We start from the raw sequence: 72089 nt of genomic DNA on the forward strand, positions 1-72089 counted from the left end.
CTATATATTAGACGAAGATTTCAAATTATTGACAATGGCCAGTTTTGATTTATCTAACAGCAGACATATGTTTTTTTAAATCAAAGACATGACAAAGGTATGGATTTCCATCAGAATTCATTACACTAACAATCAATATCATAACAATTACACACAGAACATACTAGCTGTCTAAGATATCTTGGGGAACACCATGTACCCATAACCCTTTAAAAAACGGTTTCACGTGTATATGTTATAAACTTCGCAATTGTTTTTAAGATAAATAACACACGATTCATACGACTAAATTTAATTATATCACAAGCTTAAGCTTCGTAATTAATTCTGTCACAACTAAAAATATTAAATGATGACTTACATTGAAACTAATGTATAGACGCATACAATCATAAATTTTTACAAACGTGTGCTGATTTTAAAATACCACCACCGTGTCATCACTCTGATGACGAGATAGTTTTTATCTACACGTGGGTTGCAGAGGAAATGAAAAAACGCAGTCGAGTGTAACTATAACATAATACAGATACACAAAATTTACCATTTCCCTGAAAGATTCACAAAACTGTTTAAAAATTATATGAACACATTTCTAAAAATAAGAAAAGAAAGTTCAGGCCTGGCCTCTCACTGTGTTACATCAGAGGCGAATCTTGAATATATTGAACAGTATGCTGACAAGGAAGTGCAACTGTCCTCTGAAAGCACTGAATTTAGTCCAGACAAACAGTGAGTTGCAAAACTTTGTCGTAACTCTTTCTGTGGTATGTCTGAGGACAAATTATAACTGATCGACGTAACTTCTGTTATATTATATCATTCGTCAATAAAAGATAACAGCAAAAATAATAATAAATGTTACTTGAATTAATGAAGAAGTTATAGCTTTTCATCGGAAGCATAAACATGAAAATCTGCTCCACAAAGATAAAACCAACATCTTTTTGGCATAATTCACAACAGAACACGCTCGTTTGAAATTATATGATACATTAGAGTTGTTAGGTTCGTCTGTTTTGTGTTATAATGCAGACAGTATTATCTACATTTTAGACAGATCTAAAGATCTACCTCTAGGAGATTGTCTTGAAGAGTTTACAAACAAGATGGACGTGCATTATACAACTTCGTGGTGGTCCAAAAAACAACGGTTACTTACATAATGATAAATGAAAGTCATGGTGTAAGATCAGAGGGTTTACCTTTAATTTTATTAACAGAGAAAAATTAAACTTTTCTTTCATGAAATGTAAAATAATTGATATATTCAGTCCTTTTCAGCCTCCTATAATGGTGAGAAGATCTGTAGAAGTTTAAAGACAAATCATTTACAACAAAAAAGAAAAGAATAATCGTCCAGTTTGCACCAAACAACGTATTCTTCCAGACTTTAATATTTTCCGTGTGGCTACCGATTTGTTTGTATCACTTGGAACCAGCTCTTCACCGCACCATGGTCTATGAACTGGAAAGAGGGCACGGGTGGTTTCCAATTGCACTCAAACATGACCTATATTAGGCGAGAGTCACATTTACAATACTTTATTATCAGAGTTTGAGATAGATAACTATCTACTACACCCTTTTACATGTTTAGTGTAAGGGATGGATAATCGTCTACTACACTCTTTTACATGTTTAGTGTTAGGGATGGATAACTGTCTACTACACATGTTTAGTGTTAGGGATGGATAACCGTCTACTATACATGTTTAGTGTTGGGGATGGATAACCGTCTACTACACATGTTTAGTATCAGGTCCGACAGGAAGTGGTAAATCAGATTTTTTAACTTATAATCGTGAAGTAAGCTATACTATTCCTTAAAACATTGTATGGTTTCTATGGCGAATTTCAACCTTTGTACATAAAAATAACGCATTTCCAATATTAATTTTCTCTCATGCTTACCTAAAAACGTTCATGATTATTTAGTCTGATACACCTAATATCTTTATCATTGACGATGATATGGGTGAAAGTAGAGACAATAAATGAGTGCCTCAACTTTCTACACGTGGAAGGCGCTATTTGAATTTGTCAGTATTTTATGTTATACAAAATATATTTCATCAGGGTAAAGAAATGCGTAATATTGGTTAATTTCTCACTATATTATTTTGTTTAAAATACCAGGAAACAATCCCAAATGAATGTTTCAGCAATATAAATGTCTCAATCACACATGAAATATCTTGAAGAAATTTATCAAAATGCAATGAAACAACCATATGGTTACTTATTCATTGATTTGAAATCTCAAACACCTGAACAGATCGGTCTGAGAAGTGGACTTTTTCCTGAAGATAAAGTTATAATGCACGTACCAAAGCAAGTTAAAATATTTTTAGCTGAATATACGGTTATTTATTAACATGAAAGCAACTGTATTAGAAATAGAAGACTTTCATCTAGAGAATAAACCATATGTAATTAAAGAACTTACATTCAAATGTTGAATCACTGAATATATAAACGTGTTTTTATTGAAACAACCGTTTTCACGTAAACATCTTTTCAAGTAAAAATCGTTGTCAGTGTAATTGGGCACATTCATAACATTCTACGGAACTATTGTAATATTGACTATTCCTATATCTGAAGTGTAGCTAAATTGTTAACAGAGAACTTTACAATCGTTTATACAAAGGGGAGACAGAAAGCTGAAATATTAACAAGTCTGCTGAAAATTCATTGTTATCATCCGGAATTATTTGTATGCCCTAAAGTTGATGAATTTCCAAATCTATTCTGTGATGTCCATTTCATATTAAAAATTATTATCACTATAGTGTGAAGAGAGTTGATGTTATATCTAAATGTATATATCAACAAACAGTTTTTCTATGTTATACTCACAGTGTATTTTTATTTATTTATCATGGCACTTGAAATTAAGCAACATCAAGAGTTGCTTCGTGCATTACCTAAAGCTACAAATAAACAGGCAACAAGAAATAATTGCCGGAGCTATAAACGACTTTACCTTAAGCACTTGTAACTGTGCAAAAACAGAAGCTTAGATGATGTAGAAAGTTCAGGGTTGCTCGTAGCACCAATACTTTTATTATATGGTGGTTTGGGAGGACAGGCTATCAGTAAAACAGCTTACATCGAAAAATATGGCAAAACAAATGATTTTCATTCCTGAAGAATTGGTACATTATCTTTATAATACCCAAGGTTTACGAAAGGCCTGGACATACAATATTAAACTATATTGATAACGATATGGTTTGGTTTGTTTTGAATTTCAAGCAAAGCTACTCGAGAGCTATCTGCACTAGCCGTCTCTAATTTAGCAATGTGAGACTAGAGGGAAGGCAGCTAGTCATCACCACCCACCGCCAACTCTTGGGCTAATCTTTTACCAACGAATAGTGGGCTTGGCCGTCTCATTATAACTCCTCTACGGCTGAAAGGGCAAGTATGTTTGGTGTGACGGAGATACGAACCCATGACCCTCGGATTACGAGTCGAGTGCCATGTCGGGCCAATTATAATGGAATCGCCGACTCCTGAGAGCTCAGAGGTCGTCGACAGCGTTTCTCAGAAATATAAAAAGAAAGATGAAATTTTACTAAACTGGATATATTCCAACGCGGATCTAATATGTAATGATCTTGATGAATTAGCGATTAGTAGATGATCCGTCCTAAACATTAACTTAATTGACCTAGTAAACAACGTGCTATGAAAAGAAAAGAATTTTAACCCTACAGGCTAGAAATAATTTGTGAAATGGTTATCAAACGTGAATTGTCCCCAAGAAGTTGGAAATGTAGAGAGATGGAAGTATGTGAAACATGATATACATGCTGGAAGATCCAAACGTACTGTATCTAAATGGGACCATTTTCACTAAAGTAGTATTGTATTAGTTCATTTGTGTCTTGACTGTCATTACGGACTGTTGTCAGCCTTTTAAGTTTAGTAATATATTGAGTCGTCTGAGAATTAACAATGTCTGTTGTAAAGGTCAAATTATTACTACTGTTAGAGACAAATTTCATGGTAAAAAAATTAAAGTGCATAGGATACAAAAGAAGGACTAATAAAAACTATACAATCTATCTATTATAACCCTGCATATCCTGCTAGTTTTGGTGCAGTACAGCCTTTATTTAGATCAGTAAAAGTGCTAGTTAAGCCCGTTAGTTTAAATCAGATTAAATACTGGTCAAGTCAACATGATATATACACTTTACACAAACCAGTAAAATATAAATTTTCGAGAAATCGAGTTATCGCTTCAATGATCGATTAATAATGGCAGGCTGATTTAATGGATCTCTAGCTTAAGTCAATACAGTAAGCAGTTTAATTATTTACTCACGTGTATCGACGTGTTTTCTAAATTTGCATGGGTTGTTTCACTCAAGGATAAAATCTTTCAAATAAATTTTTAAAACAGGGTTGAATACCTTGTAAACTTCAAACTGATTCAGGAGCAGGGTTTTGTAATCGTCTCTTTTAACTTTATCTCTGGTAAGAAGACAGTCGTTTCTTTACTACACATAACGAAACAAGAATATTTATAATAGAAAGATTTTATTGTACTCTTAAAACCACGATGTATTGCTACTTCACTCGTCATGGAACTTACAAATAGCAATGAAACATTTGGTCAGTGCTTATAATCAATCGTGCCATCGTAGTATTAAAATGAGATCAATAGATGTTAATCACTCTAACCAGTCTGTAGTGAGGAAAACACTTTACAAATCACTTCCTGAAGTAAAAATTCATTTCAAAGTATGGGATAAAGAAGGTATTAGTAAAGTGAAGCATCAATTTAAGGAAGGTTATAAGCTTGGATAGGCATATGAAATATCTAGGATTTACCAGATAATAGAGAGAAATCCACCAGTTTATAAACTGCAAAACAGTCTAGAAGAAAAATTAAATGGAACATTTTATGTATCTGATCTACAAAGAATTAGCCTCCCAGTGATATCCGTGCTGTTGAATAAATATTACGTAAACGCGAAAAGAGAAAGAAACAACAAGGTTTTGCAAGATGGAAAGGATATTCTGTTAAATTTAATAGCTGAATACCGCAAACAAATATGGACCATCTGCCTTCATCAAATGTCATGTATAACTCTATTTGTTTGTTTGTTTTGAAATTTCGCACAAAGCTACATGAGGGCTATCTGTGCTAGCTGTCCCTAATTTAGCAGTATGAGACTAGAGGGAAGGCAACTAGTCATCACCACCCATTACCAACTCTTAGGCTACTCTTTTACCAACGAATAGTAGGATTGACCGTTACATTATAACGCCCCCACGACTGAAAAGGGAGCATGTTTGGTGCGACCGGGATTCGAACCCGCAACCCTCGGATTATGGGTCGAACGCCTTAACCCACCTGGCCATGCCAGGCACAACTCTATTTGTAGTTATTTAGAATGGATCAATTGTATGTGTCGCTACCTAGTAACAGTTCTATGAATTATTTTACTAATAATACTCTTGCATAACTCATCTTCCGAGATCTATTAACCTTGAAAGTTCATGGGTAGTAACTTTAGTCGAATTACAGTAACCACATAGTTGACATAATATGCTTGGTGGTACAGGATGAATATCATACTTTGCAGGCTCTCACTTTGCTACCATAATAAATTACATTACACCAGGTTATTTAAAAAAAAAAAACAGAAGTTTTAATTAGAATCTTAAACCAAGTAGAAAATGCAGTTCTTAAACACAACATTTAATGTATATTTTCTTACAATGCATTCACTCGAAAATTAAGCATGAACACAAGTGATGGAGCCTCTATAACACATGGATTCAATAATAATCACACATTAACGGAGCCCACTATAACACCATATACTGTTAATATGCATAGTGGATTTTGTTAATTTTATGTTTACTGAGGTATGAACTGGTACGAACTGTTCAAGTTAAAGGCCAGAATGGTGACATGATCACTGAAACATTTACAATTCCTCAATACAGACCCATGCTTAAATTACATTTCCAGACTATAAGTTCGATATAGAGGACGACAACGGACGAACAAGGAAGACTGATTGTGTCACTACCTTCACGGTTTCTTACAATCAAGAACCAGACATCTATTACGCATATAACGATTATCAAATGAAGAACGATTTATATTATACTGTTAGTCAATGGCAATGGGTAGACTAATTGGAAGATGTTTTAAGCAACCTATTCCGCTTTGATACAATTTTTCAGTAAAATGTAGCTTCAGCCAGAAAAAAAACAACAGGCAATTAAATCAGGTACTTTCTCTCCCTCCCGCACAGTGATTAATCAAGGTCAATGAAGATCTGTAGAATTTCCTATACCAGGAATAAATGAGCATTTAATTTAAATCCAGCACAATTGTATATTCATGTAAAATATATATGTAAAAACGGCTGGTTTGGGTTGAGAAAATTTTTATACAGAGGAGCGAACAACGTTTCGATCTTCCTCAGTCATCGTCAGGTTTGTGTTTTTTTTTGTGTGTGTGAACCTGACGATGACCGAAGAAGATCGAAACGTTATTCGCTCTTCTACATAAAATTTTTTTCAACCCAAACCAGCCGTCTTTACATATATATTTTTCTCTACAAGTAGGTGTTCTCGTCATCACTGATTATGTATCTTTATGTAAAGATAAATATTGTGAAACCTCATAGTACTCAGACAAAAAATAAAGATCCCTCTGCAGTTGTAAAGTTTATTACTTAATTCTGTTTCTCAAGTAGATGTATGACTTAATGATAAATTAATTTCTTCATCTCACAACCTTTACACATATAAGGTCTGCATATAGAAACGTTGCTAAGATATAAAGGTGAAGCTAAGAGGAAACATTTGGCATCATCTGCGCGGATAACAGACACAGCAAACAAATTTGATGACCTCTATTTTAATGATATCGAGAACGACTAAATCAAATATTGGTACATAGACGGACGTGGTAGCCAAAACATAGACATGATCAACTATTTACATTCAGATATACTTTTTTCAGAAAAAGTTCTTGCCTAATGAAGTTTAAAACTCCACCTCATACTAATATATGTTTCTACCTATGGTGGAATAGTCAAGATCAGCACTTCAGTCATTCTGTCATATACGAAAGCATTCCAGAAGGGAAAAGTGCGAAGCATCCTATTGATATTTATCTTTTTAAGTTTCCAAGGGAAACTTACAATAATTTATTGATACTGATATTTAAGTCAAATATTTAAACCTCTTGTTATAGGATATGTTGATAACAATGCATTTAATGTATCTTTGAAGAAAAATCCATAAAACTTCAAATATTGCAATAACAGTTGCAGGCAGTCAACGTGAATCGAAAATATATTCCCATTCGACCTTTACGACCAGATTTTGAAGCTACGTTTTATGCACGAAGCTATGAGACATTACAAACTGAAAAACAGTTTCAAGATCAAGGAAACAATACAGGATATGATGAATACACAAGAGGATATACATCCTGTGCCTTTGGTCTTAAACAGGAAAATTAAGGAATTGAAATATGTTTAAGTAATGCTTTACCTAACACCATAGGTACTAACATATACAGAATTTCAGTCAGTTCTACAAATATCATTATAGACATTTAAAAGGATACAAGTTTAGTAGAAATTTATTCAATACTCTCGTAGGATTTGTGTACAAGAAGAAAGTTTGGAGGTGTGTTTGCCAATGATCAACTACCTGACCATGCAGAAAATGTCGTACATTATCAACATGGATCCTGGTCATAAACCTGGTAGCCAATGGATCTGTATTTATTTTGCTCGAAATAAAAAAATAAAATATTTTGATTCATTAGAAACACCTCCCTATGATCCCATTATAAGAAAAATCATCAAGAAAAATCGCTGAACGTGAGCTTACAACCAAAATGTACTGCAAGGACCATATTCATCTGTGTGTAGACAATATTGTATGTATTATGCTTGTTATCGCTGTTAAAATGAAAACTCATTTATATTTGGATCTTATAAAATATAATATGTTTTCATGATTTTGTTATAAAACATTTTCATGTAAATGCATTCTTAATAGATGTGCCATTTCATTTAGATTAGATTGCAAGATCTTTATTGTAAGAAAATAAAGTATTAAAATGTACTGTGTCCAGATTTTTATTACAATAATATTACTGAATTAATAAATTTTTGTTGAGACGTGTTGAATTCTACATCGTTCGTAGTCATTTAATATGGCGGTAGCAATATGTTTGTGGTGACAACTTGTGGAACTATGATATAATGTTCTCTACTTTGTGATGTAATCATCCCTAATGTCCACTTGTCATGGCGACCAAACAACACGTTCTTTGGTAGCAGCACCCCGTCCTTAAGGCAGCCAATCAGCGTGAAGCAATGTCCTACGGCCACGATAGTGCTGGACCTACAACTTACTTTGGGAAAGGAGTGTGTGCTCGAAGAAGGGACCTGTGAACAAAATATTAAAAAAATGTGGACAACTGAATAAAAAACCTGCATATGAAAGAAAACTGCTCCACCTTTTGTTTGTACACAACAAGATTTTATTTTAAGATCAGTCACAATATTTTGTCTAAAAACGTGTATTGGTGATGAAGCTTACCTTGAATATTAAATAACATAAACACCTTATTAAGGACCCTTCTTCCTATTTTTTTTTTTCCAAAAATATAATCAATGCAAGTTCTAAAACTATTGAAGAGGTTTTGGACAAATACTATAAAGGGGTAAAATGTGCAATGTAACTTAGTAAAACTTAAAATTTTAAGTTTGTTTGTTTGTTTGTTTTGAATTTCGCGCAAAGCTACACGAGGGCTATCTGCACTAGCCGTCCCTAATTTAGCAGTGTAAGACTAGAGGGAAGGCAGCTAGTCATCACCACCCACCGCCAACTCTTGGGCTACTCTTTTACCAACGAATAGTGGGATTGACCGTCACATTATACACCCCCACGGCTGGGAGGGCGAGCATGTTTAGCGCGACGCGGGCGCGAACCCGCGACCCTCGGATTACGAGTCGCACGCCTTACGCGCTTGGCAAAATTTTAAGAAACCCAACTCATTATAATCTTTTACTACTACTTTGGTCAGTCTAATCCATAACAAAACAAAAATACTGTTTGGTTTATTCGATAAAAAATTTGAACCAATAACAAGATTTCAGAAAACAATTCTCAACAACTGGTACTTGATTAACAATATATAGCAAACTGTTCAATACCGATAATTCATAAATCTCTCTAAATAACTTTTAGATAACATTTTGTATGTTTTTATATTAAAAAAATATATACATAAATATTGTAATAACCTATATACTTACAATGTATTTTGTTTAATTTAAATGTTAACATGTTTCAATATTCCAACGTTATTATAAATACGATACAGTTGTAAAGTGCATAACGATTTTAAACGGAGAATGGAACCAGTCACTGTGTAATATATCGTGGTTATTTTGTACAGGTAAGTTTATTTACATTAGTTTTAGATTAGTAACGCGAGGCCTCCAGTCACTCATACAAATTTACAAGTTTGCTTGAAGTTATGCCCAAAGCTATACAATACACTATGAGTTATGTACAACTGTTCAAGTTCGTAGAAACAAAGAGGGAAATAAAATAATTTGTTATCGTTACATAGACTTAACGTGAAAGTATTTCACCATACAATTCAATACTACTTACTAACGAAATATCAAAGTTCTAATAATATAAAAACAAATTGATGGTACAAAAAGTCGAATTAATGAAATTGCAGTTTTTGTATTATTAAAATGAGCTATAAAAATCTCGAAATATTTACTGCATGGATTACTAGTTATTGCGCTAAGCAACAGATTGAAAGGTTACACCTTCTCCGAGTATCTTTAAGCAGACCGTTTGACCAATGCGATGAGCATTAGGTAGAAAATTCGGATCTCATACCTTACCAGATATTTGTATAAATATTTAAAAACGAAAATATGGGTGTACTGAACACGCAAGAAAAAGAATGAGAGAGAGAAAAGTATATTCAAGCAGTATGTCTTTCAAAATATAAAAACTTTTGTTTTTCCGTATCACGGATAACAACTCACTCAGTTTCTGAACATCGGCCATAAATAAAATAAACACGTGGACACTGAACTAGTCAAATAAGTAACTTTTATCTACACGTATCTTTCAGCTTTATATAGTAGTTGTTTTTTTAAGATAAATTCATTGTTTCTGCTATCAAGCACCTATTTTTTTTTTGTTAGAATATAAAAACTGCATATTAATAGAAAATTAAAAAGTAAATATAAGGAAACATGGGGAGTTCACGTACAAAAATCAGAAAGGTTCCTGCACTGAGGGATAAGGAACCTTAAATTTCGATGTTATACGTCTGCAAACGTGCTACAAACCTACCAGGAAAAGTACATTTCTTTTTTATCACTGCATTCAACAAAAACTATTATTACCAAATTACATCTTGTATCTCTAAATGAAAAGGCCCGGCATGGCCAAGCGCGTAAGGCGTGCGACTCGTAATCCGAGGGTCGCGGGTTCGCGCCTGCGTCGCGCTAAACATGCTCGCCCTCCCAGCCGTGGGGGCGTATAATGTGACGGTCAATCCCACTATTCGTTGGTAAAAGAGTAGCCCAAGAGTTGGCGGTGGGTGGTGATGACTAGCTGCCTTCCCTCTAGTCTTACACTGCTAAATTAGTGACGGCTAGCACAGATAGCCCTCGAGTAGCTTTGTGCGAAATTCCAAAACAAACAAACAAACTAAATGAAAATATTTTGACATGTATTACGTTAACATGTAAATACTGTTGTTATTCCGCTTGTTTTAAAACACAAGACATAAAACTTCCAATAAATAACCAACTTTCAGCTTTAATTTCCACTTACATATTGGAGAAAATAAGGTTTGTTTCTTTTGAATTTCGCGCAAAGCTACACGAGGGCTATCTGCGCTAACCGTCCCTAATTTAGCAGTGTAAGACTAGAAGAAAGGCAGCTTGTCATCACCACCCACTGTCAACTCTTGGACTACTCTTTCACCAACGAATAGTGAGATTGACCGTAACATTATAATTCCCGCACCGCTGAAAGGGCGAGTATGTTTGGTGTGACGGGGATTCGAACCCACGACCCTCAGTTTATGTGTCGAGTGCTTAAACCACCTGGCAATGCTGGGCCATAAAAATAAGAAAGCATTAAAATAGGAAATGACAAGGCACTTGGCAATCCGCGTTTTCTCAAAATGTCTAATAAGTACAGATAATCTAAAATTTATAAGTTTTGAATGAGATGAAGAACACTTCACAAAGGAGTTTAGAACTGAAATGTGGGCTGACAACCAAATCAGTCCCTTAGGATTCTGATAGTACCTATTCAAAACTATTGAAAAAAAAAAAAGGTAGACAGATAGCAGAACCAGCCACTCCATGAGCTTTATTCATCTATTTTAAAGCCAAAATACAGGGTGTTCGGAAAGTCATTGTGCACTGATATATTTATTAACAGACATGTTTCAATATAGAATACAGGAGGTAAATATGAGTGACAATTATAAACAATGTTGAAAGTGACCCCCGTTGGCATCAATACAGGCTTGAATCCTTCTTATTTTGTATCTAAACACCGCTATCAATTACTGGCTTGAAATAGACAATGAATACTGTCATCGCTGCTTTCAAAACTGCACAGTGACTTTCCGAACACCCTGTACAAGGCTGACTCTTATTTTTATAACGCACACTGTTGAAACTTCGTAGTAACAGGCTACATCACTTGTTACTCATTACAGCCTCCAATCTGCAGTCCAGCACACTCACCACGAAATTTGTATATTCGTTGGTTGGTTGGCTTGGCGTTTTATGGCGCAAAGCAACTAGGCCATCTGCGCCTTGTATATTCGTATTTGACAGCTTGCAACTAAATGTTATGTTGTAAAGGTAATACGGAAAATACAGGTAGAAAAACCATACAATCTACAGCCTTGCCAGCTGATATAGGTATATAAAAATACACGCAAAATCTGTTTATGAAAGAATAAATTATTACAGATGAAGCTGTAAAATAAATGTTAGATCACTAAATTCGTACGATAGAAATACAAAGTTATTTAAAAAGAACCATATTTTTGCCATTTAAGCAAAAAAAAAAAAATGTTTATAACACATTCCTTCCTTTAAAAGTCGATAGCAAATCTTATATAATTGCATCAAAAATTTGTTCTTCATTCTGTCCGCCAGAATGAAGAACCCATATAATGGGTTGGATAATATAGCAGTCAGTAATAATGAAAATCAATACTCTTTCCGTGTAAGACTAATTCAGTCCTCGAATACAGCAATTACATGTTCTTTATATGACTAAATTATATCAACACTTTTATAACAAAACTTGTTTCAAACCGAATCAAAAATTATTATAATAGAAACTAATTTATGTAAGCAGTCATGGGTTAGAATTCTACCTGATTTTAGTTTCAACTTTAGGAAGATTTGTAACTTCAATAAAAATTACATCATCCTTAACAGTGCAAGATCCATAAGAAATTGTACCATTTCGTTGTGGTAAAAAAGTAAGCATCTAACATGGTAATTGGTTTAACTGTAATAGGAAGAGCAAAAAATATATTTGCAGAAATGAACTTATTTATGGTCACATCCTTATTTGTTAACTCCCCTTCCAGATGATAGTGAAGCTGACTTGTACTCCACACCATGCTTGGTAATCCTTGAGCCAAACAGATCAGACAAGCTCAAAAGTTTAAGATACTATGTTAACTATTTTGATATTTTCAAGTAAAAACCCAAGTAAATTTTAAACAAAATATTTCATCTCTGCTGGAACTTAATGCTGCAAATCACTTGGTCAGAAAGTTGTTTGGACCAAACTTGTGTTAGATAAAAGATGAATGTATTAACTATAACAGAACGGATTTTTTTTTTTTTACAACATGCACCCAGCAGTAAAGAGCAAGTTAAAGAAACTTCAATAGTTTCAACCTTTCACTCTCAGAAGCTAGACGATTATAAATACTTTAAACTAGACTAAGCCTAAAATTGATAATTGTTTTCTAGTACTTCATATTTGGGGATACGTAAAACTTTTGCAAACCTATTTGGGGACTTTGTTAAACTCTGTAGTTGATATTCTAATAGATTTCTCTGTAAAATACTGGATTTAAAAAATACCTTTATTAGAGAAAGAACAATAACCTCAACTCATACTCTATCTTACAGTTAGAAAATTATGATCTGATATCTAATCATGTCCATCTTCTTGAACAGAACCTTTTGGCAGAAGGGAATAGTAAGGTTCCCATTCTAATTTTAGATGGCATGTGTACGTGTTCATAAAAAAATGTCACATATGCATTCTAGATGTAATATTACAGAATGCTCAAGCAAAGTCTACTTGCTGAATTGCATCTACAAGTGAGTACATTGTGTTGGACCTTGATCACTATTTTGCTGGAGTAAAAGAATGAGACAACAATTATTAATCACATATTCCAAAATAAAGTTGAAAATATTCACACCTGAAAACAACCACATGAAATGACTTTTGTACATAAGAGATTTAAAGACTTATGGGATCTTCTTCAAAGACTAGGTGAAGTACCAGATATCTTTCTGCAAAATGAATAGAAATAGCATCTCTCAAATGAATTTAAACTTTCAAGATTTGTCAAAAAGTATGTTATATCAAAGAAGCAATAAATGGTAACATAAAACTATGTGGACATGATATTTACCAACTAGTAGATTTTGTTTGTAAGAAATTACATGAGAGTTGTTGGTGCAACAACTATCAGACTTCTCTCATGAAAACACAACTTAATTCTCATATTGCACAGTGAATGTTTAAACACATGAAGCAGAAAAATAATGAAACAATCATGTTCCTTTGGTGAACATTCTGCTCTATTTGCAAAAAGTGACACTGTGTACATACCAGATGAAGCATATGGTATTATGCATACAAGAACATCTATCTGGATATGGATCATAAGACTTGGTCATATCATGCTTCAAATTATATTTCATCTCTTTGGGTTCAGCATGACTATCCAAATAATTCATCTATACTTGTCTAGTATTGGTTGTTTCACACATGTATAAGAGTAGTGGTGTGCAGCAAACACAGTCAAATGTGGTTCTTGGGTCACAAATGGCAAAAGGAACAAACTTGTAAAATCAGCTTCTATACTTGATAATGTTCAAGATGTTGCAACAATCACGAATGACATTTCTGATAAATCAAAGTGACTGAAGGTGAAATGATAAAACTTAATGTAGATGGTGATATAAGATGTATTTTTATCTTTATGGGCAGGATTAAAAGCAATTTCCTGGTAATTTTAAGTTTTTCATCATTTGTGGGATAAAGTGTAAATAAAGAAATTAGAAAAGAAATAAAACATCTTATGGACCACCTTGTCCTTTATAAATTAAAATCCTCAAAATTGGTGCTTCCAGAAATATGAAAAAAAAAGGTTATGAGCTTTAAAACCTGAATGACAATAGGTAAGAGTCCTGGCATACTTAATTATTAATTACCAATTAATAGAAAACAGATTCAAAGCAGTAAGATATGATAATGTAATCAACTTGACATGTGTCCAAAATAGGGTCATGTATTTGAATTTTACTTCATCTCAGTTTACATATTTTTGAAAAAATGTCTAAAGCACACATTGAAAAATGTAATTATTTCTTATTTTCTTCTTCCCTTAATTACTATAATCAAAAGTTTGTAATTTTCATTGATAATAAAAACTCAATATTGTATGGAAGTTTTCAGAATTTTTATATTTGATTCAAATATACATACAATTTTGACAATAAACAACTAATACACTTTTTAAAATATCAGTAATCAGTATCGAAATTAGCACAAAATATTTAATGATATGAAAGTTATTTCAACAATCACTAAATTTATAACTGGGCAACATGTTCTGAAACATTAAAATTTTTACAATCACATTTAAATATTTTGCAAATGTTCATGTATGAATTACACTAAGCATTCTCTATGGTAAGCATAAAATTGTCATATCTTAAGAAAATAATACAAATTTCTGGAGTATTTTGAAAGAAAAAAAAGATTGCAATGGCACATTAACTACATTTATAAAATACAAATTACCTTTAATCTGGAACAGAACAAAATCTAATTCACAGTATTATCTTTTAGTCTGGATAAAATGTCAATATTTATAACAATAAAGTACTTGATAATTAAAACAGCAAAACTGTAAAGTTATAGGAACATTCTAAATAAAGAAGGCAATGTTAAGAAGCTTCACACAATACACCCAAGTCAAGATGATGGACATAATAAAGGTAGGATGAAACGGCATGATGTATCTTCACAAACAAAACTCTCATAGACCAATCTTAATCTACTGTTCATCCACATAATAGATGGCAGCTATTAGCATATCCAGTCTCAGAAACAATTTGCTTTATTAAAAAGAAGTCCACCTGTAAACTTTACATCTGCCCCATCCACCCTGTGAATTTGTCCATTTCAGAAATGATATAGGCCTAAACTTCACAATCTATGAGATACAAATAGTCCATTTCATGAAAAAATGATAAAAATATTTTTGCTTGAATGTTAGTGTATAAGCATGAAGCTACACAATGAGATACTTACACTATGCTCCATGAAAGTATTGAACCCCAAATTTTAAAGTTGCATATCCTTAAGTTTATAGCTGAGGTACCAGAGTGGAAGGACAATTGTAATGGCCAATTTGTAAGAAAGGACACATGCCTCATATAAATTTAGTAAAATATCAAGTAATTCTAGCCTGAGATACCATATATCACCACCAAAACAGTAAGACCACAACTGTAAAACTAAACCAGGGAAGAAACCCTACAACAATAATCAATGTGAGCAGATAATGATAGAGATGCAAGAAGGTGCAACTAAACAATAAGAGGCTTAACTGACTGGAGAAAGAACAAACAACCAACTTTGAGCAAATGGGCCACACAAAACATAATGTAATAAATTACTGATCTTAAAATTTAACTTTTTTACTATATCTGTTAATTGTGTCTTCAATCTATTTTTGTCAAGCAATACTTTTTATTGCAAAAACTTTTGTTCAGTCAGAATAAGTTTCTTTACTACCATTTTATTTTCATCTTATTTTGTCCAATCTGTACAAACTTGAATTAATGTAGATAATTACATTTTCATTAACCATCAGACAGAAAATATAAATCTTAAATTATCAGAGATTTTTGCACTACTAAATGTATCATAATTAAAGGGTAGAATTTGTCTTTTAACTTATAATGAACTGTTTAACAGAAGATGAGGTATATGAAGTAATTAGATAATGATGAAGACACACAGTTATAAAAAAATGTACAATTGAGAAATAAAATAATGTTATTTTTCCTTTCTTTCTTTATGGTTTGCAGAGAAGGACTGATCATACCATATTAACATGCTATGAAAGAACAAAAACTGATTGTGGCAACCTATTTCAAAAGTTTTGGAACTGATCAACACAACATAAACTTGACTGAGATTAAAAAAAAAAAAAAAGTTAATAAACATGTCAGATGATCCACCAATAAAACATATACTGACTCATCAAGGAATTTCTCACAAGTTTGATGTTTGGTAAGAATCCTGAAAATTATGATAGACAAGTGCTGTTCAAATCATGGAAAACATAGGAAATGTGATGGGAAAGATGTTTATTTCACATTGTAAAAGCAAGCATCATGTTTTGAAAGAGCTGAGCATTTCCTAAGATAATGTAATCTACATTTTTGTAAGAACTTGTATATATAAGTGCAGGCCAACAAAACAGTATTCAAAGCAGTGAAAAAGAAACATGTAACTATTTTCTGTGAATTCAAATGTTTTAAAAACAGAGTTTAAAATTATACTAGTAGATACTTAAGAATTCTAAGAATACATGTAAAAGACTCATTTAAATACTAGAACTATTATCTTTGGTATAAAAATATTACTTAAGGATCCAGTACAAGTCCTCTCATGAAGTTTGTATTTTCTTGAACATCCAAATAATTCAGAATCCCAAAAATTCTAAGGCAAAAATATCACCATTTCTTAAACTAGTTTTATCACCTATGAAACATTATTGCTATAAAAACTAGATAAAGATAACACTCTAAACCTTTATACAGATCACTTTACACACATCTGCCACAAGGATGTTAACTGAATTTTTGTTTTATATGTTTATGTGCAAAATAACACAAAGAGCAATCTGTGTTAGCCATCTCTGATGAACTGGAGGAAATGAAGGCAGGTAGTCAACAGCATTCATCACCAGTTCTTGAGCTATTCTACTTTAATAAATGGATTTAATCATCACTACTAAAACACACCCATAAGTCCAAGTACAATGTTGCATATTGTTTTAGATTTGCAGTACCAAAACACAAAACTATGAGTCCATCAATCATCACCACTATGGTACACTGTTAGTTAACACATTCAGTTAAAAATAATGAAACACTTTATGAGAACACTAATATCAATACCAATCATGAAATATAAAAGTATAAACAACTGCCAGACTTACTAAATCCATTCTGCAACCTAATCCAGCTTTGGTAAATACATGGCAGAAACCATTTCAAACAACTTATCTTGACTAGTTATTCCTCTAGACTAGTGGTTCCCAAATGGTGTGGTGTGAGAGAATGGCAGGAGTAGCAGGAGGTTTCACAGACAAAGATTTAGACACATTTTCAAAACATTCATGTGCCACAAATGAATATGAAATATTTATTTGCAGATTATGGATAGATATTTTCACAAAGTGAGAGCAAGAGCATTAAGTGAGGATGAGCTGAATCCACGTTGTGATCCAGAATCGTCATCTTCGAAACTGTGCTAGCAGGTTGAACAGTGCTGAAGAAAGCTTATTGAATTTGACACCAGTAGCAAGCCCAAGCAAATATCCAAAAAAGAAAGTTTGTTGACAACATATGGATAGCTATCCGATTCTCAGTTTCACATGGACTGGAGATAAAAATGCTCCTCAGCCTCTGTATCTGAACTGTGGTCAGAAGCTTTTCAATGCCAATATGGTCCTAAGCAAGATGAAAAAAACATCTGTTGTCAAAACATGGAAATCTGGCAAACAAGAATGTTTAATATTTTGAAAGACCTTTGGAACAGCAGAAATTCCAACAATCATATTTTGAAAAATGAATGTCACTCTCCAATAAGATGTAGATTGTATCTTACCAAGTGGCTGAATTGATTACTCAACAGATGAAACCACATACAACAGCTGAAAAATTGATTCTGCCTGCCAGCCGCTTGATTGTGAAAACTTTGTTTGGTGATGAATCTGAGTGAGAAGTTATGAATATTCCTTTGTCTGATAATTCAATTCACAGAATAATAGTTGATATGTCAGTTAATATTGAGAAGTGTGTGTACAAAAGTATGAAGAATTCTAAATTTGCTATTCATGTTGATGAATCGAGTGTCATTAGTGGAAAAGAACAGTTGCTTGCTTTTGTCAGATTCATTTCCATTGACAAAATAATCACAGTTTTTATGTTGCAAGGAACTTGAAAACATTCTAGAAGACAAGATATTTTCCAAACCTTGTCTGAGTATTTGGAAAAATTTAAGATTTCATGGGAATCTTGCACTGGAATTTGTACAGATGGAACCCCATCTATAATATGGAATATAAGGCTTTGTGTCATTTATCAAACAGAAAAATCCAGATGTAATTTTTTTTTTTTTTTTTACTTTACACAGAGAGGAAGTAGTCAACAAGACCTTTGTAGCTGATTTGAAGTTGGTTCCAGATCAGGCTGTGCACATTGTGAACTTCAAAGAAAAACCACTAAAGGTGCAGTTATTTGATCAACTCTGCACACCAAAGTTTGATGAATGTCTCATGGAAAAAGTGTTAAATCAGGTGTTGGAACTGAAGAACTAGTTAAGAGCATTTTCAGAACAACAAGAGAACCCATTGTACCACCACCTGGATGAAAATAATTGGTGTGCAAAGCTGGCATATATGTCCGATATCTTTTCCAGGTTGAACGTGCTCAACGTCAGCATGCAATGCTGCGATGACAATATTTTCACGACTAGAGACAAACTAACTGCACTCAAAGAAAAGCTTCAGCTCTAGCTTGGAAAAGCAATACAACATAACCTCAAAATGTTCCCACTAGTAAAAAGTTTTAAAATGAGCAATGACTTGTACAGCCTCATACAGGAACAGCTTGCAATACTGGTAGAAAAGAGTATCAGTACTTCCCATTGTTGTCCACAGAAAAATTCAACTAGGTTAGAGATCCCTTTGCCAAATTCCAACTGTTCAAATCTGACATTAGATGAAGAGGAGGAAATGGAATGCATTTCGAGTGATTGTACTTTGAAAATAAGACACTGGACTATGTCACTGGACTCTTTTTGGGTATTCAACCAGAAACAGTATCTATGCATCTCTTCAACAGCATTATCATTCTTCTACAGTTCTCTACAACATACTGTTGTGAACAGGAGTTTTCACCTGTGACAAATATCAAAGTCCAGAAAAGAGAAAGGCTTATTTGTGATGAGGAGATGAGTTTTTCTCAAATTAAACCTAATATAAATGAGATTACCAAAAAAACCAAACTCACACTTCTCATTGAATTTGTATATTTTGTGAATGAACCATGTTTTCATGTAGTTGCATTGTTTTATACTTTCTGGATGTCTTATGGCCATATTATGATGTAGTTGTGTTCTATGTTATGAATAAAACACTGCTAGGAGTTAAGTTTTCGTTTTTGAAGGTTTTTTTTTTTTATCAGTAAAAAATCTGGTGTGGAGTGAGCAAGTTTGAAAGTGCAGCTTGGAGAAAAAAGTTTAGGAACCACTTTTCTAGACCATAAACACTTTGTACATTCATGAATAAAATATCACATTTACATTCATTTTCCATATGTACAAGACAATTCATGATCTATTTAACAGTTTGCAGACTTGACTATATTACTCCTAGTTATTCCCATGGCCTGTAACAATGATTTGCAAGTATATATGGCACCTAAAATTTACCTATTTTGGGAAGGTTACAACACTGGCCTTTTGACAAAATATTTCTGATTCATATTTATAAATGCACAAAAGCTTAAAAACTTTAACAATTTGAAGAAAGAGATCTGAGCTGTTAATCTGAATCAATAATGGAAGGAAACGTGTGACCCAGCAGGAAAAAAAAAAAAAAAGATACCAGTTGCACATTGAAGGTAGTCAAGAATGTTAGAAGTTTGTCCCTAGAAATAGCCTAAGAATACAATGGGTCTGTAAATCAACAGTTCTCCTGATATACTAATTACAGTAAGGTTGTGACAACCAGATATCGATTATTATGATGTTTACAGACTAAGTCTAATAATCAATAAATAATTTTTCCCACATTTATATGCTAATTAGCAACTTCTGTATAAATGCCATAAACAAAGTTATTAATTAACAATTATAGAAGTGATCAAACAAGCAACTAACCACAAAAAGAATTTTTTCTGATATAATGTCACAATAAAAGTGACAATAATTCTATCATATTTCTTTCTTTATGGCCCAATATGTATTCCCAGTAAGGAGAATATAAAAATTACCAGTTTTATTGTGAGGTATTATTAAGAAAACAAAAATCATTAATCTCTTACATGAATGATAAAAGTAGCATTTCAAACAAGGCTGTGCGTGTATAATAGACTTAACCAAAATTATGCACTCTGATGCTGAGTGAAAAGCCACCTCAAAAGCAGCAGGCATCAAACAAAGTGTGTAGTTGAGAAGCTATTGTATTCTTCTTCTCACACAGGAGGATAAAGTGAGATTTTTCACATAATATCATAAAACCTAATTACTTACTCATCATGTTTCACCAGCATATATATTATCTACTATAAAAATACAACAGTTCATTGCAGCTAAAGTAGGATGCTCCCTTGAAATTGTAAACAAGATAATTGATATGGATTTAGGTTTACAAAATAGATACAGTAACTTTTACATGCTTTTCCTCAAACCACACAACCAAATCTGGAAGACTGTACTGACATACATTAGCATGTGAACAATGAAAACATGTCATTACATTAGATAAAATAAGTGTCTTTCTAAGCATTTGAAAATCTGTAGACAACTTAATGTTCTATGTGATGCAATATTTTAATGACAGTTTGAGACATATTTTAAGCAAGAGTTGCCCTTAAGAAATTATGCTCCTCACAGGTCCGAACTATACCATCAACTTAAGCGTCTTAAGAATTAAGATGATGTCCAGGTGAACTCTGAAGTGACACAACTATACAGCAAGGTAATATTAACCTTCTACCAGGTGCTCCATCAAGGCAAGGAAAAGAAAAGCATCCAGTTACACGTACAAATCAACATGGTACTTCAATAAATATTTAGAATACACCTCATACTTTTAGCAGGTTTACCAGTTAAATGACCATAAACTACTGTGGCTTTAAGTTGCTCAAACAAGTCCTTGAAAGTTGTCACTGTATCATGCAGAACACCAACAGTAACAGAATTAATGGTTGTAAGGCTTAGCTATTTAACCTCGTGTTGTGAGCACTAACTATGCACAGATACATGACCCAATCACATGACCCAATGAACATAATTTCGTAATTCTAGGCTACACATACTTTCAAAACATGAAAAGGAGATAACAAACAACTTCAATATTTGGAAGTCGCCTTGATGCAAATGCATATTTCCCAATGAGCACGTTTTCTTATAGTAAAGAAAACTGTTCCACAGGGAAGAGGACATTTCCCAAGGAAACAAAGTATCAAGAAGTTCTTAAACAAAGACATAACACACCATTAACAGACTATAACAACTAATAACTTGCAACCTTCATAAAGGAAGAAAAAATTAAAAAAACAATATCATTCCACAGTCCCATTATTATAACGAGCTACTTTTCTTGCACTTTAAGTCAATATTTCTCAAAGATTGAAAGAATGTTCAAGAAAATAACTTTTAAACTTTTTTGCCAATAGAGCTTCATAAATTGAACTTTGTATAATATTAAAAGAAAAACTGAAAGTACACAATAATGCTAGCTATATTAATAATTCTATCTTGTCAGTACATTCTAGAGTTACATAATCAAATAATGGAAATTAAAAATTACCAGATTGAATATAATGAAAGAATGAACATATCTGTTTACATATATAAACCAAAAATAGGAGCCAACAACTTACAAAACAGCATAAAATAATCTAATCTAGCAACTTATAGGTGCTGCGAAATACAGTCGTAATGGAGCTTCTTCAAAAGAAGGCAAATTAAACATCATAAAACACATCAAAATAGCCAGCTTAATATCAACAACCTCTTCAATAAAATTTTTCTCTCACTCCCCTGCTACTTACCTGTAAGACAGCTAAACAAAGGTATCACTTACTTCAAACTTGAAGCACTTTGGACAATCCACAAAAACAGTAATACAATTTCAGAGTTCATGTCTTTCTTTCAAAACAAAAAAATAACACAAAATTAAAAGCAGGGGTTTTAAAACATCCACCTTAAATTTAATTTTTTTTTCCTTTTTTACATACTGTAAAGGAACACAGTCTCAGACTGCAAAGGTCACGTGGTAATCTTTGGAGAAATAAGTAAAAATCTCTTCTTTTTTGCTTAATCATATAATTCAAATAACCACTCATTGAGCAGATATGATTATTGCAGCAATACTGATTAAGATCTTGGCCCAATAACAAGAGCAGAAACAGCAAATGCCAGGAAAACACACCCTCCAATTAAGGTCACTGAAATAAAAAAATAAAAATAAAATTACTGCATATTTAGGTTAAAAATACTTATATACATCTGTATATATATAGTTATTTGAAAAATGACTCATATTTAAACATAATACATAGAAAACAATTAGCAAATTCATAAATTAAGAGAAATTTTCTGTTATAAAAACTTGTCATGAACCTTCTGACATAAACACTTATCTCTGTCTTAAGAACAGAAACTGAATTTTTTTTTCTTAAATCAACCTCGATCACGCTGTTTACATTATAACATTCAATATCATAATCCTTCGTTACTATGCAGCTTGTGGTCAAATATGACAAATTCAGCCAATCAACAGACATTAAAATCATGGGATAAACTGAATTCAAATGAAACTTTTAAAAATAAATCTTAAAAGATAATCTTAAGACAATTATTTTTTATATTTGAAATAATTCACAGGGCCAGTAAAATGGTTCTGTAGCTAAATGTATGTGCTCAAAATACAGCCATTATTTTCCTATCCTTGATGTAACTAGTTGCTCCACCCCTGAAGTTTTAATATTGTGAGAGGGAAGTAAAAACTGATTCTTGTTGTTGATTTTAAATATACATTACTTTCTGTAGAATGTGATTATTTTGTGATGCAACTACTAGATTTTAGCCAGAGAATGAGAGAATTTCTGGCATTATTCCCTGATAACTTTAATATAAATAATAATAATAAAAAAAAATAGTTATTGAATGTTATATTAATAGTTTCCAAGACTTAGTGTTTTCATACTTTGATTAAATGTAATTTACCTTTTGGTTAAAAAACATGACCTTCTGCAAACTATAAACTAGCACTGTACTGTTTTAATACAAAACACTATGATTAAACACCAGTATAATACATAAGTTTATATTCTTTACTGTATATTCATCTTTACACTATGATTAAACACCAGTATAATATAGAGGTTTATATTCTTTACTGTAAGTTCATCTTGACACTGTGGTTAAACACCAGTATAATACACAAGTTTATATTCTTTACTGCAAGTTCATCTTGACACTGTGGTTAAACACCAGTATAATACACAAGTTTATATTCTTTACTGTAAGTTCATCTTGACACTGTGGTTAAACACCAGTATAATACACAAGTTTATATTCTTTACTGTAAGTTCATCTTGACACTGTGGTTAAACACCAGTATAATACACAAGTTTATATTCTTTACTGTAAGTTCATCTTGACACTGTGGTTAAACACCAGTATAATACACAAGTTTATATTCATTACTGTAAGTTCATCTTGACACTATGGTTAAACACCAGTATAATACACAAGTTTATATTCTTTACTGTAGGTTCATCTTGACACTGTGGTTAAACACCAGTATAATACACAAGTTTATATTCTTTACTGTAAGTTCATCTTGACACTGTGGTTAAACACCAGTATAATACACAAGTTTATATTCTTTACTGTAGGTCACTTGAAGGTCCTAGAACAGTTTATTTTAAAACTACTCTTAGCTCTCCCTACAACAGTATATAAATCTGTTCATGTCTTTGGTAAAGATTATTAATACAAACCAGATAAGTGACACAATATTGATATCTACGAGTATAAAATGTAAAAATAGAGATGCATATAAGATCTGCTCTGTATTTTCTTTAATAAACCCAAGCAATATTCTGAGAACTGAATTTATGTTCAGCATATTTTTTTTGAATAATAGAACTGAAAATTTCTTTAACATTATTTAAAATACATAGTTACATATATATATTTATATATATAAATTTTCATTTCATCAGTATAGCAAAATTATGCACCAAAGTTAAAGTTAACTGCTACTAACAACATAGAAGTATTTGCAAGACAGTTGATTGACTGCTTTATTCACAGTACAATAAAAACAGTAAAAAAAAAGAAAGAAGCTAAAATCCTTCCTTCAGTGATCTGTTTTAGCAACCTACTGGTTTCTCTTTTGTACATTTTTACTTTCTTCCAGAGAAATTATTACTCTAAAACTAGATGTATAGTACGAAAAAAAGCACACATCTGGTTTTGAGTACTCAACACCTACTTTGTCATTTTATTCTATGTAATTATAGTTGTAACAGATGAGGTATGAAAACTGATGTTAATTATTTCACTGAACTCAGCATATACTCTCTTCCCTCTAATGTGCTTATATATGAATTTTGTATTATCCTGAAAGAAACATGTTCCCTTTTAAACATCCTAATGGCTAATATTTTCAAATTTAAAATAAATACTGAAATATTAGAACTTTCTTTTTGTTGTTGTTGGGTATCCAACAATAAACCTAAACACTGAGTTTGATGTGTTTTGAATTTTGCTCAAAGCTACTGAAGGGATATCTGCACTAGCTGTCCCTAATTTAGCAGTGTAAGACTAGAGAGAAGGCAACTAGTCAGCACCATCATCAGCCAACTCTTGGGCTACTCTTTTACCAATGAATAGTGGGATTAGCCATCACATTATAATTGCCCCACAGCTGAAAGAGCAAGCATGTTTGGTGTGATGGGGAATCGAATCCATGACTCTCATATTATGAGTCGAGTGCCTTAACCACCTGGGCATGCCAGGCCTCTGATACTGGGAGTTATCTGTAACTGTAGCAATGAAAGAGTTAAATCTTCTAGATAGCACATCCCTACTATTTTGTGGGTCCTTTTTCCACATATAACTCAAAAACTTATTTATATCTTATATATATATATATCTTAGGATTATTATTGTTGAGGCTGTCCTTGTTGCTAAATTTCTTTTGGTCCAATTTGTTAGTAATAAAACATACAGGTTATAAAATAAATTAAAAATTAGAATAAAAAATGTACATTGAAAAAATTAAAATTGTACATCTTACATTTATCTAGATTTATACCATGCATTTAAATCTACGTTATATTATTTTTCAAGAACATGTCTAGCTGATTTCTAGTTTTTATACTTGTGGTCTTAAAAATTGGTAAAATAAAGAATAGTTTAGTAGTAAAAAAATATTCATGTTTTGCATTAGGTTATATATGGTTACCATTAGTACTTGTTTATAGTAGGGATCACACAGAAATTTGCTCGAAACTCTAACAGAACATTCAAGCAAAAACCATTTCAAGCAGATTTAGTTTTAAAACAACTCTCAAAACCTCCCTAGCCATGATCACCTAAACAATGCTAAGCAAAATAAGTAACTTCACAATTATTAATAAAATCAGAATTTACCCATTCTCTATATTATTAATTGTTTCCCAAGCATACAAGAACATTAACTGGGTATTTTACACCAAAATGTAGACAAATATACTATATAAAATGCTACAAATGTCCATAACCTATTTAAAAGTTATTTTTTGTTTAAAGTTGATTTATGTGTTACAAATACATAAGAGATGTGACATTGATCTGAGCAGCTGTTTTTATACTCAACATGTGTTAAAATGCATACTTATATGAAACTTCAAGTACAAAAATACCTGGCTGAGTAAATAATTTCTTTAAAAAAAGACAGCTTTATTTAAACTTATTGCTGTACATCGAAAAAGTCAACATAAACAATAATTTAAAATTGAGGATTTAAACCACAAAAAAATGATGTATATTACTTGGAAACTACAACTTGTGTAATATTTCTAGTGTATTAATTGGAAACTGCCATGTTAAAGGTTCACAATTTTACTGTTGCGTATCGTTACTTGAACTGCTATTGTCCATTATTCTAGTTTGCTGTCTCAATATGGATTTCCTCTACTATATTTCAGTAAGTTTTAACACTAGACAATGCCAGAGTAGAAGTTCCTTCACAGATAACAGTGGTGATTCTTTCTACTGTTTCTTACACTTAGCTGAAATAATTTATCACTGAATATAGAACTATTTCATAGAGTTATTGCTATTTTTAAACAGTTGGTATTAAAATAGTGGTTGTAAATGTTACTCATAACTGGTTACTTATGCTAAGTTTGTTGGTATTGTTTACTGTGTACGAGTTATTTGTGTCACCTTGTTTTACCAAACACTTGTGCACAGCAGGCTGTTAAAGAACATGCACGACGTAATAAGAAAAGCATATTAGTGAGTCTGTTTATATTGCATTAACCCTTTTATGATCAGCTCAGTATAATATACACAAGTTGGTATACACATTTGTACACATTAAGTATCTGCACTATAACTTTTGATACAGCAAAATCAGATTTTTAATGAAATATTTTTACTAAAGATCTGTTTGTGAAAATATTGAGTCTGATTTTAGTCTGAGTGCAAAGTGATTTCATGATAAGATTAAACAAAATTATTATTCATCCCAAACAACTCATTATTTGTGTAATCTCAAGAACCTACTAAATACATGTTAAATATTTGTTTTCAGTAAAAATTTGTTATTTTCTATACCTTAACTATGTGGAATCTGTCAAATGACCAACCTCATAATCATCATAAATACATTAGAATATAAATTGCCTTTTTCATGCTGGAATGACTACATATTATAACACAAAAATACAAATGCTTAGTCTAAGTAGCTTAAGTCTCATAATGCTATAAATATATACTTATTTCTTATTTTATATCAACTTTCCAGTTATGCCTAACTACCATTACATAAATATTGACAGTGCACGTGCACTCATGTTAAGTATCCAATAATATAAAACTGACCTTTAGTCTTCCCTGTCTTGGTTGTGTTTTAGTGGACTAGTATTTTGTAATATAAACTCACATTTCAATTATTATATATTACTTTTATATATACAGGTTATTACTATTTAGAAATAAATTATTAACCTTATTTTATTAGAATACAGAACAATAAATCTAGATCTCTTCTTGCATTAACTCTTAATGTTGCTGCTGGACATAGGTTGTAAGCCTTTTAAAATATTGCACATGAAGGATATCGACCATTTTTTTAGCTTTTATAAATACAGTGGAATAACCAAAAAATCATTAATAATTATACTTATACCACAGAATTACACTAGAATTTACTGAGCTTAGTAACTAGGATGCTAGTATGTTTAAAAAAACTATGAAACTTCAAGTAGATTAAAAACACTTTACCTTCTTGAAATCTTGGTTCAAAAGAACATGGTAGCTTTTCACAGATTAAAATGGCTGAGAAAACTGCCAGAAGGACATTCTAAGCTGTCGATTGGTTATTCACATTATATATAAAGGTATACATAAGGGACCACTTAAAAAATTAGAAAGAGGTGAGTTGGGGCTACTGTGTTTGATTTAGTACATAAGCCATATCTTGGCAAAGCAAAAAGATACAAGGTTCTTACTTTATACTCTACCTTGTTAAAATTAGTTAGAGTTCCTAATTTATACGAAACTATAGACTTGGTATTTTGACATCTGAAACACCTAATCATCAACAGTGCTGCATTCAACATACCACATGACTCACTAAAATCTGTATTTAGGTGTGTTTTTTAATAATTACTTTTAAACTAAGAAATTTACACAGAATATTAAAGTTTGAATCATTACCTACAATTTGATTCCAAAGTTAAGTTTGACATAAATTCATAAAATAGTAGTTCAATAAAATTTTGAATGCAAGCCAACAAATACAATGACATGGCTTCTGACCCATTATAAAAGGGTTAATTAGTATTGTATGATTTAAGAAAAAACATTATTCCACTCTGATGAAATTGCCATTTGCTTGTCTTTTGTAACATTAACTGTAACAATGTTGGTTATTAAGTCTTATGATACAATCCTTACCTTCAAGATGATCTTTTGAGAACAACTTTACATTTTGTTTATTGTATCTGTAAACTAGTAGATGTGTTTATATTCTTTGTTGTTCATTTGTTATTCAGTTGAATACGTTCAGTGAGGTAAGCATGTGCAAAAAACACAATGCAACTGTTCAAAACAAGATTCAACTGAACACTTATGTACCTTTAAATTTATTCTCCGTAAGTGGACATAAAAACTAAGAAACAAGATTGGTAAAAAATGTTAATTTTAAAAAATGAGACTAGGTACCATCAAATGTACAGAAATTAGTTGAATTAAAATGCAAAGATGTTTTTAAGCCCACAGCTATGGAATCTAAAAATGTAAACAAACTAGGCTGAAAGGAGCACATACATTATTTTCTCAAGCTACAAATCTCTGTTTTAGCTCCATGCCAACAGCACTTGTTAATTTTAGTGGAGTCAACATAAATGTGTGTGCAAAACTTAAATGTCATCAAAGCTGTTTGTATTAGTAATAGTATTTTATTGATCTGTGGTTTTTCAGCACCAGGTTGTTTAAATTACCTTAATAACTAAAAACACTTATGAGAAAATAAACTTGGCACTACTTTTATACAGATGAACACTTCATTGCATATGAAAGCTTGCTCAGTGTCTAAAAATTGGTAGTTACAGTGGACTTGATGGCTGGTGATAAGGAGTTATACTAGTTAGTTTAAATTTTGGTTTTGGATTCTCTCTTTTAGTACAATTTGTCTGCTGTGCTACTAATTAGTGCTTTACAACTATAATGGGGGCTGGAATGCCAACTTCAAGAGATGAGTCTATCTTACTTATTCCCAAGTGGTAGTACCTTATTTTATTTTTTTCTTCTTATTTTATTTATTTTCTTTTTCGCTCTGGAGAGCAGCCACTTTCCCAACTGTTTGCAGATAGTGAAGGGTGGTACATATGTGGGACCTCACTCTCATAACTTCTGTTTCTTCTTATTGTTATTTATGTTTATGAATTTCTTCATGTGATGCTGGCAAGTGGAGGTCAAGACTGACAGATAGTGTATCCCTATTGCAATGTGGGTCCTACTTCTACAGCACCTCCAAAACCTGAGGTACATTTTATATTCCACATTAAAGCCTGTACCCTGGGGATCCTTTTAATATGTGCAATGTTTTTGATTTTTGTTTGGGCTTGTTTTTGTCTATTAAAATACACATATATAAAATTGGCTTTAAAAAATTAACTGAGGTATGAAAGTAACAGAAATGTAAACAGGCATAAAACTAAAGATTGAATTCTTCTTTTAACATGTTTGCTTATTTTGTTTATGAAAATTAGAGAGAAGGAAGACAGCCAGCTGCACCACTACCAACCATTTGATTAATATATTTTACCAATAATTATGAAATTGAGTGTTACATAATAATATCCCCACAAATGAAAGTGCAAATATTTTCATATTCAGGTTTTAAGTCCATGATCTGCATATTTTGAGTCAAGTGCCCTAAGCAACAGACCAAGCCAGGCCATTTGAATGAGTAAAGTAGTGCTTTTTGTTACATTAATGTTGTTCTTTGGCCCACAACAATCTAGTTTTTAATTCTTATATGAGAAATTTATTTCTATCAAAGTTCTCATTTATTAAAAAGATTATATAGTAGCTTTTCTTTAATGAGGAATAGTATTTGGAATGTAGTAACTACAAAATAAAACTAGTGACCTAGTTCAACAATTGTTTTTGATTAAAATAAATCAAACAGTAATTGCAATTTCAAAATAGTAACATAGTTTAATTACAAACAGTAATTTATGTCACCAATGGATTTATTACTTTATTAATATCTGACACAACATTCAGTAAATGAAATAAATAATGCACCAAATATTAATGTTGATCATAGTACTGTTTGATTTCCTTTTTTCCATAAAAAGTTTTTAAACTACTACTATTTTGTGTTCTTAGAGTTAACTGATTTCCAATTATAATTCTCCATTAAAGAATCAGCTGTTGCTGACTCTTATCTTATATATTTGTGCATGCTTTTTAAAAGCTAAATTATTTCAACCAATGGTTACATATAATTTGTACAACATATATTGTTTTACTTCTAAATACATTTCTAACTTTATATTCAGTACTATATCCTCAAAGTCTGAAGTAATAGATGGTGAAAAATAATAACAACAACCACATCTCATGACATTGCAGTTTTTAGTTCATCATGCAAAGTTTTAGCTTGAACTCATTGTGAATAACATTGAAAAACTTAACTCGTAATGATACTTTACAGTTATTACATTATTTCCATTGATTTATTCACCTGTTCTAACAGATATTTTTTGGGCAATAATCCTCCCACCTAGAACAGCTAATAATGTACATATAGCATGTCCAACAGTAGCCCCAAGGGTGACACCAACAGCATCCTAAAAATATAACGTTTCAGTGTTAAAACAAACTTAACATCAAAGTAGTCAAGATATGGCATTTTCTTCAATAACAACAAGAGGTAATGAATGTACATACATTATATACATATAAGACAAAAGTTACAGCATTTACAGCTACCTGCCCAATTTGCTATTGTTTTAACCTAGAATTCTTAAGCTTTATTCTCCTTTGCAAGAACATTTGAGAATGCAACTACAAAAGTAATATTAATAACAAAGATGTCTTGTCTCTGCAAGTTTCTCCATCCAGAGTCAGTCTTCCTTGCAAATAGAGAAAAGAAAACTAAGGAAGAGAAATGTACATCTTTAAGAATTTCAAGAATTGAAATCTATCAAATTTTTTTGTTCACACAATTTTATCTAAGTTTCCCAGCTACTGATTAATCAAAAACTTATCATTAGAATCAATACAAACCAGAAACATATACTAATAAGCATTATCAACTGAAACTAATCCTTTAGCAACCAATATGAGGTCATTCAAACAGTACATCCTCTACAAAATCACTTTAAAGAAAGCATTAATAGCATGATCAGATACACTAACATATATGATAACTGTAAAATGATGCTGGTCTGCATTTACAACATTTATCTTTGCATAATAATACTTTAAACAATAACTTAGCACTCTGAATAAAAACTTCGTGAAATAAAGTAACAATTATTAATGTTTGATCAATAATACAAAACTTCTGCTTATAGTTTTAATGCTATCTGGTGTAACACAGATCAATTTTTTTTTTTTTATTAATATTGTAAGAAACAGCAATAAAGAATTTCTTTGATTACTCGTATTATCTATTCTAACACAGAAAAATTATTTTTAATATTGTGGAAAATAATGATACAAAAATATCACAGATAGTATTTTTATAATATAATTTAACAGAAGAATTAACTCAATGTCTTGAAAGGTAATGACTTAATCTCAATCTTAGTCTGTATGAACAAGATATCCAGAAAAGAATCAGAATTTTGTGTGTGAAAGTTACATCTGATAACAATCAGTAACTAAACTCTGTACACCAATGAAGAGGACAACCAGATATTGTTTCTCAATGCAGATAACTTCTAAGTGTAATACATTTGTTCCATCATTCCATGAGCTTGTTCATACCCACTGAGCAAAATCCAGATGCAAGTTGTTTGTAAAACTTAAATATTGCCAATAAAACTTTGTATTAGTAGTATAGTATATTATTAGTAGATGCTTTTACAGTACATGAATTCAGTGATGTCAAGAAAACCCACTTGTAGAGAAATATATATGCAAAAACGGCTCGTTTAGGTTGAGAAAATATTTTATGTAGAGGAGCAAACAACGTTTCGACCTTCTTCGGTCATCATCAGGTTCACAAAGAAAAATGAATTATTTGGGATCCTTGTCAATCCCTACTATTAGGTATTGCCATACTTAAAATAACTGCATTTTATTAAGCCTACAACTAAATTAAATTTAGATATTACTGCTCATAACAATATTCACGTTCTTAATTTACTCAGTTGTAAAAGAAAGTTGATTAGGCATAAAAATAAATCCTAACCATAAACAAAAAACCAGAAACTATTCTCTAAAAAATTAGACAATTAAAAGGCAAAAAACGTTTCACAAAGGTATGAATCAGAATGACTAATTGGTTTGTATACTATATCAAGGGATTTTGGTACTGATCAATTTGTAACTAAAAAAGTAAAAGCACGTCATAAGCAGGTGGGTATGAAAATCCTGCTAAAACTACAAAATATTCACTTGCATTTCAAATGTAAATTAAAAAAATAGAATATATAAAAATGCAGTGAATTTAAAAAATGGTGTTATTTTGAATGGGGAGACATTTTATTATTTCAAAAATATTAAAAAAAAATGTTTTAGTTTCTAAGTGTTTAGGTTAAAAAAGACAATTATCAATACTTAATCCTTCAAATTCCATGCATGTGTTGGTGTGTGCATGCACACACACACACACACATATACACACAAATGTAGTGTTATATAATTATCAACCTCTAAATATTTCCTTTATTAGATTTTTTCAAGTTATGAATGTATTTGATACAGAAATGACAGAAGTGTTAAGTCCTCCTATCCTCAACAAATTTTCACTGTTGGTACACAATTTAATTTTATACACACAAATTACACACTAGCATTTATTTAACAGAGAATAAGTTGCACATACTTATGGTTGTTACTATCAAGTAATATGCACATATAAAACTTGTGTTCAAATGCCCATCCCAGCATCATAAATTCACACCACAACCATATCAGAAAAGTGTTATTTCACCGAGAATTCATTTATTGGTTATTTCTAATGTTTCAACAGAGAAGTAATTATAATAGACTAGTATAAAATACTACTAACAACTGTAGAAAAAAACATCTTAATCAAATAATACAATTACTATGTCACTGGGCTTTACATCTACAGCAGAAACAGCTGCAGGTATGCAAGTTCAGAGGAGGGGTGCTAAAAGTGTACTGTCCCAACTGAGGTGTTCGAGAATACTTTAATTCTCCTTGGATTTTAGATGTAATAATATAACCTTATTTATGTGCACAATTACCAAGAAACATACTATGTAATGAAACCAGCTCTCACCTCACGAGCAGCAAGAATAATCGTTGTTAGCTGTGAGCGATCTCCCCATTCTGCCAGAAATGTCATAGTGAATGACTGCAGAAAAATACGTGGCAGCAAAATCATCAATTTTCTTTTCATTGTTCTGACAGGACCATTACTTATGACTCCTGTTTCAACATCTTGGGTTTGAGCAATTTTATCAAACTGTAATGTTAAAACAGAACATTTTAAAACTGTAAAAGGAGAGTAATTCAGAGTTTCAGATTTCCTATATAAACTTTCAACGAACTAAAACCCCTCAAAATGCATCACTGAACCACAACTTATTATAATTTTAACAGTGTGATACTACACAGTTCCAAAACTTAATACATAAATTTTTATGTAAGTAAAACATATTTCTCAGATAAAAACAAATATAACCATTTAACCATTCACATAATTTACTGTTTATGGTATTTAAACCAAATCCACATATTTCACCTTTAAAAATTATTTACATAAATATTCATAAAAAATCAGCAAAATTACATACATGTATATATTATATACCTATACAAAAACACAAATGATATGTACATAACCAAATGTAAAGTTTTGATAAAGCAAAGAAATAATAATATACAATTAAGTCTTGTTAATGGCAAACAAATATCTAAATAAATTGTAATAGTAGATACAAAATAATCTATACAAATTTAAGCTTACAAAAACCTGCAATTCACACTAAATGTTTGTTACGGTATACATTCAATCTTTACAACTGGCTAAATAAATATTATTCAAGTAGAACATAAGAAGGTATTGTACAGGAACACTAGAAATGTAAAGACCAGCAATGATGCTCCTCAAATTATAATTCATCAATTAAACACCACTGCCATTAACAGTTTTTAGCCATAACTAAAATTCAATTTCTCTCACACATTTCAAGGAATCAAAGCAAAATTACTGTATTAATAGGCAGGTATAAAAATAAAATTACATAAAACATTGGTGTTCAATGTTCTAATAAGATATAGTAAGTATACATTATTGTAAAAAACTAGTCTATTTACAAGTGCTCAAGTTAACATTCAAATTTCTACTTCCTATTATCATTCATACTTCAAACTTAAACTTAATTATTTACATATACAAGTATTATTATTTGTTCTACTTATCATTCTGACTAAAGTCTTTCTTATGTTTATATTAATTGAATAAAACCAAGGCCACTGAACAAATTTATTTTTAAATGTATACTGCAACATGTAAAAATATGGTTTTCACAATTCACGAAACTCACCTCACTGTCCTTTTTATTTAATGTGATTTGCACCTCTTCATATTCTTCCTTGCCTTCATCTGGAGACATTGAGTAACCTATAACAAACAATGTTACAATGCAGGTTTAGCCAAAATACTTAAACTGTACACAACAATTACATTAAAGTTGAAAAATTGATTTACAAAACAGCAAAAAAGAAGATAAATTTCAAAAATACAAGACCATAAACATTAATCTAGTTTATATAATAGCATTGATGAAACTGTTTAACAAAATACCAATTCACAACATAAATAAACAGATGGTGCTGCACAGAACATCGGTATACATACTAATTTAGTGCAGATAGCCCTTGAGTAGCTTTGTGCAAAATTCAAAAACAAACAAAAAACAAAACATTGATTTTGATAAATTTCTCAAAGAAAACAAATCAAGTACAACCACAACTAACATTAAGAGTAAAGTTAGAACATCTCTTGTTATATAAATATTACCTCTAAGCCTGAACTATACTGTTCTGTACTTTTAACCCATTTTATTAGCATCAAAATTATGTACACAATTTGCTGTTTTCCAACCTCACCATACACTTAAGTAAAACTACAATACACACGCATTCTCCATAATAGGAATCAAAAGTAATCTAACCTTATATCTAGAATCATAACCAGCAGCTTTGAAGCTGTGGAATCAGTTCCAACCAAGTAGTCAATTCAAAAGTTTGGGGTTGGAGGTCACTGCACTCAAGCAGAAACTTACCACAAATTCACAGTTTTCAACTGATCAAATTTTAGCCTAATCCTTTATTAAAAAATACACAAAGCATTTTTGATATTTTCTGTAAAGTTAAAAAGTTTTAAATCAAAATAGTTACCCTCTTTCAGCATCTTCAATCCAAAGAGAGCAAACAGAGCTGTTGAAATATAGTAAGTATATGTTCTAGGAATGATGGTTGTAGCGAATCCAAGACAAGCTAATAAAAACAAAAAAAAGAGAGAAAAATGAATTTTCAATCACATGTAGTGAATCATGAGAATTGCTTAATGGAAATAAACCACACAAGTGTTACGTAAATATCTTTCTGCTTTTGACATCCATAAAATTTCTATTTTAGCAATATGCACACAGGAAGTATATTATAGTAATGAAATGTTTATAAACTTGAGACTAGTTTTTACAGCGAAAAGAAAAACAATTTTCAATTTTTCAACACAGAAAAGTAAAATTATCAGATTTACTTTTTCCACAATCCCATAAAAATTTATCCAAAATAAACTACTAGTAGTTTTTTTTAAACCTTTTTAGCCATTATATAAACCATTCTAATTCATTCTATAGTTCGTCCAACTAATGCTTTTTAGCAATACAAGTACAGTTTCAAGGAAAAAAATATTCTTCTTATAAATTGTTAATCTGACAGTTTGCATAGACTGGTTTGTTTGCTAACCTCAGTAGTTTGATGATATTTGTACTAAACAGGCATTAACAATCCCCCCCACACACACACTGTAGTTATATGTACTTTGTAATTTATTTTCTTAATATAAATAAAATTACTCCTATAGATGTTAAGTACCAAGTTATTATTTACAGCCTCTAATAATATTTAATACATTTTTAATACAACTCTACATAAACAATTTTTATTTCTCTAAACATTTTTGACACTTTTCACACCATGAATAAAACATTATTCATCAAGCAGTAGAAACCTCTCCCTCCGTAACAAGCAAGATATATAACTGAAGAAGATATTTTTACTATCAAAAGAGCTTTTGTTTATATTAAAGGGACATGATAGCTAATATCTCAATGTATACCATTATTATACATTTAAATTGTGCATTACAACACACTTAACATTAAGTTAAACAAACTTGCATCAGATCAGATGAAATAATGCTTAAAAAGTTTTACTAACAAAATATTAAAATAATTATTGTTTATTTGTCAGTCTTTTGGATAATCAATTTCTTCAAGGTGATGTCTCTGAAGAGGAATACTGGCCAAAATATAATGATTAACCTAGTTACTCCTAGTTTATGTAACTAGTTTATTTTTTTTTTTTGTAAACTATCTTCAATTTTCATTTACTGACCACATTACAATTAGCTGATTTTACATTTAATACTGTTTTTTCTACTTTTCCTTTTTCACAAGAACGATAAACCTATGTTTACAGAAATTCGGTTCCGTAAGTAATTTTATATCAATTAAAACATTTTAATTCGAGCAACATATTTAAGACCAGTTCTATAGCAAAATTATATATAATATTAAAGTAGTTAATTCTAAGTGTAATTTACACATGTAAAAACATTTTATTTACCATTCTGTAGCCTAAAATGTAGTATAAATCTATCAAGTAAATTTATATGAAATAAAATTGTTATATACACACACACTTGATAGCATAAATTTGTATCAAACCACATCTCCTAGAAGAATGTTTAATAAACAGATCAATAAAAGTGGATTAATTGCTATACTTTTATAGATATACAGCAGTACTTCATGTCAGAGGTGTCTGAAAACATACAGAGGAGATATAAACATAAATATATCATTAACATATTCAGAGGCTGAATACAGAAAGCATAGCAAGAGTGCCCTTATCTTTTGTGAATTTGGAGTCCAATGTTTTGGAGAAACAAAATACCAAAAAAATGTCACAATTCAGGGACATAAGATATAAAAGGCTGTATTACTAATCTCTATGCAATAGTCCACCATGGCAGAGAGGAACACCACACAATGAAGTGAAATAATAAAAAAATATAAGGGTATGATCTACACATAAGAAAAAGATTAAAAAAAAAACAACCTTCAGCCACCTAACTTTTCCTAACACAGAAGTCAGTAAAACCTAGATACCTCTCTTTAAATTCATCAAATAGCTAACTCAAGCTATAATGGGGAGAGGCCCCAATACAATGGACAGCACACCAGCCCCTCTATCCAGAAGACCCAAGGCCAAACCCTAGCTACTACCATCACAACACAGTCCTTTTCTGAACTTTTCATTAATTAGTTTAAAATATTTCTTTTTATTACAATATAGTAGATACTACATATTAACAGATAAAACAGTGCATAAAGTAGTTAGTAACTAGTATACTGTAACATAAAAAACTAACTTATAATAAAGGCTTGGGTAATTATATAAGCTTCTAACTGTAACAAATGATTGATATTCAAACCCCGTAACCTTACCACACTACAAAACAAGATAGCTTTTTAATCCTATAATTATCAATGAATCTACATTTTTCTAATCTATTCATGAACCAAACTGACTGTCCATCTACGAATCTGTTGGTTACAGGATCCCAAATAACATGCTACAAGTCACAAAAATAAATGTATACCAAAATTCTATTAACATTGCAACTAAATCCCACACAAGAAATGAGCAATTGTACCCAACTTTTCTGTTGTTCTACATAATACATGTGATAACAGGCAAAAATATAAAACTTCTCAACACATGGACTTCATCATTAGTGAATGATATATATGTTTATAACCTAAGGATTCAATGGTGTAATATTAGGTTGTTCAAAAAATAATGCAAGATTTAAAATTTTAACTGTAATAAGAAATAAAATTCAAAAGCAACTTTATTAATCCAAATAGGACTAATGAATCTATACACTTTTGCCAATGAGAAACGAGATTATTTATATCATGATGATAAAACACTGAAGTCCTAGAACAAGGAAAGTCTTTAAAGCAATTTTCTGCTGTTGTTCTCTGTTGTTGAATCTTTTGTCTTGTAAAAAGTTGTTCAAATGCTTGAAAAAAAGTGATATTTGGTGGTCAACAGGTCTGGAGAATAAGGAGATGAGGCAATGTTTCATAGCCCAATTCATTAAGCTTCTGGGACATCAATTGAGCAACATGTGGTCCTGCATTATCATGAAGAAAAGTTGGTCCTCTTCAATTGACTGGCATTTTTTCATGCACTTTTCTAAGAATTTCTTTCAGTTATTGACAGTAAGCCTATGCAGTGATATTCTGCCCTGATTAAGCAAGCTGTAATGGAGAAAACAGACCAACATACAGAGACCATAATCTTTTGATAGTGCAACTTTGGCTTTGGAGCACTATCATGGTTCAGCCATTGCACAGATTGCTTTCTGTTATCATAAAGAATCCACTTTTCATTGCAGATGACATTTTGATCAAGAAATTCATCATTGCTCAAAATCAGCATAGAGCAGTTTAAAACAGCAATTTTTCTGATTTTCAGCGAGTGCTTGTGAAACCCACTTATCAAACTTTATCACTTTTCCAATTTGCTTGAGACGGTCCGAAATTGTGGAAATGCAAAATCCAAATCTTATACCATTTCTCAAACAGCTTGGCATGTTTCTTTCCATTAATGCTATCAAGTGGTCGTTTAAACAGCAGAAGGACACCCACCCTCTGCCCTCATCTTCAATGCAAACCTTATCTCCTTTACAAAACATTTGGAGCCAACACTGTACTGCAAGTATGGAGGTGATTCCTTTGCCCCCATGCTTGATTGATACTGCAAACTGTTTGTGATGCATTATGACAAAGATTAAATTTGTGCAAAAAAAAAGAAAAAAGATGCACTTTTTTCCATGATTAATTGTAAGAGTCTGAAATATTGGAAATAAAGTTTTAGAAAAAATTAAAACACTTATGAATAGAAGAAAACTTTAGTTTTCAATTGTTATATGAATTCATAAAAAGAGACATTTCTTATCCTTACAAATTACTGAAATTTTAGCATAGCAATCCACTATTATTTTCCAAACAACCTAATACAAGAACACACTAAAATAGGATTCTGTTACCTTATAATTAAAAATATTTGCTTAAAAATGAGATTGCTGTCAAAGTAAAACACTTCAATTAATTAAAAACTTTAAAATTATTCATTAATGAGATATTATACATAATATTTTGTTGAATATTAAATGTGCACATTTGCTCTTTATTTGACTTCCTTAAACACAACAGGAAACAGCGGTATTTTTAAATTAAAAGCACAATTCACATTTTATGTATAAACAAAAGTAATATGCAAAAAATTTAATTTTATAACACAGATTACCTGAAAGAATAGTCATAATGATTAGTGCTATCATAGCACCCAGAAAAACTGTAAGTCGAGAGTGACGCATTGCCATAATAGCAGCGATAAAAAATGTTTTATCTCCCAGTTCGGATACAATAATCACTGAAACAGCTGCAAAAAATGCATGGATAAAACCCAGATCTCCCACTTTTCCAAATTTATTCAAGAATTTACTTGGTTTTTTAAAATCACCACCTTTCTGAAAAAAAAAAAGAAAATGTGTGAATAATATACAAATACTTGCTTGAACAATATGAAAAACGTTTTTCAGAAGTGAAATTATCATAGTGCAAAACTATTACATGAAAAGAGTACCTCGAAGTAGACTTTTGAACATTATTAACCTATTCTTCAGTGTTAGCCTGTCTACTACTGTAATTCACAAAAAAAATCATCAAGAATTTCTCATTAAGACAAAAGTATATTTGATCCCTACACAGGAAATCCTATCAAAGTAAATGTTTAGAAAACATTTTTAAATTTAAGCCACAATAGGTCAGTTAAAAACATGGTTCTCTAAACTATCTCTGAAACTGTGACAACTGTCTTTTGTTTCTTAAAATCCTTGTAAGTTTTTTGTTTATTTTGTAAAGCTACAAATAATATACTCTTAGATATACTATGTGACCAATAGTTTTACTATGTTGCACAAAATAAAAAACAAATATATCATTTTAGGAAAATTAGTTATAAAATGATGTCAATCTCCCCTTTTGGTACATTTTTGTGCAACCGAAGCATCTGGTGCTCTATTTGGCATTCTGAAATCCAAATGATTGATCACTTTTCCTACATAAATGAACATGAGTGTACATTTCCATCTATATAAAATTCAGTTGTTTTACTTCAGTATAGCAAGAACAATCAGATCAAAATCTGCATGCTCAATTTACAATTTGACAAGATCTTGAAACATCTCTGATGATTACTCCAAGAGATAAACTATCTTTACCATCTGAAGTCACTAGAAGAAATGTGATACATCTACAAGGGTCCATAGATGCTGAATATAATGTGAATCATTGATGATATCAAGCTACAAGATGCAAAGTCGATATATTCACCAAAATTCATTCTCACCCACACCAAATGCATCATATTCTTCTACAAAAATCAGATTAGATCTGTAATGTTCTCCAAATGGGTATATGCCCATTACTATACAACTATAAGAGGAAATGTGATTCGTTCATTCTAACAAGTGTTATTCTACATATTGTCAGTCCACTGGATGCATTCTTGGCATCACCTTAGATTAGCTCTTTTGTATCTTGTTATGAATAAAAGGTACTTTCTTGGTCATATAATCAGCCTGTGAAGTTTATTTAACCATTTATACACTAAAATAGTGTGCAGTTACACCTTCAAATATCTGAATAAGCCTTGAAGCAGAAATCTTAGCACGTAAATGAGCCTGAATTTATTAATAACTGTCCATCTACTTACTATGAAATTATTTCATAGTAGATATCCTGTTGTACCATACATGATGATCTAGTATTATTTACTCCAGCTATTATTTGTTTTAGGCACTGCATTTTGTTTTCAACTATGTTGTTAGACAACAAAGTCAAATTGAAAATAATTTATTCTATTAATAAACTAGTAAAAAATTACAAAAACAAGATTACATTTTAGTTTCAAAAGAATTAAACATCAAAAAGCAATAACTATCCCTCTAATCAAACCACTAATTAACTCTCTTATTTGTAAATTAAATAATAAACTGCCCCATTAATTTATTAAAATTAATTCATCAATTTATTAGTTTCTCAAACCTTGTATGTACAACCAAAAAAAAGAAAAAGTTGCTTTCCCCCAAGTCAGTTGATAAAAATTAGTGACAGAGACACAATAAAGACAGAACACACAAACTTTGATGGCAGCAGGAACAGAATGTAAAACTCTTGGATCATCCCCCCAACCCATGAATTACCAAAACTGAATAAACAAAACAGCTTATAAGGCTAACACTGAGCAGAGAACAAACAGCCTATTATATATCCTTGTTTTTAACAACAAACACATAACAGTAATACTTTGACTAACTGGATAGTTGGAATAATACAAAGTAGTAATAAACAGAAATCCTAACTTTGATTTGTTGATTATTTTGTAATAGTTGATTTATACATAATTCTCATTACTCACCTGTATAAACAATTGCAAACAGTAATAATGGCTAATTTTGATTAAATGACTTAATAATAATTTAAGAATCAATCAGTTTACTTGACACTAATTGATGAAATTGATACTTATGATTAACTGATTTAAAACTGTTCAGCAGTGTATAAGTTTTGTTTTCTATCTAAGAAATGATGCTGACTTATTGGAAATGGTTCAGAGGGCTGCTACAAAGATTCTGAAACTGAGAAGTTTATCGTACAGCAATATTTTAAGATTTCTCATTTTCTGAAGAGAAAATGAAAGTAGGAGGCAATATTGCTAAAATTGAGATTATTTAGTGAGAGAAGAGAGGTCAATAGAATAAAAGCTCTAGGTGCCTTTGTAGTATATTGTAAAGATAAAATTATTAAAACATGCAAATTTAAGAATTAAAAAAAGACAGGCTAAACTCCAGTTAAAACAGTTTCATCATAATACCAAAGTAACTTGACTTGTAGAATGAATTGTTGCCATTAGCAGTATTTAAAACTAGCACTTTTACAGCAGTGTAAGAGGAGAAATGAGGATTTCTTGAAAAATAATGAGGGTTTTAATTTTTACTTTTCTTCAGGGTTAATGTACAAGGATAGCTATGAAAGAACAAATGTTCCCCAGCTGTCCATATATTATACTACTCATTAATTAGCATGTTAAAAATCACAAAAGCATGTCATAATTGAAGAAATTTATCACAATAAAAGCTGATAACAGTAAACAATAATCATACATGTTCAATATATTTGTATATTCAGTATACTGAAATCTGAATCCAGTAGCAAATATTTATCACAATTTTGCTAAAAACAAACTTGCACTGTATTAACAACAGAGCAGTTACCAAGTTTATTTCATTATGAAAAAATCATGTTTAATAAATTTCTTCTACAAGTATATTTCAAATTCACCTCGCATATATGGCTGATTTGGTTTTCTAATGTTATTTGAACAGATTAGAATACTCATGTTTTGCAGCTCAAGTAGTCACACTGACCAAGTTTTTTTCACATCTATTCTCCAAAAACTCTCAAATTGTCAGGTATTTAAGTTTGTGATTTACTATATTATACATTTTATATGTCTTCTAAAGTTTCACAAGCATTCTTACATTGTTGCCACATGTCTCATACACATTCAGGTAAGATCTTATTCTGAATATCAAAACATTTAATTCATATTTATTTTGGTAAGCAAGTTTTAACTATCTGCTAAAATAATATCACAATAAGCAAAACAAAAGTGTAACCTACCTCACTGAACTCATGTGGAAAATTAAATTTTACTACATTTCCAAGGTCTGACTGAATAGCTGGGCTTGACACAGTTAAAACATTCTCTTTTGAGCTTTCAGCAGTAACAACTCCAGACACACTACATAATACAAAGAAAACTAGACCTGCCGAAATCAACAGATTCTGCAAACTTGATATTCCATTCCATTCTGATGTTTTGCATGACAAGTTCCTCAAACTGTGCATGTTCATTTAAAGAGTATTACCACATAACACAGAATAACTGTAAAAAAAAAAAAAGAACAAAACATTGTTTAACAAATTAATATGCATCACTAGAACCTTAATATAGAACTCTGTTGTACTTCGTGACAGTATAAACCTGAAATCGTTACAAATGTACTAAACTGGTTAGATCCTATGCAGTTTCATGCAAGCACTGAAACATTATTGTTAAACAAGTACTATAACAGAGAATGTTGATGCACCACAGAATGACTTGAATCAGTTTGTAACTTGGACAAGTTGAAAAGTTGTCCACAATTATCAGTGATTATTACAGTTCAGATCACAATTTTAATATGGCTGATAATCCACCACAGTGTGACAGGAAAACAGTGGTGGATAATACATTTAAGCTATCAAGACAGGACCTCTACATATAGTAGTAAAGTTCATAGAATTTTAGTGTATTTATAAACAAATGAAAAAAGTAACTCTCTCTATAGTCAAATCAATAGCCACTCCCTCATTTAGAATACTGTGTTCCATTTCATTATCAAAAAAAAAGGATCCTGACAGGATTGCAGCTTGGATGATTTGAGTGGTTGGTGGTAAAATCCACTAGCCCACAAATACACATGCCTGTGGCTGCCAGTGTCATATCCTCCCCTCAGCCAGGCAAAAAAAAAAGTTATCACTTTTCTGTTGATAATTTTAATGATTTTGTAAATTCCTTGGGAAGTCTGATAAAACATTCCATATGAGCAGTAATTAGGCAAACACAGGTTATAAAGTGTAAGATGAGTCTTTAAAAAAAAATTTTACTCTAAGCTAAGGTTTATTTTTACTGACTGATCTGTCTTTAACAGCAGGTAATTAATACAAGTTAGTCAAAATGATATTTTAAATATCTGTAAAATTTTCAAAATGATTTTACATACCACACACACTTTTACTAGAAAGAAAACAGGCTTTGTATGGTATCTACTGTGGATATTACTGTGATGCAACATTAACTCCAACTGAATCAGTGTGGACTGTTTATACAGTTTCATGTGCAGATTTCTCCTATGGAATTTTCTTTAGAAGTATTCAAGTACAAAGGTAATTTGTTTTGTAACTTTTCAGTAAGAATGTTTATTGTAAAGTACATTGTACTGCAACATTGGCAAAGAAATGTTTCATGCTTATAGTAAACATTTTCACAGTAATATTTAATGCCAGGTAACAATAGTCACATTGCATGGGAATGCAAGGCAGCACCAGCCACTACAATTACAAGCTTAGATACTGACTTGCTGAGAACTTAAGGTCCATAGGATGGCTGATGGTTACTAAGATTGAAGGGTTATCTCACAGAAATATGTTAATATTCCTTAAATTATTTTCTCACGACAAAACAAGGGAAAGAAGCAATCCTACCGAAGTTCACAAGGTTATCTGAGAAACTGACAAGATAAGTACTTAGTTTTTTTTTTTTTTTTTTTTTTTTGTATCATATTCTACAGACAAACATTAATTTATGGAACGAGTTGTCAATAACAATAGTGGAAACTTGCACTTTCAAAATTGAAAATTCAAAAAAGACATTGGAGATTCCCTCTTAAAAAAAAAAAGAAAAAAAAAGTAGGATTTATATTTGTATTTTTGCTTAAAGGTTGGTGTGGAGACAGCCTTGATTGGTCAGAAGTGACCTTTGTTCTCTTCTGTTTCAAATCCAAAACTTGAAAAATTTACAGCCAAAACAAAGAACTACTATTAAAATATCTACAATACAAAAAGAACTACTACTACAATACATAAAGAACTACAACTACAATACATAAAGAACTACTACTACAATACATAAAGAACTACTACTACAATACATAAAGAACTACTACTACAATACATAAAGAACTACTACTACAATACATAAAGAACTACTACTACAATACATAAAGAACTACTACTACAATACATAAAGGACTACTACTACAATACATAAAGAACTACTATTAAAATATCTACAATTCATTCATAAAGTGCATGATTTTATTCTTAAGACAGCTGGTATGGGTATTAATACTTTAATCAAAGTAGAGTAAAAACAATGTGTTGACCTCTTCAGATTAACAAAGAGAGTTAGATTATTAAACGTGCAAAAAGACTTATTACAGAAGATACTAGGTTATACCTTCTTACTTATGAAGAGGATGTCAGAAATTGGGTTGTGTAAATAGCAATGAACAATATTACCTCAAGTGTTCTAATTGAAATCACTGAAACAAAAGTTACATGGTCTACACCAAATTATAGAAAAAGCTGGCTTCCAAAAACTGCAAAAGATTTTGAGAGAGAAATACTGTGTGACTTATCTGAATGGAAAATTAAATAATGAAAAATACAAAAATCTTGTTTGTTTAATCAAAGTAGCAAAAACAAATGCATTACTTCCATGTGCTTACTTTCCTGAGCAGATGAACAATTATTAAATGTCTAATATACTAAATTACTGAAAATACATGCTTTAGTAGTTTAAGTTGTTAAGAAGAAAGTTATTAGCAAGTGCTACTCAATTAAATGTGTAGTTTAGCTGGTAGGTATGACACCTTGGGTCCAAAATCTGAAGCAAAAAAATATGTTATAACAAATTCCCCATAAAAGTGCCCAACTAGGTACCATCTTATTACTTTTAAATTAGGGCTGAAGATGTACCCTGTTTGTGATAGAGGAAGACTGTAGTAGTTTAAATTAAAAAGTAATTTACTAGCAATGATATTGGTTTAGTCTTTTACTTCAGTTCACAGAGCACTACTTATGACAGGTTTCAGGTTTAAATTCCACACCTGTATCAACTAATGAAAATATAGACAAAATATATATTTTTTTTTACTTTTCATTTTGGGATGATCTTGCTAGAATAAGCAGCCTTGTGTAACAATTTTTGTGTGGTTTTCTTAGAGAAGTGTCAAATTATGTTATCTCTCTTGATTATTTTTTACTTTATTACACCTGAAAGGTCTTCAATTTCAAGCTTTTTGCCTGGTTGTGGAACGTGCATAATTAGAAATTTTGATAATTATTGGAGGAGTAAATAATTGGAGTAAGAAGCGAGTAATACATAATAAAAAAGGAGGTTATTTCTGAAAAGAGAAAATAAAAGTGTACTTGAGGTGTTTAAGGTCATTTTGTGAAACTTGCTTGTTGTAGGAAAAGAAAGAATTTGCCTTAGTAAAACATCTGGACATTGAGAAAAGCAGGCCAATCAAAAAAGTTACAAATTAACAAACATATCTAAAAGTTAAAACCATTCTTGAAAAAAAAAAATAGAAGTAAAATGCTGGGTTTACTAAAGTGCACAGTGTAAGAAGTTATATAGCAAAAAACCAAAGATAATAGAGATGGCAAATAACAGCAACTGCTACATGATTAATCACAGAGTTAATTAATTGATTACATTCACTAGTTATAGATATGAAGTTTGGATAAACAGAATAATAAAAACGTGAATCATCATAAACATTAATTTTGATTAGTTGATTATATTTCTCAATCACGACACTAACTGATTATGCTGAACAATGAATTAATTAAATTAATAACAAATTATAATGACAATATTTTGATTACTTGCATTGTTGGAATAAGTGCAAATAGTAGTAATAAGAAACAATAATATCAATTAGTAAATTACAACACTAATCAATGTAAATATTGCTTTTTGGGAATTAATAATATTGATTGCTTGTCCAACTTTAGTGGATAACTGCAAACTGATTTGATCTCTTAACTATTTGGAAAAAAAACAAAACAATATGGATGTTTTTCATGGCAGTGAAATCTTTCAACTAAGTGTATTGAGAGATATGTATATATGGAAATATACAAACAAAGTTTAGACTATTCACTGAAAGCTAATATTTAAAATTTTAAGAAATAAAGAAAATTTGACAAAGGAGTTTTGAGGTTGTCTCATATCTCAATAGATTAAAACATTAAGATTAGTGATATGTTTTCATATGTCTATTAAAAATAAACTTAAAAAAAGTAAAACTGCAAACTCCAAATAATCAAACTGAAAATTATTTGGTATAGAAGAAATGTGTGTCAAGGCTTCCAAAACTTCTATTAATCCATATCTTTAAATCTGTATTCCCAACCACTTCATTTCAACACATTTCTTGCCAGTCGTTAATATGTTCAAATTAATAAAAACATCCCAATAACATGTTTCTGAAAACTTTACACAAATATATTAGGTATATCATTCTGAGTACTGATAAAAGAAAACCTAGACAAAGACCAAGCCATTATCCATGTTATAATACACTTATTTTTCTCAGTTTACAATACAGCCAACCTTTTATTGAACTAGATTCATATATGGTCATATTAATGTTTTCCTCTTAAGATAATGTATGTTCAAGAAATGATACCTATTAACAGATCAAAACATCTTGCTTCTACCATATCAGCAATCATCAGGCTGTGAACAGAAAATCTTCATCAATTACTCATCTTTCAACTACTTTTTTTCACTGATTTCAGTAACCATCTCACCTTCCTCTACAAATAAACATAACCAAATTCATAAAGGACCTGAGGTTAAATTACTTATCAACACCTCACCATGTCAAAAGCTCAAACTTATAAGGCCATGCTCTGAGATAGGATTAAATATCACCATATATAAAATAAATATTAGATACAGAACAGAATGAACAACTTATATAAAAAGACATACAATACCAAAGGGCAACATATACTATTACAATACATGAAATTATTCCATTATACCAACACTCGCATATAACTACTAAAGAAATTCATACACCAATATTAGAAACAAGAAACCTTCCAACACTACAGACACTCTTAAATGCAACACAATAAACTTTGCTCTAACACACAAGTAAACACCTATTTCAGATAGTTACAACATAAGACAAAATCTACAGCCTACCAGAAAAAGAGCACACTATAGTAATAAAGTCATCAGCTAGAATAACATGAAATGATAACCACACAATAATACCATCTCATAAAAAACAAATTACCCCAGTAATTTGAAGAAAGTCAATACCATTTCAATTCTAAAAGCAAAAGAAAAAGAAAATGTCACTCTAATCAGGAACAAAGGTAGCCACTAGATGAAGATCAATTATGTCAAAACCAACTGCAAGCACACAAGTTAACCAACTCAAGAAACAGATGAAAACAGCAATCAACTAACAAACAGTATACCACATCACCCCACACCTCTGTGGTTCATATAAAATTCACAACCAACCCTACCCTCATCCTATTACATACAGAGATTTGGTATGACACTCAACTAAAACAATACAAGCACAGTTAATATCACACTAAAATAAACATAAAATTGCAACACAATACAATCGCAATTAGCACCAATAGTAAAGAAGTGTAACCAATACAGTTACAGTTAGTAATAAACCTAGACTCAACACAATTAATGATAAAAAAAGCCTAAACAAAAATAAAATATGCTGCACATATTAACAACATCCCCAGGGTACAGGCTATAATGTGGGACAAAAATAATTTTACACATCTAAATCAATTGTAAAGTTATAATGCTTATAACAGAAAAGTGTGGTACAATACCATTAAAATAGTAGTGTACCACATTATTCTGTTATAAGCAGTACAACTTCACAATTATTCAGATTTTGTAAAATTTGTAATATATTACAATATTTTATTATTAATGTTGAATTATTTGATGCAACAATTAATATTTAATGGATTTAACAGAGAAACTCTAAATAAAATTATAAAAATATTGTGGTAAATATAAGAATGTATTAAACACATAAAGAAGTAAAAATTAAGAAAATTTTACTGAATGTCTCTTATAAGCATTTTTGTTGTCAATAATGTAATTTAAATAACTTAGCATTACTTTTATGTACATGAACACCTTATTGCATATAAAGGTGTTGTTTAACCTGAAAATTGGTGATTACAGTGGACTTAATTAGTAGTGGTTGGAAGTATACTAGCTAATTAACTTGTTGGATTGGTTTGTTTTGAATTTTGTACAAAGCTACATAAGGGCTATCTATACTAGCTATCCCTAATTTTGCAGTGTAAGACAAGAGGGAAGGCTGCTAATCATCACCACCCACCACCAACTCTTTTACCAACAAATAGAGCATTGACTGTCACATAACAACACCCCCATGCCTGAAAGAGCAAGCATGTTTGGTATGACAGGGATTCAAACCCACAACCCCCGAATTAAGAGTCGAGTACTTTAACCACCTGGCCATGCCAGGCCAACTTGTTGGAACCCTTTACTTATACTAGTATAATGTGTCTACTAGGTTACAAATTAGTGCCTTACCACCATAATGGATACTGGAATGCCAATTTCAGGAGGTGCATTTATTTAACTTACTTAACCCCAGGTAGTGGTACCTTATTATTACATTTTTCATCTTCTTTAATTTTGAAAACAATAAATTTCCCACAATGCTTAAACACCCATAATCTCGCTCTCCTAATTTCTATTTCCTTTCTTTTGATTGTTAATATTTAATTACTATTATCGAATTTCTTTGTGTGCGACAAGTGAAAGAAGACAGATCGTGCAACTCTACCTCAGTTTGGGAGTGCATTTTATATCCTACATTATAGCTTGTACCCTGGTGATCTTTTTTTTTTTTATCTGTGCAGCATTTTTATTTCTGTTCATTAGAATACATTACGAGTCAGAGGTTTGGATTATTGTTTTTAATGCAATTCTTCCTTTTATCTTACTTGACTGTTCTGTACTAATATTCTTTACATGAAACTTGGAGTAACTTTACCAAAGCAAGTACTTTACAAATTAGCATCTTGTTCTAATAATGTACACAACTACTTACTGCTATAGTAAATATAGAATAGTTATTACTATCAAAGTGCATCTTCTGTGTTAACCAACACACGCAATGAAATATAATTCTCCAAAGCTATATGAATGTTAACACTCCTACGAAAAGACGTTTCTAGTCCTGATTTCTCCAAGCCCGTTCCCCTGGCTGTGGTTTCGCTAGATAGTAGATAAGGACAGTGGGAATCTCGTTAATCCATTCATTAATGGATTTAAATGGCAATTTCATTTAAATACAAAATTATTAGCCTAATATTAATAACCTTTTAAGTTGCTCTGGGACCTATTAGGCCCCACTTTTCGTAGGAGTGTTAATCAAATTGTCTAGTCTTGTTTGCTCTTAAGACATATATACAAGGCTGCTCACAGACTATCTCCATTACCCATTTTTAATTTTAAACTGATGGACTAGGGAAAAAATACCTAGTCAGCAACATTAACTACCAACTCTTCGATTTCTCAAAACTGACTAGGTTAAATAGGATCTAACTATCACAATTATAATACACCCACACCCCATTAAAATGTAGATAAACATATTTGTCTTACAGTGACTAGACCATCATTGGCTCTGGCTAGGATCAATTTCATGGCACTGTAAAAGTGTCCATAATACTCCACAGTTTTTCTGACTGCAATGGAATACAGCTAATGTGACAATAAAACTTTAAGTAAACTTGCACATTAAACAAATAAAAAACAAATACTGTTAAATGCATTTATCTAACTTTACTGTTTTCAAAAGATACAAAACATTTGGTTTACTTAAGTAAACTTTACTATACTTTAAAAGTTGTGGTTTAAATGACAAAAACTGATGGACCATTGACAAACAGTGAGCTTAGATTTTACACTTTTTTTCATATTCCTCTTAAATTGTCACTTGGAGATTGCAAGTCATTGTTTTTATTCTCAATGGATATAGTTAAAAATATTACTGTTCTGACCAATATTCTAATTAACTTCAAACTATCTTTAAAAAACAATAGTTAACTTTGATTACTCTGTGTACAGTAGATTGCGCAACTATTTAGTCCACTGTTGATGCTTGATTGGACTTGCATTTTTCACCTGTCAAACAATGCTTTGCATCTATTAACAGTTTTGATCTTTAATTATGTTAAAATGATATAATGAAATTATATTATTTATATTATATTATTTATAATGAAATCTTTGTACAAAAAATCATAATAATAATAACAGGAATTAAAGTATAAACAAATTAATGACAAATTGTTATATAACATACATAAAATAGCAGTAAGTTGTTACTAACTGGTTGCATCACTTGGTCAGTGGTTCAAAATTAGGAACGGCATCACATTATATGCAATTTGCATTGCCAAATGTGCTGTAAGAGTATTCCATAACTTATGTGAGGAGAGCCTGAATACTAAAAACTCTACCTACAGTTATAACTATAAAAAAATGCTTTCTTTTGTACTAGTGCACATAATCACATAACACAATAAAATTTTATTTTGTTGGTAAAGCTTATTACTTATGAAGTAATCTGAATGGTAATAAATATCATTATGTGCACTATGTTCCATAAGTATTCCCTCCTTTAACGTGATACCCGAGCTTCTGAAACCAGAGCCCATGTTTGCTGCTACTGGCCATTACTAGTTACCAAACCACTTCCTACTAATATTAGTTTAACAAGATTTTAAGTTAAAAACTGATATAATTTAATTTTCTCTTTTAACTAACCTCTCTTTATTAATTTATAACTTTATTAGTATTATGTATAAGATGTATATAAATCTGTCACCTTTTACACCATATTGACTCAACTTATTTCCAAACTGAAACAGCCTTTAATTGATATATTTCTTCAGATAACTTTTAATTTTTAACTTTAACTAACTCAACGATATATTTACCTTAACATTATGGAAATCAGTAATTTTCTTCAAATTCATATAATATTAATAAAATAGGACTGAATATTATTACCATTGGTGCAACTAGAAGTAACATTAGCATTACACCACATTCATGAGCAATCTATCATTTTATGTTATATTAATTAAACTTTTTCAATTACTTTATGATTTGTTTCATTACTTAACTAATAATAATCCTGCATCCGATTTAATTTCTAAATACAATGTAATAATAACAGACTTAAATAATAGTGATGGTGAGCCACGAAGTACAGGTGGCCCGTAAGTCCCTACCCATCCATATGTTATTATGTTATATTCAATAATACTAATGATGAGTGGAAGGCAGCTGTTACCGCGGCATTTGGAACAATAATCCCTGCTATGTTGAGGAAAATGTCTCACAGAACATGGAGTTGCATAACATTATGCAGCGAGAATGAGGGACAGCACACAGATACATAAGATATATGGATGGGTAGGGACTTACGGGCCACCCTGTAATATCAATTGACTTTTTTACATAAAATTAGGTTTAAAAATTGAGATATTTTATTAATATACTATCAAGTTACATTACTAGTGTTATTAATACTTATTATTTATATATTCTGGCATGACAATAAGAAATGAAAACTCAAGTATTCTTTGCTCAATACTTTAAAAACAAACACCAATTTACATGATATCGTAGAAGTTCTTGCACAACCTTCTCTTCCCGCATCAAATTACAAAATGTTACATTTCAGTCCTTAGAATCACGAATAAAAAAACACATCAACATCACCTCATGTCAAACTGTGTTTAGATTCAAACAACCGGTACCTAAGTATCATCATGATGATTGCGAGACCTCTAGTGGTATATATTTATTATGCAAAATTATTATTTAAATACTGAAATTTCATGACAACTTTATAAACTTCCAATGTAAATTACTCCATACTGCATAGAGCCACCATAAGTCCCAGTAAAATTGGAATTGTCTATTTTTGTAGCCTTATTATTTTTGTCCCTAACAGAAATATATTAATTATTTAATAGAGTCTGTAAACTTTCGGGCACGGCAAGGCGTGCGACTCGTAATCTGAGGGTCGCGGGTTCGCATCCTCGTCGCACCAAACATGTTCCCCATTTCAGCCGTCGGGGCATTACAATCTCACTAAAAAGAATAAAAGAGTAGCGCAAGAGTTGGCGGTGGGTGGTGATAATTAGCTGCCTTCCCTCTAGCCTTACACTGCTAAATTAGGGACCGCTAGCGCAGATAGCTCTCGAGTAGCTTTGCGCAAAATTCAAAAACAAACAAAAAACAATATACCGTTTAAATTCAAATAAACCAACTTACAAAATAATTTTAAATAGACACTGAAAAATATAGTTAATCAAAAATGTGTAAACTGGCTAATGCATAAAGGACCAAAATTATAAACAATATGCAAGGATTTTTTTTGTTGAAAGTATTTTTTCCTGTATTTTGTTTGTATCTTAAATGGCTGTTTATAAATTACTCTCTTTATTCTTGTTTAACTACACCTTTGTGCAAATTAATTGAAACAAGACGGAAAATTACGATTTTTTTCAATTTTTTGCGTTTTATTTCTAAGGATCCAAAAATTACTCACAAATTAATAAATGATATGACCACCTTTATTTTTCAGAAAATCATTAATCTGCTTTGGCATCGAGTCCATGAATTGACTGCAATCTTTACTAATTTTTGGATCGCGGTACCACACCTCAATTATGGCCTCAATTAGCTTATCTTTCGTAGTACAGTCTTTTCCCCGAAGTCTTTCTTTACAAATCGCCCAAAGATTTTCAATAGGATTTAAGTCCGTAGAGTTTCCAGGCTGGTCCAGCACCTTTATTCGCATTGTACTCATAAAATTCTTGACAAGTTTAGATGTGTGGCACGGAGCCAGATTTTGCTGAAAAATGCCAGATCCATCTGGAAATCTCTTTTTCAATTCTGGAACGACTCTTCTCTGGAAAACTTCGATGTACTGTGGCCCTCGCATCATACCTTCTACGATATGTAAGCCTCCCACGCCATAGTAGCTGAAAAAGCCCCAAAACATCTTCTTCAAGGGATGTTTTACGAACTGATTGATGTGAGATTCTCGAAGTTTCTCAGCTGGAGATCTGCGAACGTGCAGACTTCTTTGCCCCTGTACGAAGAAATGAGTTTTGTCACTGAATAACATCTTTCTCCATTGTTCTTGCGTCCAGTTCTTGTATTTCAGATCTAATTGATACCGTTTTTTCTTCATTTATTTGGTAAGAAGTTGTTTTTTGACTGGTCTCTTTGCCTTTCGACCGACATCAAGAAGGCTACGACGAACCGTTGAAGAACTGACTTTTATTTTTTTGACCTCCAACTCTCTTTTTATGGCGTCACTTGTCTTCCGTGGATCTTTCACACTCTCCCTAATCACATACGCGTCGTCTCTTGGCGTTGTTTTCCTTTTTTGGTCACATCTTCCTTTATGTTTCGGACTGATAGATCCGGTACTCACCACCTTGATCACGCAGCTGACGGTCAATAAGCTAACACCAACAACGTCCGCGATTTCTCTGTAAGTCATGCCGGTGAGCTCGTGCAGTGTCACAATCTTTGTACGCTTTCTGGGATTGTTTTTGTTTTGTTTTTGGAATTTCGCACAAAGCTACTCGATGGCTATCTGTGCTAGCCGTCCCTAATTTAGCAGTGTAAGACTAGAGGGAAGGCAGCTAGTCATCACCACCCACCGCCAACTCTTGGGCTACTCTTTTACCAACGAAAAGTGGGATTGACCGTAACATTATAACGCCCCCACGGCTGGGAGAGCGAGCATGTTTGGCGCGACTCGGGCGCGAACCCGCGACCCTCAGATTACGAAGCGTTTTCTAGGAGTCACGTCCATTGTGTATGACGGCTGAAAGACGACTGATTAGCAGTAAAAAAAAATAGCCTCATTTTTGAGAAAAGTCTAACGCAATTTTGAATGACGTAATATTCCTCAAACTTTCGTCATATATCCCAAAAATAGATCGACCGTACTGCAAAACACAGCTAATGACGCTGTTTGTGTGAAAAAAATGACTATTAAAGGAAATTAGTGGGTCCAGCGAGCCAACACCGGCCGCCATGCTGAAAATATTGTAAAATGCTCATTTTGTTTCAATTAATTTGTACAACAGTGTACGTGTTTCAACATTTATAATTTGGTTTATCTGAAACCTAAACGATACATTAGAAACTTACTGCACTTGAACTTTAGTGTGACGTGTAATTTTTTTTTATCTTTTTTGGAATAAATAAAAACGGAAATGCTTTTTTTATGAAACAAATAATTGTTATTAATATAAACATTGTTGTATTGGCGTAAAGTTACATAACAAGATATCTGAGATATATCACCAAGCAGGAATCGAAAGCCGAATTTTAACATTATAAATCTTTAAATTTATTTCCTGCCCACCAGGGATACCAAGGAAGAAATGCATTATTTGTTTCCACTGATAAATTCATACGTTTTGCTATTTACTGAAATACATAGGCTATTAAAACATATATAATACTAAGAAATAAATAACAGCTATAAGAGCATTTTATTTTTTAAATAGACAATGTTGAATGCAAACAAGTGTCAAATAAGATAATAGTTTGTATTGTATTTCGGGGCCCGACGTGACAAGGTGGTTAAGGTACTCGACTCATAATCCAAGGGTCGCTGGTCCGAATCCCCGTCACACCAAACATACTCGCCCTTTCAGCCGTGGGGACGTTATAATGCGACGATTAATCTCACTATTCGTTGGTGAAAGAGTATCCCAAGAGTTGGCGATGGGTGGTGATGACTACCTGCCTTCCCTCTTGTCTTACATTGCTAAATTAGAGACGGCTAGCGCACATAATCCTCGTGTAGCTTCGCGCGAATTTCAGAAACAAACTATTGTATTTCGGCACACGTTCTCTTATTTCGCTCAGTGGCCCCCGGTAGAACAGCGGTAAGTCTACGTACGCTAAAGTCAGGGACTCAATTCCTTTAGACAGAAACAGCTGATAGCCCTTTGTGACTTTGCTATAAAACATTCACATTTCGAATAAAAAGAAAGCATAAAGTCTATAAAATGTAACCTTTGGTTTTTCACATCCCTTAATTCTTGCTGAACTTTCAGAACTAAGATGATAAAGAAGAAATGATATTTAGAAATGTTTCTATTACTTTTAAAGATTTTCAAAAAAACTCTTTGTTTTTTAAGAAACCGACGTTTTCCCTCTGGTAGATAGGAACTGACTGCAATCTGTAGATCATGAGTGCTAATCCCATCACCAAACATGCTTATTAAAACCAATCAAACACTTTTCCTTTTCCTTGAAAATGCACTTCAATTTTTTTTTACATACCTATGAAAGCCCGGCATAGCCAGGTGGTTAAGGTACTCGACTCGTAATCCGAGGTTCATGAGTTAGAACCCTCGTCACACCAAACATGCTCGTCCTATCAGCCGTGGTTGCTATATAATATGAATATCTATCCCACTATATGTTGGCAAAAAAAGTGACTCAAGAGTCGGTGGTGATGACTAGCTGTGTTCCCTCTACTCTTACACTGCTAATTTAGGAACGGCTAGCAAAGACAACCCTCGTGTAGCTTTGCGCAAAATTCAAAACAACCCAAACCATACCTCTGAAACAGTAAAAGCATTTCCTTCCTGAGATTGATCCCTTACTATCAATAATCATGTAGATTGAGGTTCTGGATATCTTTGACGTAATGTGAAGCGTTCATCAACTTGTCCTAAATTCTTCTACGTTTAACATTACCAAAGTGTTGAGAGAACATACTCTGCTTTCTTGACATAAGGCAAGTATTTGTGTTTTAATCGGGTTATAAAGATGTGTAGGTATGTTCATCAGAGGTAAACTACCTGTGTGACATTAATTATAATCCTTAAAATGTAAAATTCAAATCAGATATACTTACCTCTGAAATATTAAATGTCAAAATACTCACAGTAAGGTGAATATGGAAATTAGAGTGTTATAAGAACCACTGATTCACCAAAAGTTGAGCTCACAAGCAGGAAGCTAACAACCTGATACGATCATCACGATAAGCGGGTCAGGCATTGGTTGAGGTCAATCCAGAGACAGATTAAAAGTCAATGGGCTAAATTCATGACAGAAACGAGTGAAGCAAATCAATCTCGTGAAAAAAAAAACAGAACAAATAACAACACTCAGAAAGAAGGCATTTTTCTCAGCAGAGTAACACATAGCCCTATATACCCTTCAAACAGTATATAAAGGTTTGTTGGTGTATTTTAAATATATGGGAACTATAAATATTCTCAGGTATGGACACAGTTGATAGTATAATAAGCTTGCAGGATCAGAGTACAATGCATTGTCCTATACCTGTAGTAGAAGACTCTCAGAAGAGGAGACCAATAACAACTAATGACTGGACTTTTTTCTGAGGCAAAGGCCACTTTCATCCTTATATAAAAAAGGCCAATAAAATTAGTGGGCACCAAGTAAACAAGCTGAGGATAAGGCCAAAATAGTACAAAACATCAGCAAAGAACAGGCTGCAAGAATAAATATTGCACTAATTGCTGATGTAAGTTACCATGTAGACTTCTCTGTATGAATAAATAAAAATGGTAAGGTAGAAAAGACATAAATTGAAGACAAACATTGTAAACAGCCTTGATTTCTAATATGATTGTGTGAACTGTTGTTCTCAGAGAACACTTAGAACCAGAATGATATCGATTCCCAACGCACTTCTTTACTGAGAAAGGTGCATCTCTGAAAATATGAAAGACAAAGAAGAAAATGAAATTTTGCTGGAACAAACTCTCAATTCGGGCAGAACTGAGAAACATCAGAAATGGAAGAAATACGTATGGTACAAGACAATAGTTCTAAGGTCAGACACCCCTGAGAAAAAATATCCCATTGGAAATATAGCATACGAATGCATCGTAAGGGATTATTTGTTAAGAAATAAACAAAAAGTTACACAATGGGCTCTCTGTGCTTTGCTCATTATTGGTATCGAAACCCGATTTCTAGCAGTGTGAGTGTGCAGATATATCGCTGTGCCAATGGGGGATTCGTAATAGAATGATAAAGTGAATAAAAACCATGATTCACAAAGCAGAAATAATGTATTAGTTGTAGATACAAAATATTCCAAGCCAAATCACTCATGTACTAAATACTGTTACTACTAAATGGGAGTTAGAACTATGGATTATCCTCGGAAAACAGCTAGCTTGATAGTCAACTGTGTGTTGAACTAAAATAATCAGAACTATAGTAACTCATAAGTAAAAATTATTCTGAAGAACAATATCTCAAAATGAGACACATTTATAAATTGCAGGGCACTAAACAGAAGACAAGTCAAAGTAAAATATCCTGTGAAAGACACTCCTGCAAAAATCAAAAATACTGATCCAATGATCAAAAACTTGAAAGTTAGATAAGAATAGAAGAGGAACTTAAAACTGATAAAACATTTAAACGAGTTCTAAAAGTAACAGCAATAGCCCTGAAAATAGAAGATGAAAAACACAAACGTTCAAAAACTGAGGAGTTCAATACGATAGTAGCACTCTCAGGCATATCAGAAATTATTTAACAATTTAAAACAGAACATACCTAAGAAAAAATGAGAACTCAGACCAACAGAAGCTTCTTCTGAGTTAGCTCTAACTGAACAGTTTTGCTTCTCGTACAATGAAATGGAAAGGGCCTAACCAAAGATCTTTCACCGCCAACACAATGAGAAAAAAAAAAAGGTATTTTCAAGTGAGTGAAACGTGACAGGGACGCCATTATTCATGTCAAATTAAGAACCTGAAAACTTGTTCGATAAAGTCCATCAGCACAACAGCAGACTTATTCTGCATGCTACAGACAGATTAACGAAGTGAATAAGACCCTCACGTAAATCATGAAATCCTCCTTATTGGTAGAAACATCTGTTGCACTAGTAAATATTAGCTTCAGAATTCATAGTAAGAAGCGTTAGCAGCGTGAGTATGAACAAAAAATTTGGCTTATGGTGTAATAGCACAGTTTATGTAAGTTATCCTGATACAGATGCAAAAAGACACCTGAAAAATGTGAAAGTAGAAAACTCTCGATAAGTTGGTGCATACTATGCATTGCACAAAAAGATTCGGAAATTAAAGTAACATAATTCTTGACAACATAAAAACAAATTTCACAGGAAAAGGCTTTTTGTACTTTGAAGGCAAACTTACCTCAATGTCTCAATTAGTATAAAATTAAGCAATCATAATTCCATATAATTTACAGAGACAATAACTAATTACATTCGTCATAAAACATTGATTAACTTTAACACTACTCATTCATTATTCAATTTCTTTTTTTTTTTTCAAAAGGCATCTTCCTTTCCTCCATTTCCTGTTGCCCCCAGTAGCACAACGGTATGTCAGCGGACTCACATTGCTAAAAACCGGGTTTCGATACCTGTGATGGGTAGAGCACAGATAGCCTATTGTGGAGCTTTGTGCTTAATTCTAAACAAACAAACAAATCACATCCTGTTCTGGAAAACTGCCTGGTTATTTCCTTCTGATATGTCATTTTGAGCCTGTTAGATAACGCTTGATAATTGTTATAGCTCTCAGATAAAGATTACTTGGTGTTGTTAAAGATGGTTCTTTTAAAGAGGCAACAAAATGAATAACTTGTTATTCGTTTTCCATCCATTCATGCTGGAAACAACTTTGAACTGAGTTTGGTATGCCTCCCTAAATACCTTACTATTATAGTTTGTTAGTTTCTTCATCGTCTAACATTGAACTGGCCAATTAAATTCTGGAACTTAATTGATAGTGCTATGGATAAATTAGTCCAGGAAGGTCCTGTAATAACAGATGACACAGCAGTGGTGTTAATAGGCATACATCAAATGAGTTCTTCTATACCATATTCTTAGTAGATGGTGCTTTAGATTGGAACTTTTGAGCTAATACAGAAAGATGTGTGGTTTTTTTTATCTCTACATTCTCTTTCCAGGTGTTTATTCTGTCATTTATGTTATTTTTTAATCTCAATAGTTTCTTTGTATATTTCTTTGATTTTATTATTACAGTCTTTCTGCACTATTCTAACGCTTTTCTTTATTTCTCTGATCTTATTTTTGTAACTTCTTTGTGCATTTCGAACAGATTTGTGGATCTTGTCTTCAATCACATTTACATTTTATAATTCTCTCTTTTTGTTTTGTATGTCTCATCCCTTTCTCTTAATTCTTCTGTTAAATTTCTGTCTTTGCTCGTCATGCAATGAAAGTGAAAAGGCCTAACCAAAGGATTTGGTTGAAAAAAACAGAGTTATTTTCAAGTGAGTGAAACCTGATAGGGACGCCATCATTCAATGCAAAACTAAGGACGTGAAAACTTGATCAATAAAGGCCATCAGTACAACAATAGGGTTACTCAGTATGCTACAGGCAGATTAACAGGGCAAACAAGACTTCTATGTAAATTATCAAATTTTCTCTATTGGTAGAAACATCTGCAGCTCTAGGTAATAGAAATCATAGTAAGAAAGGTTAACGTATGGAATTTTTTGTGCTATCACCTACTCTAGTTATATAAGTTTGTTTTGCTTTTCATGAGGTACAATACATTTTACCCAACTTGGTCTATGCATAAATGCGAAGTTATAATGCTTATGACAGAAGGGTATGGTACGTTACTATTAAAAGAGGGTAAACCATAAATTGGAAATACAAAATATTTTCTTTTATCAATAATTATTTACGCTAATATTCTCATCAATTATTTTAATTTCTAAATCTAAATAACTCACTTCTATATTAGATATTGAAATATTTTCAATTCCTAATTCTACTGGATAAGTAATGTTAATAACATTATTTATTTCAGGATTATTTATACTATTCAAATCATCTATATATCTGTAAGTTAAGGTAAATATATCTGGATTTGTGCAGTTTTTCAATGACTCTATTGTCATAATAGTAAAGATATAAATTTGCTATACAAGTAGAATAATTAGCTCGATTTGGAACTCCTTTTACTTGTTTAAAAAAGCCTTGTTGTTGAAAAAATGTAATTATGAATATATTCCTTATTGTTATATGTTGTGATAAAGCTTCGGTTTTTAACGACCTCGGACTCTAATAAATGGATATATAAAGTACTGGGCTCTAACACGACTAATAGAGATATGCTTATGCACATTTTTTAGCTTATTATTTGTTATTTTTATTAACTACAAAAAACCTTTGCTAAAGTAATGTTATATAAACATGTGAAAGTACTATTTAAAAGAATAAATTGTTGATATCATTCTTAAACTTACTGAAAATGATGTGTATTTCGTTTAAGGCACCTGAAGGCTACCTGCGCTAGCTGTCTATAAATTAAGCTTGATAAACTAGATAGAAGGAATCTACTCAACATCACTCAACTCTGACTCTTGGACCATACGTTTAATATAGAAATTTACTGTTACACTATAACCACCCTATAAAAAGAGCGAGGATGTTCAGAGATGGAGGTCAGAAACCACAATCCGCAAATTGTTAAAGGAGCGCCATAGCAGACATAATGATATTGTTGTTATTTTTCAGTTTGTTTAGGGTATTTCGTTTTGTTCATCATTATGTTATAAATATAAACATCAAAAACCAATAAGGAGAAAAGCGGGAATTTGATTTATCGTAGCCTTGAAAAATATAACCCAAATGCATATATATATATACGTATTATGAAATACGCATTATAAAATTTAATAAACTTGATTTAAGAACTTGGAGCAGGTCAGTATTGTAAATTATCAATCTTTGTGAAGGGTGTTTTGTTTTGGGTTGTTTTTGTCCAAGCTAATAACGTTAACACTAAATGACAATACGAGCGCCCTAACAACAAACGACAGCACACAGCACTTCAGTGTTTACTGTAGTAAAAATGTTTTGGCTGTCATACTTACCAGTAATGTGGAGAGTTGTACACGAACCTTTCAGAGAATAATTTTGTAGTATTATAGATAATGTACGAGGTTCTCATATCTTAAATGGTAAATTTCTGCTTTAATTCCAGTTTAAATACATTTCAGTATTTTTATCAAAATATAAGTCAAGTATGTATATTACAATGAGTCTTGAATAATAAAATACTACTTTACACCTTCACAGGTTATTTAAAATGTTATTCATCTACCTTTACAATTTTTGTTTCTTTTCTTGAATTTAATGGAATGCTATTAGAGAATAGAATGAACTAGAATTATAAACTAATCGACCAACTGATTGCGAACAGAGTGCTTAAACCAAAACACAGGGTCTGGCAGTTTTTCGATCTATCTACCAAAATGTCATTGTTATTTATTTTTATTGCATTGTAACAGTAATGCAGTAACAATGTTAAATTTTATCCAACATTTTCACCTTAATAGACCAACAAAAGCAATTATTGTTTTTCCTATTGTTTTTATTTGTTTAGAGATTCGCGCCGTGTTTTTGTTAAAAGCATTTTATTCTTTTATGCAACAAATTTTGTACTTAAAAGTAAATTCGATAGAATTTTCAAATATGAAAAACAGTATTTACAGACAACAAACTTGCAAGTTATGACTCAACTCGAATTGGCAACTGGACCAATGATAAACTAAAATAATAGAGTGTCCTCATGCAGTAAGTTGAAACACAGTGGACTATAATAGTAAGTTGAAACATAGTGGACTATAATAGTAAGTTGAAACATAGTGGACTATAATAGTAAGTTGAAACATAATGGACTATAATAGTGTAGAAATGAAGTTGGCAAATAGACACATAGGAATTAAGGATACCAATAGAAGTTCTGAACTTAGCAACTGAAAATAGAGCTAACAAAGCAAAAATAAGTGAAGAACAAACACAATAGAGGTTTTGTGAATGAATACGTACACCACTAATAAACTTAGATACACGACTTTAATAAAATAGAACAGTACACCACCAGAATCGAAACATGAGCATTTAGTAAACTGGAATAATACAGTGGTAGACTTGGTACTGGGACAATTAATTTAAATGGTAAAACAGTACAATGCTATAAATTTGAAATGGTAATTTACGGATGTCGATAAAACACAATACTATGCTTGATAACCGGAAAAATATTAAACGAGTCTAAGAACAGTACAATACTGGTTTCGTGAAACTGTATAAACTATAAATTTCACAATTATATGTTAAGATAGCTGTTATAGTAACATTAAAACTTAGCTACCATGCGTAGACTTTTGTGTATTTTAAACTTTTTTTCAATTTGTTCTACTTATTCCTTTTACTAAAACGTGAATAAGTGTATGTAAGAGTGTTCTATTTAATTAAAGAAAGTTGACATGAACCAGTAACTTTCATTCCAAAATCTTTAGTTGACAAGAATGGTGTAAATGGGAGGTTATATTTGTATTCAAAGGAAGAAAACAATGAATTATTTTTAAAAAGAAGAAATATAAATAGTCAGGGCATAATATTCCTCCAAGGGTAAAACAGCACAAATAGGTACATGATCAGAAACATTTATAAATAGCACATTCTTAGATGACCCAGAAGAGTGGAACAACTGCTGATATTCACTATAAATTGAAAACCTGAGTGGAGGAACAGCAATAGAAAGGTAAAACTTCTGTCAGTGAATCTCAGGAGGAGGAGGAGTGATCAGAACATTGGAAAATGTCGAAATTCCTTCAGTACCAGGGGGGTAAAGAAGAAGAAGAAACTGTAACACATTCAAGATAACTACACATACAATGTGCAGGACAGATATTGGTGTGCTCCACCATCAAACCACTCCCTACAACATATTGAGAACCACAGAGGAAAGGAGGAGGTTCTTCAAAAAAACTGAAAAGGCAAGGAACGTCAGAAACAAAAGATACAGAATCCTCGAAAGGTGACAGGGGAGAACCACTGCAGGTGGAAGAACCAATACGTCATTAGAAACATTGTATACAACTCACACATCCTTAGCAGGACATGCAATGACAGCAAGCATTAAAGCTTATATAATATAAAAAAATTCATTTATTATATACGTTTTGATACCAATTTTGTTCTTACAAGTCAATGATAATGGGGCTCGTTTTAATTTTGAATGTAAGTGTACAGAAGGTGACGATAAGCTTTGCATACAACCGAAGTGATAGGATTAATTTAATTAATTTTAAGAATTGTAGCCAAATATTCTAGAATTACATTGTTTATTGGAATTCTAATAATTTCGGCTTTCTACGTTAGAATTTTTATATTTGTTTGGAATTTTCGCGCAAAGTTACACGAGTGTATTCTCAGTATCTGACAGGTTAACGTACAATTATTATTTGTTTGTTTTTGAATTTCGCGCAAAGCTATACGAGGGCTATCTGCGCAATTTAAGACTAGAGAAAGGCAGTCAGTCCTCACCACCCACCGTCAACTCTTGGCTACTCTTTTACTAACGAATAGTGGTATTGACTGTAACATTATAACGCCCCCACGGCTGAAAGGGCGAGCATGTTTGGTACGACCGGGATTCGAACCTGTGACCCTCGGATGACGTGTCGAACACCTTAACCCACCTGACCATGCCGAGTCTGGGTTTATTTGAATTTGGCAACCTTCTTCACCTGTCTGATAGAAACCTTTCGTATCATGAAGAACCCAGAGAACCAAAAGAGCTGGGTCGCGTTACAAAACTCTAATGGGATACTTCAGTCACGCGAGATTCAGTGGTCCGTGCAACTCAGAACTAATATAATAGTAAGAACTAATATAATAACCAGCACTAACTTGCATGATAGACAATGGGATTGTTATTGGAACTGAACACAATTCTTAATTCTTCTGGTGAAAGAAATAAGAATGTTAATCATATTTCCTTCTTCATCCTCTCCTCCGTTATAACAGCGATAAGTCTTTGAATTTACAACGCTAAAATCAGGGGTTCGATTCCCCTCGGTGGATTCAGTAGATAGCCCGATGTAGCTTTGCTATAACAAAACACACACTCTCAGGTTCATTTACACTACTTACACATCAGTATATAATATAAAGCTCAAATATTCCGCACTTATTTTAAATTGTTTTCAATAACATTTTTAATTGACAGGTGAGTGTATTTTTAAGTCCTTATTATGCTTTAGTTAATTTCTTAGTATTGTTCTTCGCAGCTTTCAATAGTTTATTTAGTAATTATGTGTGTTTTTGGTTAAGGTGTTTGACTCGCAATCTGAGCGTCGCAAGTTCGAATCTAAGTTCCACCAAATATGCTTGCCATTTCAGCCGTAGGGGAGTTGTAGAGTGATAATCAACTTTACAGTTCGTTGGTAAAAGAGTAGTCCAAATGTTGGTGGTGGATGGTGATGAGTAGCTGCCTTCCTACTAGTCTTTCTTGGTAATTTATGGACGGCTAGCGCATATAGCCATCTCTCTCTCTCGAGATTTGGGTGTCATATGTACCCTGGAGGGTCAGGTGTTCTTTGACCTCTTCCTCCTTCATTTACTGATATGGTCATGCAGTATTAGTTGGTGTTAGTTACTGCTTTAAGGTCAGAATTGGCTGAATTTCTATGACCCTTTTCAGGGCAATATCCATGTACTAGTTTCAAATATTTATAGATATTATTTGCCCTATCAGTAGGAAGTCTAGTTTGATGGTGGCTTTTCACCCCCCTCTCTACATATATTTATTATTATTTTATTTTATTTATTCATCTATTTATTTTTGTGTTTAAAATATATGTTGATCGGGGAGAGGTGTTTATCTTCATCATGTATGAGGTACCTGTCTAGTTCGCATAATAATTCATTTTTCATCCAATTCTTATCAAAATACATTATTGTACTATGTAGGAGTCTATCTGGTATGGTTGGTATGTTTGAATATTTGTGTATGAAATTAGATGATGTGGTACTGGGAACTCTGTATACTATTGTGAGAAGTGTGTTTTTGATTGTTTGTAGCTTGGTTTTGATTGTTTTGTAACTTAGAGTAATCCAAGCTGGAGCTATATAGTCCAGTACAGGTCTAATATATGTTTTGTAAATTTTTAGTATATTGTCTATTGATGCTCCACTATTCTTGCCAGTTACACTCCAAGCATATTTGGTTCTTCGCCAGACTTTATTTTTAATTTCATTTACATGGTTAATCTATGTTAATTTTGAATCATAGGTTAGACCTAGAAATTTTGCCGATGGGGCAGTCTGAAGTAGTGTTCCATACATATATATTTCAGGCTGTAGTTTTTTTCTATTTTTTAGCTTTGTAAAGACGACAAGTTGTGTTTTTGCTGTATTTATTTTTATTCTGTATTTCTGACAGTATTCGCTTATTCTATTTAGTTGTGGTTGTATGTTTGTAGATGCTATTGATGGTGTTGTGGCATTTTTCCGGACAAGTATAATGAATTATAACCATGTTTCGCCAACTTCCAAAAGGTAGTAACTCCATAACAATTATTGTTGCAACATATAACTTATATAAATGGAGTTACAACAACGTCTGTATTTGTTGTGTTCCAGCCTGGAATGAGCAAATCGTGACGTCGACAATGGATATAGCCGACACAGTGTGTTTGGGATCTCTGGTCATTGATGTCATCTCTGTCAGAAAAATAATTTTTATTCTTTGTTTATTTCTTTCATGTAGCGTAAACTCTGTTTGTTTTTCTAAAACTTATTATTTATTAATAATAAATTAGTTCTAAAACTAATTATTAAGATAATTTATTTAAGATAATAAGTATTTTCCATACTTATTTGTATAAATCAAATAGCTTAACACAAATCTCTTAATCATATTCCAAATGTCACTATTATTCCACTCAAATACTTAAGTATTTTATTTATTTTGCTAACCACTTCTAAAAGTAAAATATCCCTAACACATTTTTACATAACGTTCTCGTCTCCGACCATAATGTTCCTAAGTATAATTTTATTTATTTTGCTAACCACTTCTAAGAGTAAAATATCCCTAACGCCTTTTTACATAACGTTCTCGTCTCCGACCATAATGTTCTAGGAAAGGAACACACTTACATTAGCACTTGTCAAAATATATTATATATTTCCTAGAAGATCAGTTGACCTTCATTACGTCATTCAACTTCCTTTATATATATCACTTATTAGATTACATCACCATTCCCAGTTTCTCCCTGAATAAAATATGTCTACCTTGTAAAAGCACTCAGATTATAGTATATTCATCATTTTATCTGAAATACTCTCATTATACGTTCTCTTGATTCGTGAAAATTCTTAATGGATTGAATAAAGAATTAGTATTGTAAAATATTGGTTTGGTTTTTGAATTTCGCGCAAAATTACACGAGAGCTACCTGCGCTAACCGTCCCTAATTTTGTTGTGTAAGGCTAGAGGGAAGACAACTAGTCATCACCACCCACCGCCAACTCTTGGACTACTCTTTTACTAACGAATAGTAGGATTGACCGTCACATTATATTGCCTCTACAGCTGAAAGGGAGAGCATGTTTAGTGTGAAGGGGAGTCAAACCCGCGACCCTCGGATTACCAGTGGAGTGTCTTAACCACCTGGCCATGCCGAGCCTTGTAAAATATAACAGGTTTAAAACTCATGTCTTATGGCAAGAATAGTACAGGTCTGTGATGGTTTAATTGTCTTCATAGTTTTACATATTCACAGTAATTAATGGTCGCTGAATCCGAAAATAATACCCCTTTTACTGCATCACGTAAAGATTTTTTTTTACAAAGCGTCATATGTACTTTTACATAAATGAATCATTTCCATCAAAAATCAGGTATTATTTTGTTATGTGTGAAATGTCGACAACCACTGGCTATAGTTCTGTAACCCAATTGCGACGTAAAATTCATGTCGATCGTTCTGTAATCCACGAGAAACACATAACTAGTATATGTCATTTCTGGATGGTATTAATTGTGCGTGCATTTTGATATTATTTTTGTTATTTTCAATATAATTTATTCGTTGCTATGGCAACAAAAAGCTGTTTAAATTACTCAAACATATTCTGTTATATTTGTGGTACTTTTGTTGTAAATGTTATCTAAATAAGAGTTGTCTTTTTGTCACTAAGCACAGACCTAAACAAATGAACTATCTGTGGTCTGCCCACCACAGTATCGAAATCCGGTTTCTAACGTGGTAACTCTGCAGACATAAAACTGTTCCACTGAGAGAGATTTCCTGATTTGTGAAAATTCCATAAGTGATAGAAAAAAAATGTGTATCATTTCCAAAATATACGTAGCTGATTTATGGACGATCCATTATTAAAAACTAAAGAAAAGCTTTTGTAAATTTGAAATTCGCATACCGGGGTAATTAATTGAAATTATTTAACCTTATACAATATGAGAATGACATTGTTATTGAATTAAAGCAACTTCTAAAATTAGAGTAAATTATACTTAAAACATATCTCTTGGTTTGACATAAGCCATTGGCACAGACCAAAAATCTTATATCTTATATTAGATGAAAAGTAGTTTTGTACGTCACGCCTGTTGACGTTTGTTGAATTAATTTGAGGTTTTCTTGTTTCTACTCTTTGTTACTTCTGTGTCTATAGGTTTCGTTATATTTTGTATTTTTGTAAAAATATGTCAACAAATATTGTGATTAGTATGTAATATTACAATGTGAAAGAACATAACATCTGTATTAACGTTTGCGTGTTAAAAGTAATAAATCACGATAATTTTATGTTAAGCAAGTATTTTACGTGTAGTTTAATAAATTATCACGTTAAGAACTATCGCTAACATCTTATTAGTATTTTACTAAATTCCACGTGAGCTTCATATGAAGTTATAATCATACATACATTGTGCTTAGAGCACGTTGATCTAAGTTGTTAATGTTATATCAAATGCTAAGATCAATTTAAACTATCACACTTAGATAGATATTAGAACAGTTAATTTCACCAGCTAGCATCAATTCCAAAGTCTGGAGAATTCCTTGTTTGTTATCATCACATTAATTCATTAGTTCTTTAGAAAAGCCAACACTGCCACAAACACTGCTGATAATAAATATTCAATTCCTAATAAAAATAAAGAAGATACAAAGTTCATAGCGTAGATAACTTATTAAGGATTTTAATGATATGTAGTACATTGAATCAACACGGAAATATAAATTTCATGTAGTAAAACCGTAAAGTAGGCTAAACCAAGGTTTGTCTTCACTGAGCAATAGCCTTGATCACTACAAGGTTGTGATCATCCATCGTATTGAGAAATAAACGTTTGTGCTTCTTTTTCTGTGATTAAACCTAGTGAGCAAAACATAAAAATAAATAATCAACTTGTCTTTTATATGTGAACATATATTTCTTCTGAACACATGAGAATGCTTTGTTTTTATATGCATTAGTTTACCGTCTGAATGTTAAGAATAAAAGTCAGTAGCTAATAAGTTTGTTTTTAACTTCTGTACATTACTATGTTATCACATTTTTGAAACTTACGATATTAAGAGCTTCCGCAAATAACACCAAACAACCATTATTTTAGTAAAATAAAGAGTATCCATTCCTCATAATTTACTAGGATTAAAGATTCGTGGAACAGCAAAATCTATCTACGAATATACCATTACAAAAGAAGAAAGTGAATGAACAACTGTCGAATTCGACACTGAATAAAATGATTCGTTCTAAGATTACTTATTGGATCTCAAGGAATCCATTCAACAATATAAAGCTTGTTGTTTACTTCTTCATCAAAATCATATCATTTGGGCGTCTCAAAAGATTCTCTTTTTAGGCTACAGTGAGGTTAAAATGTGTGTCTAAGAACTGACTACAGTGTACCTTTGAAAGTGAATCTTCTGAGACGCTCAAGTGAACCCTATAAACGATCTAACTAGAAGTAAAAGGCTTAGTGATATTACAACCCCATCTATCGCTTTATAAATATTATATTCGAAAGAAATATGAAAAAAATATTTGATGACTAGGAACACACACTTAGAAAATAAAGTTTGAAGAATATATTGATTTTTTTATATTCGCAATATATAGTTGCAATAAATGAGTGAATGTAAATCAGTTATCTTACAGAATCTATGATAAAGGACTCTACCTGACGATTTGGCCTGGCTAACAAAGTCTCTAACAGAATGTTCTACAGCGCCGGACCTACTGCTTTTGGTAGCTGAGAGAGAATAAAAATATGGTGTTATTTGGTTCAAACAAATAAAGTGATGTCTTCTTTACATTAAAACAAAAACATCTTTTATTGTACATTACTATTTCAAGTTTGTTTTCTTTCATGTCAACTGAAAATATATTATATATAATGGCGCCACTTGGTGACATATGATCACTAATCTCTACAAAACCCATTAACTGTTGATTATGTAACACTTTCGAGCTCGTAAATAAATTGTCTATTGCTAGCAACCGGATTTCAATATCGATGGTGGGCAGAGAAAAGATAGCAATTTGAGTAGTTTTGTGCTTTAATAACAAACAACAACATAAACTGTAATAACTACACAATAGCCAGAGTGTTATAAAGCACAATATACTAAAGCATAGAAGTTTCTATTTCGTATTTTCTATGTGCATTAATGTTATTACTCCCTTTAAAACACATTCCATTAACCAGGCGTTTTGCATTTCCCATTTAACGTTAACATAACTTAAGTACTTGTTAAAGAAAATGGAAACAAAAACAGTTTAAGGTCAATCAATAATCTTACAATAAAATGGAAAACACTGTGTATGAAATTACAATAGCAATAAAAGTGAAGCTTTATATACAGTCCACCACTATCTGAATCTCAATATTATTCACTCAATTTGTCCGGGTGGAATTCCTAGAAACCACTATAACTCGGTAGCAAATGTTGAACCAAATGATTCATTGGGTTTATTTTAAGCAGCTTTTCTGCTTAGTTATTCTGAAGTCTAAATTAGTGAAAAAAACAATAACTTTCAAGAGTTTTCATGGCAATAAAGTAATACAAGTAAGTACAACGTGGCTCAAAATACCAAGAAGAATAGAACGAAAGATTCTACAGTAATTCGCCAAGAAACATTCCTCAAATTAATTCAAACAAAAGACGTTAGGTTTTCCGATTTTGATAATACCAATGCAGTGAATGTTCTTATATAAAGAAAAAGAGTTTGGAATCCTGCAAAAAGTATTATATGACAATGTTGTATATATAAATATATATATATTATAGATCCAGTGTAAAAATTCCAAGGTTAATCCCATTCTTTATATTTAAATTGAATATTGTTTCCTGATAAGCATTTGTGATTGGAATGTTTTTGGGTCAAGGTTTGTTCCTATATTAATGGGCTCCATTTTCTTCATTACTAAATGTAGTCACGTTTTTAACAAGGGCACAAATTTGTTTTTGTTTAATTATCATTCGGAACCTGTTTTCAGCTTCAACATTGTGATCTCAGTCACAATGAGAGACTATTATTTTGATAGCCCTAAAGCAATATTTACATCTCAGATTAATTTCGCTTTACTGTATATTTCAAGCTTTTTGCAACGCTAGACTAAAAAGTCTAAATACAGTTTTTTGGAACGCTAGACTAGGAAGTCTAAATACAGTTTTTTGGAATGCTAGACTAGGAAGTCTAAATATAGTTTTTTGGAACGCTAGACTAGGAAGTCTAAATACAGTTTTTTGGAACGCTAGACTAGGAAGTCTAAATACAGTTTTTTGGAACGCTAGAC

General features: G+C 31.8%; 2 protein-coding genes across 15 annotated transcripts in view; both read right to left on the reverse strand.

Moving 5' to 3' along the window:
• Positions 1–14766: 14766 nt before the first annotated feature.
• On the reverse strand, positions 14767–53232 carry LOC143230822 (putative divalent cation/proton antiporter TMEM165). Of its 14 annotated transcripts, none has more exons than XM_076465013.1 (10): positions 53017–53104; positions 50992–51074; positions 48003–48107; positions 43356–43620; positions 39916–40138; positions 35704–35802; positions 34848–34924; positions 33578–33763; positions 30842–30947; positions 14767–22808 (listed from the first exon to the last, which is right to left on the reverse strand). In XM_076465013.1, exons 4-10 carry the CDS (start codon positions 43587–43589, stop codon positions 22738–22740), a joined length of 996 nt encoding a protein of 331 aa, XP_076321128.1. In that variant the 5' UTR covers positions 43590–43620; positions 48003–48107; positions 50992–51074; positions 53017–53104; the 3' UTR covers positions 14767–22737. The 14 variants fall into 14 exon arrangements, 13 of the variants coding, with proteins under 13 accessions (XP_076321128.1, XP_076321127.1, XP_076321124.1 ...); XM_076465012.1 differs by having other exon boundaries at positions 47978–48107; XM_076465009.1 differs by lacking the exon at positions 50992–51074 and having other exon boundaries at positions 53017–53168.
• Positions 53233–69466: 16234 nt separating this feature from the next.
• The window catches only part of LOC143230823 (anti-lipopolysaccharide factor), a 4896-nt gene continuing 2273 nt past the window's right edge, over positions 69467–72089 (reverse strand). Inside the window, exons 3-4 of the mRNA XM_076465023.1 lie at positions 70470–70541; positions 69467–69658 (exon numbers count right to left, since the gene is read on the reverse strand). Of these exons, the coding sequence (XP_076321138.1) occupies positions 69606–69658; positions 70470–70541 (125 nt within the window). The 3' untranslated portion in view covers positions 69467–69605. The remainder of the gene's footprint in view (positions 69659–70469; positions 70542–72089) is intronic.

Source organism: Tachypleus tridentatus, chromosome 10 (assembly GCF_004210375.1).
Source record: "Tachypleus tridentatus isolate NWPU-2018 chromosome 10, ASM421037v1, whole genome shotgun sequence".
Classification (NCBI taxonomy): domain Eukaryota; kingdom Metazoa; phylum Arthropoda; class Merostomata; order Xiphosura; family Limulidae; genus Tachypleus; species Tachypleus tridentatus.

What these genes read in the sequence shown, in the direction of transcription:
- LOC143230822 (XM_076465015.1), bottom strand. Translation starts at nt 43,589, where the DNA reads ATGAACATGCACAGTTTGAGGAACTTGTCATGCAAAACATCAGAATGG. An exon ending in TTCCACATGAGTTCAGTGAG is followed by an intron (nt 40,139 to 43,355) that starts GTAGGTTACACT and finishes TTTTTTTTTCAG; the next exon opens with AAAGGTGGTGATTTTAAAAA. An exon ending in ATTGAAGATGCTGAAAGAGG is followed by an intron (nt 34,925 to 35,703) that starts GTAACTATTTTG and finishes TGTTTGTTATAG; the next exon opens with GTTACTCAATGTCTCCAGAT.